Source organism: Pecten maximus, chromosome 19 (assembly GCF_902652985.1).
Source record: "Pecten maximus chromosome 19, xPecMax1.1, whole genome shotgun sequence".
In the NCBI taxonomy this organism is placed as follows: Eukaryota; Metazoa; Mollusca; class Bivalvia; order Pectinida; family Pectinidae; genus Pecten; species Pecten maximus.
In genome coordinates, this window is record NC_047033.1 from 5,440,576 (window position 1) to 5,512,664 (window position 72,089).

At 35.3% G+C, this 72,089-nt stretch overlaps 4 protein-coding genes across 5 annotated transcripts; 1 reads left to right on the plus strand and 3 right to left on the minus strand.

Moving 5' to 3' along the window:
• Positions 1-4,051: 4,051 nt before the first annotated feature.
• Positions 4,052-13,363, plus strand: LOC117317606 (acidic repeat-containing protein-like). The gene is made up of 4 exons (XM_033872455.1): positions 4,052-4,572; positions 7,137-7,293; positions 8,169-8,246; positions 11,622-13,363. Exons 1-4 carry the CDS (start codon positions 4,333-4,335, stop codon positions 12,704-12,706), a joined length of 1,560 nt encoding a protein of 519 aa, XP_033728346.1. The 5' UTR covers positions 4,052-4,332; the 3' UTR covers positions 12,707-13,363.
• A 3,929-nt stretch (positions 13,364-17,292) lies between these two features.
• Positions 17,293-20,552, minus strand: LOC117317976. The gene is made up of 3 exons (XM_033872947.1): positions 20,365-20,552; positions 19,800-19,876; positions 17,293-18,677 (listed from the first exon to the last, which is right to left on the minus strand). Exons 1-3 carry the CDS (start codon positions 20,430-20,432, stop codon positions 17,581-17,583), a joined length of 1,242 nt encoding a protein of 413 aa, XP_033728838.1. The 5' UTR covers positions 20,433-20,552; the 3' UTR covers positions 17,293-17,580.
• Positions 20,553-24,498: 3,946 nt separating this feature from the next.
• Positions 24,499-59,731, minus strand: LOC117317884 (cytochrome P450 3A8-like). 2 transcript variants are annotated; one of them, XM_033872853.1, is made up of 15 exons: positions 59,631-59,731; positions 41,853-41,932; positions 40,706-40,802; positions 39,559-39,611; positions 38,578-38,674; positions 35,633-35,749; positions 33,827-33,915; positions 32,670-32,815; positions 31,079-31,206; positions 30,488-30,551; positions 29,942-30,099; positions 29,238-29,326; positions 28,189-28,326; positions 27,885-28,047; positions 24,499-26,806 (listed from the first exon to the last, which is right to left on the minus strand). In XM_033872853.1, exons 2-15 carry the CDS (start codon positions 41,903-41,905, stop codon positions 26,720-26,722), a joined length of 1,479 nt encoding a protein of 492 aa, XP_033728744.1. In that variant the 5' UTR covers positions 41,906-41,932; positions 59,631-59,731; the 3' UTR covers positions 24,499-26,719. The 2 variants fall into 2 exon arrangements, with proteins under 2 accessions (XP_033728744.1, XP_033728745.1); XM_033872854.1 differs by lacking the exon at positions 59,631-59,731 and adding an exon at positions 40,284-40,367 and having other exon boundaries at positions 41,853-41,871.
• Positions 48,630-56,587, minus strand: LOC117318061 (putative uncharacterized protein DDB_G0286901). Its single transcript, XM_033873063.1, has 2 exons — positions 56,394-56,587; positions 48,630-49,269 (listed from the first exon to the last, which is right to left on the minus strand). Exons 1-2 carry the CDS (start codon positions 56,585-56,587, stop codon positions 48,630-48,632), a joined length of 834 nt encoding a protein of 277 aa, XP_033728954.1.
• Positions 59,732-72,089: the final 12,358 nt, after the last annotated feature.

The following is a 72,089-nucleotide window of genomic DNA, read 5'->3' on the forward strand; positions in this document are numbered from 1 at the left end:
TGTGTATTCTATGTCCACGTGGGTGTGTATGTCGTTTTCTATAAATACGCCTGACGGTTGGTCAAGCGATGTCCGGTAAATAAAAAACGATTAATTGTTTATCACTAATCGTGAATCAAAAGCGACGCGCATGTCTACAAGCCTACATATAGGCATTGTATTCATACCTATCTCACACACAGAAAAAAACATTCGTGACGCCAACCTCGCCGGTATGTAAGAACTGTCAACTTGACAGAGGAACTTTTACAATTGTTGAGAACCGCGTCAGTTCTACCGTACTTTTTTCATTTCCAAATTGATTTATTATAGATGGGAGTAAAAATGATTATAACACACAATGACATTTTAGAGGTGAATTTTGATTTATTGTTTTAATATTTCAAATTTTTCTGTAATTCTTAACGAAATCTGGTAGAATGCCATTTTTATTCGTGCAGTACAAATTACAGAAAACTATCAGGAATGCAATTTTGGTTGAAAGGGAGTTTTTTCATGAAGCAAATGATTGCAATAACTTGAGGAAACCGTAACAATTGGTATGACTTACAGTCCTATGTCACTCGTTAAAAGGCATTAAAAGTTGACCATTCGCTGGAATCGGGGTTCGTTGTGTCCAATCCGTCGCACACGACACCGGTCAGTTATTGACCAGCGGACTTGTCACTTATGACTTATGACTCAGATCTGACCGATACACCTGGACGAACTATTAATACGCAGTAATTATGGGGACACGCGGAACCACAAGGACAGATACATTATTGTAGATCATAAACGGTAGAATTTCCGGAAGATTCTGGTTAATCTTATAATGTATTACGTCGTTTTATATACCAAAGTAGCATGTCATAAGTTTTCATTAGGAAAAATAAATACATATCTTCAAAGACAGCGTTACATGAAAAAACCTGTGCCTAATCCTTTGTCACAATCAAATTGGCAATAAAATATGTTTAAAGTCAAAGAAAATATGAATTATTCCAATAGAAAACCATTAACAGAGTGAGTGAAGATGGAATTATCTGTAGTTGTGTAAAGCACCTAACACTGATAATGTGAACGTCAGAATTCACGCGAGGGAATCCTACGCTAAACAGGACGCAAAATTGCCCCGCTCGATGTGAAGTATGTAGGATTTATGGAATAGACGATTAAAAACAAAATCGCGGAAATAGCCCCTACATGTATGATTAACCTCTCAAAATCGCGAAATGAAACTCGACGGAAATAGCCCACACGTATATAGTTAAACGATCGAAATCGCAAAAATAAACCCCGCGAAAATAACCCCCACATTTAAACTTAACCTCTCGAAATCGCGCGAAATTAAACCCCGCGTAAATACGTAACCCCACACGTTTACATAGTTAAACTATCGAAATCGCGAAATTAAACCCCACGGAAATAGCCCCACATGTATATAGTTAACTCTCTCGATATCGCGAAATTAAACCCGCGGAAATAGCCCTTCGTGTACAGATTACCTCTCGCAATCGCAAAATTAAACCCCGCGGAAATAGCCCCACATGTATAGTCTACCTCTCGAAATCACAGTGTTAAACCTCACGAAAAAAACACGTTTACAGTATTATACATAATGATTTTGGTTTGTTTTTGTTTAACGTCCTATTAACATCCAGGGTCATACATAATGAAGCGAGACGAATAAAGACAAAAATCAAGTCTGAAAGTCATGTTTATTTTTTTCTATAATTTGAATTTTTTTGTAGTTATTTTGTCTGGTGATAAGTAACACTTTTGAAATTTTGTATAATCTTTATGAATGGCATACTCGCTATCTTCAAAATGGCGTTATGTTTAGGTGATGTATTTGATTAGAGATACTTTTTACATTTGATGAAAAGATCCGCTACTCGTAATGATATATAGATAAAAGTATATGAAGCATCGTATAACAATCGCTGTGATTTTGGTTTATAATCTCGAAAAACTAGAATTAAATTGCAGACAATTAGCATTTCCTTTTCCGTCTGATGTCCGCCTCTTTATAAACTGATTAAGGGGACAATGAAGAGTTATTTGTCCGTCCGTCGTCCGTCCCTTTATGAACAGAGTTGGAGACATAAAAGAGTGTTTTGTCCGTCCGTTACCCGTCCCTATATAAACTGATATAGGGGAAAATGAAGAGTTCTTTGTCCATCCGTCGTCCGTCTCTATATAAACTGATATAGGAGATAATAAAGACTTTTAGTCCGTCTGTTGTCCGTCTCTATTTAAACTGATATAGGGGATAATAAAGACTTTTTGTCCGTCTGTTGTCCGTCTCTTAATACACAGACGGCGGCGCGGACTGTCACCGAGTCAAATGTGCACACTGATTATTGTTGCAAATTCATATAAGAAAATAAGGTATTGATTTGAAACATAAGCCGGATTGTTCCTAAAATACCATTAAAATTCCATTGATATTCCTGCATCTGTCATTTAGACATATCTGTCATTTCTACCTAAATATAATGTAACACAGACAGTTTCAGTCTACTGACATCCTGTTTGTCTAAGAAAATCAAATGGATGTGTTCCAGGCGACTGGCAAAAGGGAGTTCCTAACACGGTCCTTGAATGTTCAACATATAAATGTATGTGTCCTATGGTATTGATTCAGGCCTATTTGTCTTATTAATAAAATACAATAAACATGAATTGTTTTGCTATATTTCATTTCCCTATGAAGGTCTTTGACCATATGAGCAGGTCTAGATAATAGATTGGTTAATATGAGTGTGAAGAGTACATTTCCTCGTCGGTCCTGTCAAGTGAGCTCGCCACATTTTTGCCGTGTATCCTCATTAATGTTTTCTCAATTACTCCAGAAAACAGTTTTGAAATACTATTTTCGTTCTCTGATTGTATATAAAACAAAACAGTTACACATAAATAAGGATTATAGAAAGAAAGTACATCTTCAACATGTTTTAAAAACAAAATACGAATACTTTAAGATGTAGTATTTCACACACTCGGGATCCTTTCCAACTCGTCGCCGCTACTTTACGAAAGGTTTTTCAATGGCTTAAGTTTTGTTGTCTTAATATAGCAAATTGCAGCAAAGGGCAACGATATACGTTGTAGCAGATTTCCTTGAATAAATGTTCCATTTTCCCCAGCACCTATACGTGCGGCAGTAGCCAGGTACTTACCGTAGGCCGGTAGTGTTTCTCCGGATACTCCGGCTTTCCTCCACCTCCAAAACACAATCATTGGCTTCTTGCCGAAGGTACATTGTATATGGTCATGATACTGGCTTCCAACGGCAGAACTGACTTAAAGTTTCTTGTAGAAATAAAGGAACTGATACAATAGGGAAACGATTATTTCGGTGAACGGGTTACATAGTAAAAACGACAAAAAGATATATTTTACATCCACAGAGACTTGGCACAAATTCACAGTCCATATATATTGACCGTAGGTCAGACGTTCATGTGCTAGGTACCTGTGTTTGCATCGGCATTCAAACTAGGCAACGCCCCTGTTGTCAATGGAAAAAAAAAACGTAGTGCCAAATTAGGTCAAATCTTTTATTTTCATTCAATATTTGCAGGTACAATGTAAACGATACGCTTTCTTGGTTTGTTAACACTGATTGTTGAGTTTTATTTCTGAGGATGATTTTCAACGATTCTGAATAAAGAAAGACCTACTTTTATTTAACAGATGTCTGGTCAAATTCAACGTCAAGGATATACTTACTCAACGCCAATCAGTCCATATAAATGTATATGTTACAAAAGAAATATAACACCAAGCCGCAGATCCGTACCAATCACGGTCAGAATGTTTTATTTGTAACCGTGGTTGTAAACCAGTAGACCACATCCCCTTTCTACATTTATAGGTGTATTGAGTGCGATGCCCTTGTGTCTCGGTAAAGCGGTGACGTAGCAATAAACATACATCCCAATACCTGAACCAATGACGTGTATAAGTAGTACCGCCAATGATTGGTTGACACATTTGTTGTCGCTATTAATGCAGAAATTATGTTCATAAATAAGGACTACCCACCATACTTCAGTAACAGTTGTTTTACACGACAATGCCATATTGTGGTCAGGAATAACACAAAAGGCACTGGGGCAATCGTTGGTTTGTCATTAGATACAGGTGTCGCCACCATCGAACAGTCACGGTGAAAAGGACATTATTTCTCAGTATTGAATTGTCTGAACTAGACGTAAAACGTGAAAGACGTGGAAGGCTTTCTATCGGTTATTTCCAGCTACAAATTTCATCCGGACTCGTATTTCCGAAACAACCACATTTTTGATATTAACGAAATATAACTTTTTGTTAATATAACACAGAATGAATATGGATTTTTCATTGATATGTTTGGCTTTTATGTCTGTGGTCAGTTTCGTTTCTTCGATGTCCATACCTCTTACGAATGTATTGACAAAGACTCCCCACACCACGTGTATAAGGAGCTGCCGAGAGGTGAAAACGAGGCATGGAGTCGATGATTATACGTGCGGATTCTCGTGCTTAAAAATCCGCGGGAAAGTGCTGAAAAAACGAAGCAAGAGGGATACCAAGTCATCTGGGGTAAGATAACTGTCTCGTGTGTTTTTTTCTCCGTGTGTCCAAGTAAAAATGATTGTTGTTTGAATATCAGTGTCAGCAGATGTTAGTTGCTTAATTCCTGTACATTTTCCATGTCAGAACCAAAAATGTAAGAATTGTGAAAAATATAAAAATCGTAAATTATGGTGTATCGTAGTAATTGTGATATAAGAAGTTCAACAATATAACACAAGATATTGAGTAATAATGTATGGTATCCTAAAAGCGAATTAAATGGTTAAACAAATAAATCAGCGAAGACGGTCAAGCGAGGGAAATACCTCTCTGGTGAATCTGAAGGATATGTTGTGATTATCGTATGACAGATGACGTGCTTATTTCCCTGAACCAAATACTGGCAACTTACAAGTGATTTGACACAATTGTAAAATACCCTATATGTAAATGAAAACGTCCAACATAAGTTTAAAATGCTACGCCGCTAAAGAGTAGTCGATGAATTACTATATAACCACCCTCCAGACGTTAAAAATTATATATAGTTATATTGTTGATAATCAATAGTTAAACAATAATTTATAACATCATCTCAAGACACCCTGTCTTTTCCACTTCTGTATATCATATGTATGTTACGGTCTTATAAGCGATACTCATTTGGATGCTATTATTTTTTGTTCCTTGCTGTAAGTTAGGTCTACATATATATATAAATATTTACATGTCTCCATTCTTCAGCTTAGTAAACTATATCCATAGGAAATGTTCGTTGCCAACTGCGGGCACACTGCCGTATACGCAATCAAAATGAAGTATATCTCTGTATTCTGGGTTCCATTTTAGCATTTTTGTGAGACACAACGTAAACGCTGTGTGATCTTTCAATGTAGATAGAAAGACAATCACTAGGTGTCTTTACACGTACGACAGATTATTTTTCTGAAAACCTTTCTGTTCATTGTCTTTCGAGCCGAGTTTCTATCCATCCGACTTAACTATTCTTGGGGTCGCCTTCACGTTTCGGGTTATCCGAGTTCGATTTTATCTCATTAAACTGTAACAAATAATATATATAGAGCCCTGAACTGTAAGAGTTGAGATTTTCCTACAATATGTAAGTCAATCAAACAGATATGGTATAGTTGTCACTAATTAGGTGAAACGTTAGATGAAATACAGCATGAAAAATACGATATGTGAAACAGGTAAGGTAAAAATAGTTAGGTGAAACATGGAATATGAAACTTGACAAGTGAAACACGATCGGTGAAAATCGAAAGGTGAAGCATGGAATATGAAACTTGACATGTGAAACACGATCGGTGAAACTCGAAAGGTGAAGCATGGAATATGAAACTTGACATGTGAAACACGGGTACGTGAAAATCAGTAGGTGAAATATAGTATGAGAACCATGGTATGTGAAACACGACATGCGAAAAACTGTATGTGAAACATAATCGGTAAATCGTCAAGTAGAATCACGACAAGTAAAAAAAACTGTAATTGAAACGGTATATGAAACTGGATAGTAATGTTCATGAATGGCGTCAGTAAGGTTGAGTACGATATGACACAGGGTTCCTGCATTGGGTTTACGAGCTTGCAGCTGTGTATCTTGTTGCAATACTCAAATAAGCATCCGTTAATAATTTATGATAATGAGTAAGGCGGCATATTGAATACATACCATCAGGATGCTCAATTCTTGTTTCTAACTGATATTGTTGATTTTTATTCCCCTGTAGAAGACAAAATACCAGTGTGTTATACAACGAATACTACAGTTCATGATATATTCGATTACCGTGACGCCAATAGGTTAACCACCCATTTGATTGACAGTTGTTAGCGCCGCCTGTCGTGAAATGGACATTGCCTGGACATAGTTATTGTCACGCTAATGTATTTAATCAGCGTATAACGTAGTGTATACGTCTTGGCTCGTGGTCGTAATAGCGGTAAATATGTGATATATACGTATGCATTGATATGTCCGGACATGTCAGACCAGTGATGTTCATAATCTATTTGTGGGCGAAACTATTTCAGGACAATCACGATAACATTGTCAATACATGTCACATGATGCATGCCACTTAACGTATTCATAACCGTTTCCGTATCTATATATATTTTGTACTAAAAAAATTGATTGGAAGAAAAGATATTTTAAGAAAACATGTTCTCTTACAAATGGTTTTCTTATAAATATTTCGTTTTTTCCTTTAACATATCAACATTTTGTTTATTTCTAAATATGATTTCTGTTTCTCTTCAATATTGGTGTTGAATCTGTGATCTCATTTTTAACCACTCACACAATACTGGAATTCATGAGTTTTAAATGGATTGAAAATTAGCCAAAGTGCTTATCAAGCATGTCGAAATTATAATTCTACTTCCATTTCCGGTTGGTTTCTATCAGACCATCAGCGTATACTTTAAGTCTAAGCTACGTTTTCATCAATTACCGAAGTCTTTCCCCCGACATGGATGTTGAAAGGCTCGTATGATCCATTATATTCAGAACAAACAGAATTATTATGATTTTAATACGCGTTTTTTTTTCTTTTTCTTTTCAGAGAAATTACATACACATTACCCCGATCCCTAAAAAGTTCAAATTTTACGATATCAACGATGACAAAGGAATCAGTCTGCCAGAATTTGCACGCAGCTTGGGCCATGACCCCAAATCATTTCACATCCGCTCGGCATTCAGTGAGGTCGATAGAGACAGTAAGTAATATTGTTAGTAACTATTTTGTTGCAATGAGTGACAGCTATATAGTGTACCCTTTTTAGTTTAGTCCGTGACGCTTATGTATTTTCATGTGTTTGCAAAGTATTGGAATACATTTGATTTGATACAACATATTTTATGGATATACAAGAAGAAATAGACAAAAAAAATCCATCACTATTTGCTGAAAATACGAAAAAAATGTATAGCTGTCATGATCTCTATTATTTTGTCCGTTATTTCGTAAGTATGTAATTAATGAATTTGAATAGCATTGCCTGATAGATAATGTTTTAATTTGTATTCATCGTTAAGTGATGATCTTTATTGCTTTGTCTACCAAGTAACGTTTATTAATTTGAGTGATTTCATGGTGTTGGTAATTATTTAAGAATTTATCTGTCATCCAGATTGCATTTATATTGACAATAAATACAATATAACAAGCGGTTAATTGTTATATTTACAGTTACTTATACTAAACTCTGCTTTCTTAAATAAATACGTGCTTTATTTTCATACATGACCTTGAATGTTCGTTTGTACATGTAAGAATAGCATTTTAAATTCAATTTCATTTCTGTGATTGAATTGCAACCAATCTGACACAGAGTACAAAGCCTTGCCGTGACTATGATCAACACAGCGCCAAAATGTTCTCCATCACTATCCTCTCTGCGTTTGATTCAGATGTTAATCCATCGCTGAATAATTATCGTATTTTTTTTGGTCCGCTAGGTGATGTTTATTCATCATTGAATAATTATCGTCAATATTATGTCCGCTGGGTAATGTGTATTCATTGTTGAATAATTATCGTGAATATGTTTATTCATTGTTGAATAATTATCGTGAATATTTTGTCCGATAGGTGATGGCAAGATTGATGCCATGGAATTCCACAGCGACGTGCTCGTCTTTGATGGTGATGGAATGTTTGAAGACGATGGTAGGTAAAAATCACAATGATACATACAAAATGTAGTTATAGCAGTGATACATGTAGCGTCTGACCTGAACACACATACTTTACGTCTCTCTAAAGTGTTCCAAACCTTTACAATTCTGTTTATGTTTATTTGTCTATTTGCCTATTGGGAAAATGAAAGGGGTGATATGTCTTGTTTTGGACTTTTCTCCCTCAAAAGGAGTACCCATATATAATTATACTACACTAAGTAGTTAACCCTATAGTACCTAGCTACATGGGTATCAAGATATGGTAGAAAGGACAAAAATACACATGTTTGGTGATGTTCTGATGTGAAGTGATGCTTGATATGTAGTGTGTACCTGGTGTGTAGTGAGTACCTGATGTGTAGTGAGTACCTGATGTGTAGTGAGTACCTGGTGTGTAGTGAGTACCTGATGTGTAGTGAGTACCTGATGTGTAGTGAGTACCTGACGTGTAGTGAGTACCTGATGTGTGGTGATTACCTGATGTGTGGTGAGTACCTGATGTGTAGTGAGTACCTGATGTGTAGTGAGTACCTGATGTGTAGTGAGTACCTGGTGTGTAGTGAGTACCTGATGTGTAGTGAGTACCTGGTGTGTAGTGAGTACCTGATGTGTAGTGAGTACCTGGTGTGTAGTGAGTACCTGATGTGTAGTGAGTACCTGATGTGTAGTGAGTACCTGATGTGTAGTGAGTACCCGATGTATAGTGATTACCTGATGTGTGGTGAGTACCTGATGTGTAGTGAGTACCTGATGTGTAGTGAGTACCTGATGTGTAGTGAGTAACTGATGTGTAGTGAGTACCTGATGTGTAGTGAGTACCTGATGTGTAGTGAGTACCTGATGTGTAGTGAGAACCTGATGTATAGTGAGTACCCGATGTGTAGTGAGTACCTGATGTGTAGTGAGTACCTGGTGTGTAGTGAGTACCTGATGTGTAGTGAGTACATGATGTGTAGTGGGTACCTGATGTGTAGTGAGTACCTGATGTGTAGTGAGTACATGATGTGTAGTGAGTACCTGATGTGTAGTGAGTACCTGATGTGTAGAGAGTACCTGATGTGTAGTGAGTACCTGATGTGTAGTGAGTACCAGAAGTGTAGTGAATACCTTATGTGTAGTAAGTACCTGATGTTTAGTGAGTACCTGATGTGTAGTGGGTACCTGATGTATAGTGAGTACCTGATGTATAGTGAGTACCTGATGTGTAGTGAGTACCTGATGTGTAGTGAGTACCTGATGTGTAGTGAGTACCTGATGTGTAGTGAGTACCTGATGTGTAGTGAGTACATTATGTGTAGTGAGTACATTATGTGTAGTGAGTACCTGATGGGTAGTGAGTACCTGATGTGTAGTGAGTACCCGATGTGTAGTGAGTACCTGATGTGTAGTGAGTACCTGATGTGTAGTGAGTACCTGATGTGTAGTGAGTACCCGATGTGTAGTGAGTACCTGATGTGTAGTGAGTACCTGATGTGTAGTGAGTACCTGATGTGTAGTGAGTACCTGATGTGTGGTGAGTACCTGATGTGTAGTGAGTACCTGATGTGTAGTGAGTACCCTGATGTGTAGTGAGTACCTGATATGTAGTGAGTACCTGATGTGTAGTGAGTACCTGATGTGTAGTGAGTACCTGATGTGTAGTGAGTACCTGAAGTGTAGAGAGTACCTGATGTGTAGTGAGTACCTGATGTGTAGTGAGTACCTGATGTGTAGTGAGTACCTGAATGTGTAGTGAGTACCTGAAGTGTAGTGAGTACCTTATGTATAGTGAGTACCTGATGTGTAGTGAGTACCCGATGTGTATTGAGTACCCGATGTGTAGTGAGTACCCGATGTGTAGTGAGTACCTGATGTGTAGTGAGTACCCGATGTGTAGTGAGTACCTGATGTGTAGTGAGTACCTGATGTGTAGTGAGTACCTGATGTGTAGTGAGTACCTGATGTATAGTAAGTACCTGATGTGTAGTGAGTACCTGATGTGTAGTGAGTACCTGATGTGTAGTGAGTACCTGATGTGTAGTGAGTACCTGATGTGTAGTGAGTACCTGATGTGTAGTGAGTACCTGATGTGTAGTGAGTACCTGATGTGTAGTGAGTACCTGATGTGTAGTGAGTACCTGATGTGTAGTGAGTACCTGATGTGTAGTGAGTACCTGATGTGTAGTGAGTACCTGATGTGTAGTGAGTACCTGGTGTGTAGTGAGTACCTGATGTGTAGTGAGTACCTGATGTGTAGTGAGTACCTGATGTGTAGTGAGTACCTGATGTGTAGTGAGTACCTGATGTGTAGTGAGTACCTGATGTGTAGTGAGTACCTGATGTGTAGTGAGTACCTGATGTGTAGTGAGTACCTGATGTGTAGTGAGTACCTGATGTGTAGTGAGTACCTGATGTGTAGTGAGTACCTGATGTGTAGTGAGTACCTGATGTGTAGTGAGTACCTGATGTGTAGTGAGTACCTGATGTGTAGTGAGTACCTGATGTGTAGTGAGTACCTGATGTGTAGTGAGTACCTGATGTGTAGTGAGTACCTGATGTGTAGTGAGTACCTGATGTGTAGTGAGTACCCTGATGTGTAGTGAGTACCTGATGTGTAGTGAGTACCTGATGTGTAGTGAGTACCTGATGTGTAGTGAGTACCTGATGTGTAGTGAGTACCTGATGTGTAGTGAGTACCTGAAGTGTCGTGAGTACCTGATGTGTAGTGAGTACCTGATGTGTAGTGAGTACCTGATGTGTAGTGAGTACCTGATGTGTAGTGAGTACCTGATGTGTAGTGAGTACATTATGTGTAGTGAGTACCTGATGTGTAGTGAGTACCTGATGTGTAGTGAGTACCTGATGTGTAGTGGGTACCTGATGTGTAGTGAGTACCTGATGTGTAGTGAGTACCTGATGTGTAGTGAGTACCTGATGTGTAGTGAGTACATTATGTGTAGTGAGTACCTGATGTGTAGTGAGTACATGATGTGTAGTGAATACCTGGTGTATGTTTGGACGTATACTTAGAATTGCCCCGATATGTAATGAGTACATTATATATGTATGGACATTTTGTGGTTGGAAGTGAGTATCTGATTTATGGTTGGATTTTTCCTGATTTGTAGTGAGTACATGACGACAATGTCTGCGTAGAATTGCCAAGGAATGAAGTGATTATACAATTAGTGTTTTAATCTGTCCTGATCGGTATTCTATATATTTAGACTAGTCATGATGTGAAATTGGTACGTGATATTACATAGATATACCCGGGTGTGGAATAATACCGCTATGCAAAATGAAGAAAAGAAAAAAAATAGAAATACTTCCCAAGCAACATACCCATCGATGTATGTTATTATGTATATGTCTTTGTTTATAGATTACAACGTCGACGACTCGGTTATATCAAAGAGAGTCCAGTATGATGAGGACGATGGTGTTGTGAGAAATGATGATGACAGCAGCGATGACAGTAGCAGCAGCGACAGCAGCGACGATGACGATAGCAGCGATAGTGATAGTAGTGACAGCGATAGTAGTGATAGTAGCGACAGCAGTGATGACAGCGACGATTCTAGTAAAGACAGCGATGACAGCAGCAGTGATAGCAGTGATAGCAGTGACGAAGATGATAAACAGAAAAGGAAAAGGGGCGACAGAGATGACACAGGCGACGACAGTAGAGATAGAGATGATGGGTTTGACTTGCCAGAGATCCGTGTGAAAGATGATAAGTTTGACGACACTGCTGATGATATGTTGGAAAACGTTCTAGAAGGCATTGATATGGATGTTGGTGATATAGGAATTGGCGGTATATCTGCAAACACTGACGATATTGTCGATGATTTGGGCGATGGCATCAGCGATGCGGTCGAAAATGTTAACGAGGTTGTGGGCGACGCGGTCGATACTTTCACTGATGGGGCGGGCGATGTCATCGACAACATTCAGGATGGAGTCGAAAATACGATAGAGGCTGTCAGCGATGTGGCTGGAAATATGGCAGACAGTGTGAGTGACGTAGCAGGAAACGTGCAGGATGTCATTAGTGACGTGGTAGAAAATACGGTCGACACTATGAGTGACGTCGCAGGAAATGTTGTAGACACTGTCAATGACGTCATGTCAGATGGTTCAGATGCAATGAACACCATGGTAGCCGCAAACTTGATCGCCGAGGCAGCTCCACCCTCGATCATCCCTAACACTCGCGTAAACTCACGACCACAGGCGACATTAGCCGGGGCTAACCGACGACTTGATATTCCTCCCGCTCCTGTACCGGCTGTTGCCCTTCCAAGTATTCCGAATTCACCCGGAGTGCCGTCCATGTGGGAAGACCCATCAAAAGGATCAGCGGATTTACAGCGGAACATTGCCAATGTGGTTTCCCGTAGCAACGGAGGACGGACATCTGTTATCCAAACCGCACGTGACGACAGTATCCAATGGAGATTCTAATAATGTGATACTTGTTTCTAACTATGACATCAGTCACATCAAACCCTCCTTAAATATAATCACTTCATAGTCAAGTTTAAACGTAAGCCATTGACGAATAGTGTATATCTTAAGCTAAAATGTCTTATCGGCTATTTGACAAGTTACAAGTTCTCGTTAAAAAAAAGGCATACATGCTTTATATTGGTATTTCCCCCCGGGATTGCTTAGGTACTCATTTGTTTATACAAAGCCATATATTTAATACATGTAGCTTAGTATTACCTGTATCGGCATGGAAAAAAGTTCTCCTAAATGTTTCCCTAGCGTCTGGTAGTAGATAAAACTAGCTAAACTATTAATGAAAATATGTATCTGTAAATAGGATAATAAACAATGTACATAGACATTTTATAACTTATTTCATGTCTAATATTACCTCATATTTCTAGTATTGCTTACAAACTATTGTAGATTTCTATTACAACATATGATTTGTGTCACTCACTTTCGAAAACATTTGAAAACTTCATCATATTTTTTTTCTAATGAGGCTATATCTTATGTGTTGTTATTTTGACCAAATGTGTGAGATTGACAATATGTGTTGCAATGTGTTTTATATACCTGAGTGTTATTTTTCTGTCATTTATCATTAAAAACAAATGTAAACAAATATGTCTGTATTCAATTATATGTTCTGGATTGGTTAAAAGGTATGCAGAGTAAAACTCTGTATTCGGAAAAGATTGTGTAATGGCGGCGACCTAATCAGGTGTTTCCTTCATCCTTCATTTTCTATGCCATTGGAGCATAATATAATTCTTAAATCAATGGGCTTCTCTGTTATAAGCAAACTTAAATTAGATACTGATATTCGGAAACTAAATAAAGAAATACACAATATTGACATGTACTGTGATGTGTACGAATCAGGGATGTATATTTCCGAGGCAGGTGAAAGGCGAGTTCTGCCTGTAACAGAGTCTTGAAATCAAATGTTCTTATTCGTTCTGATAGCTTTTATGATAAAACAAGAATTAACTTAGCATGCGATAAACATAAGGTGTGGTTTTGTCATCGAACATGCAGATTATTCATTATGGAATGATAGATCAACTTAATCTAAGCTACTCGAAGAATAAATCTGATGTAGCAAACGCATCTTTTTTTATTTTCTCTGACGTAGGTAAAGATTTATATGACAGAGCTTTGCTGACAAACATCAAATTGCACACAAGAGCATCATGACATGCTCGATTAAGCAAAATACTTATAATAAAGAAACCGTAATTCCAGCTCCCAAACGAAAAAAAAAAGAAGAAAAAAACAGCAAAAAACAAAAACAAAATCAAAACAAAAACAAAAAAACCTGTAGATTTACATGGATAGCCTTGAACTAGTACAGAATAAAGACGTGGTGGTCCGGAAGACTAAGCGTCTTCTGTATCAACGCAGACAGCCACAATACAAATCTCGGTCAAATCCAAGTTAAGTTACTTTTTCAAACTGAAAACTAAGATTTTTTCAACGAGACAACTAGGCATATAACCATGCAAGGATCGATTACATCGTCTGACGCCATGTCGCACAAAGAAATAGACTATTTCCAAATGAGATCGTGATGTGACACTTTCCAGTGATCTTCAACAAGCTGTATCTCGAATTTGTGTTTATTTTGCTGTCTGTAGCCGAAATATATCACGAAATTCTTGATAATGGGAACAAGTCATTGAACATCGAGTCATGTAAACACCGCATGTAAGGGAAGCTGAGGTGTTACTATCTAGACATGGAAAGTTAACAACTGGAAATCGAAAACATCACGGTTTGTTTATCATACAGCCTATTGGTAAGCAGCCCCTGCTGGTTACGTTATAAGTTAAGATCGAGGTAATCGGCTGATGGTATTGAGTCTGTAGTGTTCGCGATTTCAAAATTCTTAGATGACATCCGATCAACATGGTTAACATTTTTTAATTGTTCAAACAAAGTACACAAGCAGTATACCTATGGGTAAAAATAAAGTCCTTTAAAAGGTCCCTGAATGCCGCCTGATAAGCTCTTTAATGTAATCAGCCTCGTATGAAAACAAGATAATAAATCGACCAACAGAGAAATGCACCCTGTTCCCATTGTTACGCCAGTAAGATGTTGATGATTATATTCTATATTCTTTAATATGTAATGAACAAAGTCCAATATTTTGGTAAGTTCTTGTTTAGACGACTTTAAAGCAACAACAAGGAAAAATAGCATTCCGAGATTTCTAACATTTGTCTTGTTCTTCCGTTTATTAAAAGAAATCACATTAAGGAGAAAAAAGTCCACATTTAAACGAATTACTGTGATAGCTGTAACCGTGGAAATACAAAATGCAATTATTGCAATTGTGGGATCGCCAGATCAAAGTTAACCACGCCCACCTTAACGACGGTTGTCAAGTAGGAAAGGCCCGTCATCAAACGTAAACAAATATGGCGGGCAAGACCGCTTTCGGCGACATACCCGACGACGTTTCTGCGGCATACCTGCCTTATACTCCTACCTTGCGACAGAAACAAAAGGCCATTTCTTTTGCAAGAGGTAGCTACATCAAATGTGTAACAATTAGCGGCGAAAGCAGCAGAAATATGCATGACGTTAGTGGAGTCACAAATGCAATAGAAATGGCACTGCATCTCCCCTTCTGATCCAGTGAAAATAGAACAATATTAAGTGTAAATTAAGAAAAAATCATTTTAATTAAAAATTGTGAAAACAACATGAATACAGACATTAAAATTCAGAATAATTAGGCCTACAGTTTAGTACACATAGCATATTAATATATATCACAGATCGATATCAACAAAGTAGATAAATTGATTCCAGAAGGGAATGTTCTGTTTGCCTTATTGACAGTAGAGTTGATGTGATGACTAGTACTGTAACAATGTAACCAAATTAGGCCTATCAGTAGATCTATCAAAGTAGAAAAAAAGTTTCAAAACATTGTTGAGAAAACAGCTCGCTCTCCCTGGATTTTCACTACAATATCCAATGGAAGCCAAAGCTGTTAAAACAAGTTATGGGGTCCTTGCACAAAATATTTCTTTTTAAATCATAAAATCAAATTCGTGTTGCAATGGTGCATGCATATCGTTTAAAATGAAATGATTTAAAAGCAATGATGGAATATGTCAAAACATATTGTACCGATGTATAGGCCCTAAATAGGCTACATTACACATATCATGATAGCGACTACAATATGTATGGCTATCAGGTTTTTAACATCCTACGACGGCCTAATTAGATATCAAATGAAAAAAGGATTCAAACCTGGGACAGCCGGTACTCTTATAATTACCAGACACACTAATGACTGAGCTACCTGGTAATTAATCCTGATCATCCCAGTCCAGTCCATCTACACAACCAAGATTATTCCTTTTACCTATCAGAAACAACATTACATTTTCTACAAGTAAAATTTTCATTTCCAGCAGTTGATTTTTTTTACGTATTTTGATGTTCCTGATATTAACATGCATGCAGCTGTTAAACAGATTTTTAAACATTAAAGAATGGGTATGTATATATATATATGTGTGGACATACTTCAGTAACTCAATAATTATGGCACTAAATTAAAGGACATTTTAAAATAAAAATTTGATTCAAATTACAAATCGATTTATATGATCAATCTTGGGTTTTTTTTTAAACTAATTTAATTACTGTACATTTTTATAACAGCAGAATGTATTTAAAAGTCAATATTAATACAATCAACTGCAATTGCCATCGATATGTTTGCAAGAGATCAATAATTGAAAACTAATATTTACAGAATATCTGGACAGTGTGCACACATTCTTGCTGTGATAGTTATAAATGAAGAGTGGAAAATCGCTGGATTGAAAGAAGTTCCCTCTCAGCCTTCATCAACAAGTTTACCACAGCAGTGGGATAAACCGAGAGGACATAAAATAAAGCCAGAGCCTGTGTCGCAGATGGTCATATCCAGACCACTCAATATGAATCGGAAAAGGAAACCAGTTATTGCCTCTTTTGTTGACAATAGGTATACATAGTATGATACTCTTTGGGATACATATTCCTTTGGTAGGATGAGTCGCACCATTCAATATATCGTTTAATTTATTTGTAACACACAGAGTGTAGTGGAACTTCCTTTGAGGTTTTGATTGACAAATTGGTTAATTTTGTTGTTTATACATTCATGTACATATTTCAATTTCATCAATTAAACTGCAGAAGTTTAACATGTGAATATACAGTTGAGAGAATTCAACCTAAATATCATTTATCACATATATTAACATTGCAGGAAAATGCCCCTGACGACATCCGATATTGCTCATTTAAAGAGTCTCAGCAACAGCCCCATTTCATACTTGGTGGAAAATGGAAGTGACACAAGTACAGTTAATACCCCATTAGGCCCCCAGTTCATCGGTTCAGCTCTAAGCTATCATGTATGTATGCTGCATGATATTCAAATGTAATTGTTTTATAACTATTATTTATAAGGTTAAACACTTGATTTTCTAGGGATTTTAAACATCATACCAAATATCTTTCACATGCATAATGGGCCGTGGAGGCCAAGGGGTTAAGGTGTCCTGATCATGACATTTTATCACTGGCCCTTCACCTCTGGGTTGCAAGTTCGAAACCCTGTGGCAACTGCCTGGAAGTGACCTTAGGATGGAAGGTTGGTCGTTTTCCTCTGGGTACTCCAGCTCATTCTTAAATGACCCTGGCTGTATTAGGTAAAATAAAATAAACCAAACCAATATATCCCATGCATAACATAAAATACATGAAATATTTTAGACTGTATACTAAAAGAGGTATCAATGGAACAAGGCACACTACAAAAAAGATCAGTCTTGTATTAAATATGGCATGAAGTTTGTCAACAAACTACAAACTAACCAAACTTGGTTTATACAGCCAAATAAAGATAGGCTTATTTTGTCAGACAAAATTTTAAATTGCTTGATACGTGCAATAGCTCTTTCCACATGAACTCTGTGTTTTGCAATTCTTATAGTTTTTGAAACATCCCCTGGCTTCATCTGTGCTCCACTTGAAGCAAATGGTGGAATATTTAACTTGAGTCCAAGTTCCTTCAGTTCATCCTCAATAAGGAAACCCTTGTCAGCCATGATACCATCCCCTCTGTTTATTTTCTGTTGCTCAATGAGGTCTGTCAGAAGGTTAAGAAAACCACTTTCTTTGGTTAAAACTTTATCCGAAATAGATCCAGAAAAAAGCATTAAGGCAAAGATAACCGATCCTCTGGGATCAACAACAACTAGAGCTTTCAAGGTCGTACAGGATTTATAGTCCGAGTAGCACTGACTCTGTCGATTTAATGCACTTGGTTTTTGAATTTTGAGTTCTGTTCCATCGATGATAACAATCGTGTCAGGGAAATCCTCTTTGTACTTCGATGGCATATTCCTCACTATCCCCTCTCTTTTGGGCCAAATCACAAGTGAACCAAGTTTGAAAAACATGTAATTAATCCAATTGGAAAATATTGTGCTGCAAGCCTGAGAAGAAAACATGAATAGGTTACTTAAATGTACAAAATCAAAATTTTGTCGTAACTTCATCAGCACAAGAAGAAGCTGGTCTTCCAAAGAAATATTTTTTGTTCCACTCACTGTTTTTGTAAATGTAAATGGCTCTTCTTCTGATGGGATAAAAAACTTGACCAAATTGTGAAATCTGTCACTGGAAAATCCGGTGTAGTACTGGTAATCTGATGGTTTCAAATTATTACAGCTGAACATGGCCTTGGAATCCCCCTGTACCTCATGGGAAGTTGTCTTTCGACATAACTGTTCATATTGAAGTATCATTTTGGAATAACCTTCACTTAAACGTGCGTTGTTTGATATAAGTTTGGCATGCTCCTGGTCTAATCTTCTGTTTTCAGCAGCCAGAGCCAGTAGGTCTAAAGGTTGTGCTTCTGAAAAATAGGAAATATCTGTTTAAAATACAAACACAAACTAATAGCAATTTTTGCTATGTACATATAGCAAATATTACACAGATAACAACTGTTCAATCAAAGATAAGAGAGGATAATATACATCAAACGACAAAAATTAAAAGTATTTTCTTTAAATTATTGATTTAATTACAGTGTATCTTCTCTTATTTCAATGAAATACTTATATCATCCATAATATTATTAATTTATTATTCAATTTAACATATTTGTGTTGTGATGATCACATTAATTTTAGTTTGTATAATATCAGGCAGACTTCCCTTATAATTTCAGGCTCCCCTTATACAACCTGTCACTCAACCAAGGGAGGTAAATTCTGACAAATGTGGAGATATAGCATTTCCTAAGGAGCTACCCAGCTGTATTGATGTACCAGCACCAACACCAGTATGGGGGGATGTATCATTAACCCAAACAGAGGCACAGGATATTGAAAAGTCAACTCGCTCTCAGTCAGATACACAACTGTGGTTCACAGAGAGAAAGAAAAGAATCACTGCATCAAACTTTGGTAGGATAATGCTTCGAAAAAAAATTATAAATGATGCTTTCATGAGCACTTTTCAGGAGCGAAGTTTTACATCAGCTCCAACATCTTATGGAAAGGCAAATGAACTAATAGCCAAACAAATGTACATCAAACAAAGTGGCAACCATATCCATGATATTGGCCTTGTGATAAACCCCAAGCTACCCTTTATAGGAGCTACCCCAGATGCAATTGTCTGTGACAAAATGGTTACTGGATTAGTTGAAATCAAGTGCCCATATTCTGTGAGAGACATGACAATCGAAGATGCATGTACAACAGCAACAAATTCTTCTTAGAAAAAAATGGAGGGAAATATGAATTATCTAATATGCATATGCACTGGTTCCAAGTGCAAGGGCAGCTTTTGGTCACAGGTGCCCAATTTTGTGACTTTGTAACTTACACAAAACAGGACTTCAACATTGACAGAATCCTTTCACATAAGGAAACCATGAAAACTCTGGTGGAAAAACTGACCCATTTTTATGTTGACCATTTCAAACCCTATTTTGCAAAGTAAAATATGGGGTATTGTAAACAGTTACCTTTCATAAGCAAATTGTCATCTTTCTGCATGTCTAATTGCACTTCAGATGGCACCACAATGCTCTCCATTTCGATGCTGTAATCAAAATAAAGATATTAAATACAAGTATTTGTTTTTATTTGGAGTTACATATTGTGTTGAATTCATAGCAACATATTAAAATGAATCACCTTGTCCAGAGTGTCTCCAAAGTGTGTGGAAGTGTCAATATTTTGATTTTGTTATATATGTACCATGTCCTATTAACTAACAGATAGGTTCATTTGAGGATGTGCCAGGTTTGTTCCATTTTCCCACCCAGACTAAGGTGAAATTCAAATATTGTGTTTTAACACTACCTGCCAAAATGCCTCATGTGGGCCCTGAACCATATACAAATATTTTTTTTTACCTACCCACTGAAAAAAACATAGCTCAGGTTTGAAAAAAAAACAAAACAAACAATTTTTCAATTAAGGCCTGATCTGTATAATTGTTTTGATACAAAAGAATGTAGAATAACTATGTTTATAAATGTATGTGTTTTAATTTTTTTTTAAATAGAAATAATCAACATTACTAACTTATCGTTTTCGTCCACGATATCCAGAATTTTTCGTTTGGTACTTTTTGTCAAATCAGGTCTTGGCATTGGTCTCTTTCTGCTTGGTGTTATCCTGTCATAGGGAAGTGCAGACCTTGGATTTGGATACAAATCAGATGGCTTCCCATCAACAAAATGCTACAATAAGAAAATGAAGATACTGTAAATGAAAAAAAAAATACAAAATTTGATTCCCAGTAAAGGCACGGGTAAAAGTCATTTTATTAAAATAGTATAATATATTATAATAAATAGTTATATTTTTGTGGTACGTTATGTGTAAGGTGCATGCAGAGAGGGATTTTATTTCATTTACTGGTTGTTTTTTTTTTTAAATACATGTATGCTGTCTCAGGTGTCATTACCATCTAAAAGTAATTCATTTTGATAGATCTATAGATTGGACAAGTGCCGGTATGTCTGACAAATATTTCTGTTATTGAAATGAATTCATGCCAGAGTTAGTTGTTATTAAATCATAGAGCTGAACTGCTTTAGCCTTTAAAATAAATCTTTAAATAGGATATATATACAGTCATAAAATGTAAACAACAGCTAATATTAAAAAATAGTCAGAATTACCTATGCTACCTATTACCTATGACTAGACATGTCCTTGTGATTCAAGCGTACGCATGTCCCTGTGCCTGATTTTTTCTTATAGAAACATGCACTGTGCTAAACATGTTCAAACACTCGGTAGAAATACTTTACAATTCGTATGGTATCGTACATCCCCCCCCCCCCCCCCCCCCCCCCCCCCCCCCCCCCACACACACACACACACATGTACGCATACGCTACATACGACCTATTTCTGTGAGCATGGCAGTCATCTAAAGTAGTTACTACATTATCATTTATATAAAGAGGATATGACATTGAAATATCAATATTCCCTTAGAACAGACAAACAGGTGTTTGGCTTTACTACGCTCACGCAAGATTTCTTCGTTCAGTTGTGATTGTGGTCTGCCACACAGTCTTATCCATTCTTTGCATTTTTCCAAACTCCTGCCGGGTTTAGGAAATGGTATAAATGTCACCCCACCTTCCAGACGGTCGGGGAACCTGCTGTCCGTGTTACAGGTACCCCAGCAGCATCTTTTCACCATTGTTGTGACACTTCAGAAAAGTCCGACAGTGACGGGCAAAATGGCGGCGGTTTCATGTGTCGCCGAAGTTATTTGTAACGCGTCACGCGATTGGTCGAACTGACCTGTCAATCAAAATCTGGCGATCCCACAATTATGTAATTAAGAGCGACGTCATTTGCATAATAGGAACTGGTAACAGAAATGAACCATCAGGTTACATTGAAAGGAGTTTGCATCAGGATTCAAAGACAGGGGGATCAACTTTTGCGTCTTAACCAGATAATAGAAGCTTTGCACTGCAACAGTACACCAAAAGATGATCCGATACTAAACAGATGTAAACTTATTTAAAGATTAAGTACTTTTTTGGCATTGATCGACATGAGAATATGTTTTACTATTTACATCAGGATTTTGGGTAAATACTTGCCGTCTTATATTAAGTTGAAGTACATTTGCGTTCACAAGATGTACATAGCAATGCGTTAAACTGCCACAGGCCGTGAAAATAACAAAGTGGCGATACTGACCATAATGACTAAATGCTTACCTACAATCATGGTTTTCTTTTTTACATGCCGATCAAATGTTTGTGTAATTAAAATCCCAATGTTGATCAATGCCAAAAAAGGTACATCGAATGCGAAAATTATCTTTAATACAATACGTTACTTGACATTGCCTTGATGACATATACCAACGGTATTAACAATGCTAGCAAATGTTATTTGTATATGCCAACTTCACGTAACCTAAGGTGAAGGTCGGAGGTGTATAGTTCAACGATGCCTGCCCATGTCGGTTTGTGTTTCTCAGGAAGTTGGAAAACGGGCAGGTCTGTATTGTCGTGTTTGTCTCCTTGGACAATCCACTTTGCCCTTATTGCTCTAGATCGGGTCTCCCGTATGTTGTTCAGTTAGGTAGTCACCGACTACTACAAGGGGATCCGGCCTCAAAATGACCTTGATTGTTCATTAAGCGATTAAATCAGCAAACAAATAAACAATCAGTAAATGTGGACGATTGTTTCCTTACGAAAGACTGCCAATTACACAAAAAGTGTATGATTAGGAGGGAATAATGGTTTCAGTAGCGGGAGTTCGGGGAATCGGATTTTGATGTTAATACAAAAATAAACACATAATCAAACATCTAGTTGAATCCGATAAGGCGATTGGTGATTATCCATCATTAATAAACAATAAAACTATCAATTGCGATTCCATAGAGTCATTTATTTCCTTAAAAATAATTTTTAAAAAACAACATCAACAACAATGTCTAATCAGTTATTATCATCAGCGTGAAGGTCATGTCTTTGAATCTAATCTAAATAGCAGGGCAGTGTACTGGATATTTCCTTTACAACCTTTTGTTAATGACTATACAACCCTATTGCACACTGACAATAGACTGACTAATATGCTGACCAGGATTCCTAATTCGTAATGGAAAAGCTTTGTTTTTTTTATATGTCAGCTGTTTCATTGATACGTGATTGAAGAGTCAATAAATCACGGAATGTTTATGCCTAAACAATACTTGGCCTTCAGATGTCGATGGTCTTCATATGGTAAAAAAGGACGCGTCTGGTACATTCTTTCCAACATTTCCCAACATAGTTATAGTAAAGTGTAATATTTGATTAAATGAGATTTTCATATATGAAGTACACTTTAATTATTTATATCTTTCGATATTTGACTATATATCATTCCCCCGGAAGACATGCTTATTTTTTTCAAAAGATTCCGCACAATATGAAGATTTTATTTCATTTGGAATAATTCATACAACAAACACATTATCAACCAAAGGACTAAATATTGAATCCGAGTAAATAAAAAGTAAGATCAGATAAAACAATATAAATATGTCATCAAAAAAACGACAGAAAAAACCTTTCCTTGTAGCAAACAAACAAAAATATCAAAGTATAGAGAAAACGAAATGCAAGTCACATTGAGGATTAAACCAGTTTAACTACATGTATTACATAAAAAATCACTAAAAATAAAAATAAAGAAAAAACGTTTTCAAGTTATACTGGATTTACCTAGGTTCCTAAACTCTGTATTCGACACTGAGTTAGTCTTGTCATTTTTGACTGGAGTATTGAGGAATGGGATAAAATATTTTTTGTCAGGGGCCTCCTCCTACATTTTTCGATCGAATGCTTTGAAAATTGGTATGCATCTCTAAATGGATTCAAGTCTGTAGAAAAACAGCTACATGAAGAAATAGCTAGATTGCCAAATGATTGTGAAATAAAACAATGGCTACAAAAAAAACCCATCTGTTGTATGTCTGATAATGTTTAAAACAAAATACTGTTTCTGGTGATTACGGATAACAAATAATTATAGAATGATATAATAATAAAAAAATATAATTCAAATTGAAAATTGATAAAACGTGGGTAAAAAATTAACAAAAAATGTACATTTTAATGGCGACTCCTGAATAAAGACCTGGTACTCAGGAAGCGTAAGCGTCTTACACGTCATCGACCTCAACCGCCATGGAAATTTAGGTCAAATTCAGGTAAATGTCGCAGAAGGGAATGTAATATTTCCAAATGAGATCATGTCTGATAGGGACCAACCAACCAATTGTTTTTCCATAGACTTTAGTGTTAACGTTTTTGGAGTATTTCACTCAAATTCTTGAATTCAATATGACAATTATGGTTTATAACAAAAGTTTAGGGTCTCATATAATACATAATCAAAAAAAAATTGGGTCCTTCAGCTCAAATTTTCTCCAGGGTAGCCATTTTGAAAATGGGTGAATATCGCAGTAAAAATTCTCAAAAATCTTAAATGTTTACCTGTTAATTATTATTACCTCAACTTTTGGGAAAAAATCAATCGGACTTACGAAATTGATATCAACATTTCTTATTGATAGTTACCTATCAGGCTACCTATCTATTGTCTCGCTCCATAAAATACTGGCCAATCAGTGGCTGCCAGACATTTTATCCTATACACAGGGGCTGTTTCAAAAAAAAAAAATTTTCAATTGGTTGGTTGTTCCCTGATAAACGTGCCACTAAATCAGGACACTAGACACTGCTTACAACTACAACATTGAAGCATCATTTTAGGGGGTATCGACTAGATGTAGTGGTAATATGTTTCAAAATATCCGGATAAATAATATGGTGCCGTAACTCGTGATTTCGGGGACTGAAAAGTGCACCATTGACACAAATTGTCTTCCTTTGTCATATGAATGTCTAATCATACAGATTATGCATATATTATATGTTGATGAACATTTAAGATGCGAACTTACGTCGTACACGTACTGGTATCGTACCCAATACAATACTGTTTTCATAATATCATAACACAAAAATATCAAGGATTGCCATAATATAACATAACCATGAAATATTTATACAACATACACGCAAAAAATGTCTACATAAATCATACTACTGCTTGTGGTTAATACCACAGGAAAATGAGCAATTATCAATACACCAGAGGAAAAAAACTCGTGACAAAACGAATCCATCAGATATCAAAAATGATATATTATGATATAGAATGATTTACTACTTGTCTCTATATAAAGATATGTAAATGTAAATCTTTTTTGTTGAGAAGAGTTTTAACTGTTGACTGATAAGGCACGAAACAACTGTATACTGTTGACCGACGTGGAATACCATATGTTTACATATCTCCCTTCTTCAGCTTAGCAAACTCTGACTGCGTTAAAATTAGCGTAAAGCAGTGAAAAAAAGGCTCAGCGGATTAATAAGCGCGGAAATCGGTAACATAATCATGGCGTCGTCTCTCTGTGACTTTACAAGAACGTCAACTAGACGGCGCCATTTTCAAAAGACTGGTCTACGCAATTTTAGCGTTTTCTCCTGTTACACGATGATCTCTGTACAAAAATCTAACGCCAAAAAAGTTTTTTTTCAAAAACTAAACGGTAAATTGCGGAAAATAAGTTGATATTTAACTTGTCCACGAGGTAAGCTAACAACAGATGTCTGAAGCGTACAGTTCCTATAGAACAATCGACTACGTCACCACTATATCCGTGTCTATACCCGCTGTGCTTGACAATCATAGTTAATGCGAGACGGAAATTGTGGATTGTAAATATATTAATAAGTTGAAAACGTGAAATGCTTTAAACAAAAATGTAGAGTTGTTTCTTTTAATTTTGTTGATTTGATTTTGTAGATTCACAGGAACTATATTATCTTAGTCACCTCGACAGCCGTAGTTACATATACCAACGTCGCAACACATCACGACCTTTATTTATTTTTTTTATCTCGGCGACTTATTTCTATATCTTCCTAGATACATACATTTAGTGTATGATGAAGTAATAGTTTAAGTTACTCTGATGAAAAGTCGAAATTTTCTTATGACTAATGTTTTAAATGATAAACCTCATTTTAAAGGGGAGATCAAAGATTAGAATTTGACATGATATTTGAATTTGCGTGAATTATGCTGTTTGACCATACATACAACAAAGCAATATTTTAAAAGTGGGGTATCGGATATGTATGAAGGTTTTTAAAATTTACAAACCTTGAATATTCTTTTTGAATATAGAAGTTATATTGACCTAGCCCATTTATGTAATCCATACCCCTAAATTTTGAAGTATAAAAATATCCATTTTTTTACCATTTTTGCTAGATATAACATTTAATATAACAAGTTCTGCTGACTAATTTTTAAGGTATTTTGCAGACCATATAGGAAAAAGTAGCTCTTTCTAAAACATATATAAAAATGAATAAGAAACATTCAAAATTGCCAGCGCAATGATGGTTTAAGTGAAAATAGTTAAGTAAAAAAATACGAAATGTGAGCCTTGCACAAAATGCAAGAAAATACATTGTCAAAATGGCCGCTAAATGGGCAATTTCTTTTTTAATTCTTCTAAAACCAAATCTACTTACCTAACAAGTCAGAAATTTTGAAACCTTCTTCGGATATAACATTGAGAGAAAATTGCCAGATGTTTGTTACATACATATATATGTATTGCAAATACTTTTTATTCAAGATCGAAACGAGATTTCAATGTGACTGAAACCCCAGAAGAGCAGATCCTTAAGAAAAGGGCGGGCATTTTTGACACTTGTCACCGAAATCAAGATTAACAGACAGGTGCGTCCACAGACAGATGCGCCAATTAAAGCGTTTTTATATGGACAACTAGATAATGCTGGCGATATAAAATACTGATTTCCTAGCACTGTTCAAGGACGACCTGTAACTTTATAGGTTTGACCGTTTGCAGCACTGGAGTACTCTTCAGAAACTGTGGTGGACTAGGCTGAAAATGAACAAAGAGAACAAAAATCTTCTTAGAATGAAAATAAAAAAATATGTTATTAACTTAAGAAAAATGGTCAGCTGCCGCGTATTACAACAAGCAACGGATGTAAGTATAACCGTTGACAAAAAATAATCGTGGTAATTTCTATCTATTACAAAAACATAATCAACGTTTTTTTTAACTATTACAAAACAATCGTCGTGTTTATAATTCATTACAACTAAACACGTAATTGTTTCCTTAAACAACAAAACCATGGTCGTGTGTGTAAACTTTTACACACCAATCGTCGAATTGGTTTCTTAAACACCAAAAACAATCGTCGTATTTATGACCTTCTACAATAAACCAATCGTTGTATTTATGTCTTCATACGTATATTAAGGTAATATACTGATATAGCCAAGATACATATGTACCTTGATATATCTGTATTCCAAAAGTTACAATATATACACATTGAATAGATGGTACGTTATATATATATTTAACCATATTCTAACCATATCAGTTGAGCAAGCATAAATCACAGGTTAGGATGTAAGGTTGAATTTATATCCGGGAATGCTGATTCAGTCACAAGTTTGAGAGGTAAGAAGCTCAAATTTAGCCATGATTAGGGGTTGAGGCATACAAAGCTTAAATATAGCTAGGATTATGGGTTGAGAGATACAAGAAGCTCAAATTAGCCAGAATTGAGGGTTGAGAAATACGAAGTTCAAATAGATATCTAGAGTGAGGGGTTGAGAGGTTAGAAACTCAAATGTAGCCAGGCATGATTCAAATGTATCAAGGCTGAGAGATAGCAAGACTGAGAGGTAACAAGGCTATAAGGCCGAGATGTAAATATGGTCACAACGAGGCTGATCATTACAAGGCTTATATATAAAGTGACAAGGGTTAAAAAGGACTTAGATTAACAAACTTAAGATATTAAAGATTTGCGATGTCAGGGCCGAGTAAAAATGCTAACTGCTACAAAGCTAGATGGGTTTTTTTTCGTGCTAAAATCGTATCACCGAACAACCGGCTACCAAATTAGGAAAACAACTTAAACTAAATATGCAATACTTACCTCTGTTTCTATACATGGGACAAAACGGACTTTTCTCATGAGGTAAATGAGAACAAGCTTTATTTGCATCATACCAAATCTAACACCAACGCACATTCGTGGACCTCCTCCAAAAGGCAGAAACATCACAGGATCAGCATTACATTCGCTGTCAGGATTAAATCTGTACCAAATGAAGCAATTTAAGAAGTTTCTTTAATATTTTGTTTTATAAAACTTGCTACTAGTACAGAAATTGCATACGCCAATTTGACATGCAAGTTGTTAGCTATGATATTGAAATGTATCATCAATATTTACCAACCTTTCAGGACGAAACTCTTCAGGGTCGGGGTAGAACCTAGGCTCATGGTGAATGTGATAGATGGGTATTACTACTGATGACCCTTTTGGGATTTGAACACCCTGGATTGTTGTAGACTCACTGCAGTACCGACTCATTCTGAAATAAAAAGACACGTTGTAATTATTTTTTTATAAGTATCAGCAATTACAATGTATTATCAATTAACAAACATTTTCAATATTGTTTGACAAAGGATGTTAACTATTCTCTGATAAACACCAATATATGTATGAAGGGTATTCAACTCAAAAAGATAAAATTTCTAATTAATTGATTAGGAATCTCTGAATTCTTTCAATCCAAGAATATTTATGGCAATATACGACGGAGAAATAAAGTTTTCAAACGGAAACGGCATTTAAGAAAGAAATAACCTATTGACAGATGTTATTTTCAACTAAAGTAAAATAAGCGGTCGTGGTTAGCTTTAGCGTTCGCCACACCAAAACGAAACCATTTCTTTTGTATTAGATAATATTCTGACTCTGGCTTTGACCTCACAATGGGTACAGTTACACATATCGTTATTGCACATGTGCGTATTGCGAATTAAGAAATATCAGGGAGAACCGACATGCTAACGAAACCTAAATTTTAACTTAAAGTCGTTAACACGAGGGCAAAATATGGTCAAAAATAATCTTGATTAGCATGGATATCTTAGTAACAGAGGAATACGATAAGGTGTTCCGGGGCAGTAAGCTTATTCTGCTTCATCGCAGACATGACATACAGATAAAGGTAAAATCCAGTTTAAGTCACGTCCTCTAAATGAGAAATAGGGTGGTGACAACCGAACCAGTACAAATATCCCAACAAGCATCGAACAGTAAAATAAAGTGTGTCCAAATGAGGTCATAATGCCCACAGTAAAACTTTCCGTATGGACTTTATTGACTGCATCATCGAAGTCTTTTGTTATTGTTCTAAGTCTGAAGGTCATATCTGTCACGGAACTTGTGGTAAGGGGAAGAAGCTTTTGGATATCGAATCGACATGGAACCTACCTTGCGAGAGGGGGATACTTCCTTAGTGCTTCTTTGATTACATAGTCGGTGTATTTTAAGTCTTGCAGGTGTTCATAGGTCGGCTCATCCTATAAATATATAAAATCAGTGGATATTTTGTCTTCCCATCCGGGTGTCTGTGAGAATGGACATCCTTGTAAATTTTTTTAATTGTCATTTTTAAATAGAAGACGAGTTCTGCCATTGGACGTGTTGATGCTTTAAATGCATAATTTTGTATTTCATGTGTTTTACCATTGCTATTACACTTGTTTTATTTTATCAATTTTTTTTTTAATAAAAGTACATTTCCATTGCATTTTCTTTTAATGAAAGTACATCAATGTATTAAATCCAAATTAATTGCAATATGACTTTACCGGATGCAATAGTGTAAAAAAAAACAAAAAATAAAACAAGCATGCTGGGCATTAACAAAGCAATACATCTCCCCTTCCGGCCCCGCTTAAAATAGTAAGTTACTTTTACTTTCACCAAAAAAACCTGAAGCTAGAACATGATCACAAACTAATTTTCACCAAAACACCTTGAAGTATGACGGAGAAAAATGCGAAAATCAGAGCTGGAAGGGAAGGAAAACTATTGCTCCCCATCCCCTACCTCCTGTTTCACCGGTAGGGGAGTAATATAACAAATTAATCCCAAAATGTACCAATATACTTTTTCGACTTCATATTTCTTACCTCCCCTATAACGTTTCTGATTTCTCTCTTCAATTTTTCTTGCACCTGCTGATTCAGTGCAAGTTCATATGTTATGAACTGCAGGCAAGCAGATGAGGTTTCGTAAGAACCAATCATAAAAGAAAACGCTTGAGCATTTGCTTCTTCCGTTGAAAGCTCTGAAAATAATATACATATGTTATCACTGTCGCAAATCAGCGAGTTAGGTCATAGTATCGGGAACCAAGAAAAAAGCATATTTTTATCTTCTTTTTACTTATTGTGGTGCCTGTTACAGAATACTTGGATTTTGTCCTATTCCGCATATTTATATGTATCTTCTTACTTTATTATACTATGTTTGATGTAGCAAACGTACAGTGTAAAGGTATAATCACACCCTAAACATCGTTTCAAGTGGGGATAGCTCATTCAGTCACTTTCAGAGGATCAACCTTTTAATATGTTTTGCTACAAAAAAGCTTTCGAATTGAGTGAATGTGATGTCAATTATTTCAAATTGTTCATTAAGGTAGCCACGGAGTCTGTGGGGTAACTAGGACATACCATTTTTGCTTCCACTTTGTCCAGAGCTGGCATCCGTCAACAATTGTAAGAAGTCATCCCTTCGCTAAAAAATAAATAAAAAAAACCACAAACAAACAAACAAAAAACAATAACAAAAAACGGGGAAAAAGCAAAACAAAAACAAATACAAAAAAAACGCACACCTTATTGTTCTGTTAATTTTTAATGAGGTGTATACATTGCACGTTGTCGATAAGTAAAACCAAAAAGGGAAATGTTTACGGCTAACTTTAGGAACAAACAGTATGCTTGTGTAAAAACAAACATTGTGAGATTCACGTAATTTTATATATCTTAAGATGCAATATATGTTTTGTATATCTTGGTACATATTAGGTCCAAATGGAATAAAGAAACGTTCATTTAATTGTGGAAGGACATGGAATTTTGGAGTAGAATTATTGTAACTTTGTCCTTTGTCAATTGGACCTGGTCTTCACATTTTACAGTCGAGGGTATTTATGCGGTACAAAATGCATGGAAGATGAAAAGTTGTAGTTTTAATGAAGTTTTAAACCTAACAACAGCACAGAATAACTTATTATACCAAAATGAACAGGATATTCTTACCAATTCCGGATTCGTCCGTCGCTTGTTTATCAATTTTGTTACTTTATCAATGACAAATTTAACAGTTTTCCTTGGAAATGGACTGACATCAAACCGTTTTAGGAGTTTGTCTGCATGGGGAATGGTCACTGTTGACAAAATATTATAACCTTATTTTAATAGTCATATTCAATAGGAATATATGAGTTGAAAATACATAATAGAAATACCTATTAAATGAAATATATCTTATTGTATAGCGAAACGCAAAGGTTACTAAAATATCAAGGAAATATGTTTGCAAAGCATCAAACCGTCCTTAAAAAAGATACTCTACTAAGATACATTTCTAAAGGTTGACATAAAAAAAATAAAACAAGAAAATTGGAAACTAATATAATTAAGCATTTTTTCAACATCGACTCAATATAGATAAAACGAAGAGTACATACAAAGATGTGAAATTCGTTATTATGGGAGGATTTACGTTTTTTAAAAGTATTTTCGGCATTCACACACTTACACATTTATTAATTAATCCAAATGTGTCCATGCAATTTAATACACATCTAATCGTAGCAGTATTACGTGCTCGTACATGGACGCATACTATGTGATGACTGGGGGTCGTATCAAAAGTGAAAATATCTGATGTTCGTTAAAATCGTGCACACGTGCATATGTTCATATAAAATAAGAAAGCCTCATGGTTTTGCAAATGTAGAAATTATCATATACAACATACATGTAAAATGTAGCAAGTTCTGTCCCTAAACTGGCGCATGTGTGTGTTGTTTTTTGTTGTTGTTTTTTGTTTCAGGTCGATCTACTGACTCCGATTTCTTGATTAAAACAAGATGAGATATTTTTGAAGCCACTCCAAAATTTCATGTTTTACGTTTCGCTTCAGTATTTGGCATTGCATGGTAAATAACCCAGTTGTGATATATAAGATTATATATAAAACTGCATCATACAGCATATTTGCGCTCCTACAATTTACCAGTGTTGCTAGTATCCGAACGTGTGTAAATCGATAAGACAATTAATTAGGAATCGGTAATTGATTAATATTGAATGAAACAATGTTGCTCATGGTTTTTGCTAGATAGTTGTACAAAACTTGACTTTTTTCTTTCATGGCTGCTTATTTATACTTCAATTAGGTTAAGAGATTTGTTTGAGTAGGACCTAGCGTCCTAACAGGACAGGTCGAAATAGAATTCACCGTTAGAAGGACAAAACGAAAGAGCAGTAACGCCAGACAGTAAACATGTAAAACTCAAGTGTTACCATTAGTTGGTCATATTCATTTCAGTGTCTAGATCTCAACTGAGCAGAAGTCGTAGAAGATCCCTATTTTCCGCAGAAAATCCACCCACTGTTACTTATTATCTACTTAAAAAACTTAGAATAACACGGGGGGGGGGGCAGTATAAGTTGTCTCACAACAGGTACAGCGATAATTCGTGAAGAATGTATAATGTCCTAATTAGTTTTTGATTTCCTATATCTCTTATTAAGTTAAATTGCTCAGCGTTCCAAATTGGATCATGTAACCAGAAGTAAAAATAAGATTTATTCGTTTTAAATGTAATTATTTAAACTATACCTGCAAGTATAAGGCACGCATTGAATTTGTTATTGAATAGGCCTTGCAGATTTTTGTAAAATTCTTCTCTTTTCTCCTTATCGTCATCCAAATCCACACCAAACGCACATGCACAAATAACGTGAAGGGCGTATGTGCAAAAGAACCTGAAAAGAAAGTTAGACAAGAGCGATAAATGTACGTGTTATAATTGATATATATTGTTCTCTGGTTCGCCACTTAGAAACTCCCAGCAACACCTCAAACACCCAATATCTTCACTCCAAAAAACAGATTCAATTTCAACATGGTTATTGTCAAAAGTATCCAGTTAAAACATTTAAAATAGGTTTAGATGTGACTCTTTATTTGTTTACAGTTTCCGGATATGTTGCTGTCTTTCAAAAGGTGATTTTTCTCAAAATCATAAATTATAGAAATATCCTATCTTGGGTGTCTAGAGCTAAAGTACAAGTCCGTAACGTCATAATATGGAAATATATTACTGTAGCTTACTGATAAATGATTCGTGTATTTTCAAGTAACAAAGTGTCCAAAGTAACACTGCAAATATGTAGATAGAAACACTGAATCAAAGATAATGTTAGTTTTGATTTAGTTTTATTAACATAATCTATAGTTAGACAAATGTCATGGCAATTATGAAAACTCATCGCTAACAATGTCACATATGCAGGTTATGTATATTATACTAGTATCTATTGCCCTGGTTGCAGCGTAATATGAAAGTTTATTCATCCGAAAGTATCAAATTATAATTGTGCTACCCAGGGTTAAATGAACCGATATATTTGATCATGATTCCGTGTTATGACCATTCTATTTTAGCAGAATTATATTTGTTTTTTTCTGCTTCACAACTATATAAAGTTTTATGTCCATGACGAGAGAGATATGCGATGTTTCATATGTCACGTGATGCGTTTCAGCTTATCACCGACACTGTTAAAAATATGAGGTTATAATATGATAAAATCTGTTAATCATAAGTAATTTGTTTTGATACGAATGATCTGAGATCGATATCTATAAAATATTGTCTGAGATCGATATCAATAAAATATTGATAAAAAGTACTATTTCATTGAAGCGGAAAACATATCCCCCCTCCCCACTTTTTTTTTAAGTTTCACATAACGAACACCCAATGCACTTACGATTTAGGCGTAATGGTTGAGTTACTTTTTGCGGCAGCCTCGAATTCCTGGGTAATATTGACTGCATATCTGTTAACATTCGAAGTCATCTGCGAAATAGGGATACATTTCAGTTTTACGTAGTTTCTATCACATTTTAATTGATATACATGGAATTCGTTATTGCATTATGAAACAGACGCTGTAGATAAAAAAAATCAGTTTCCAAGACCAGTAAATCGAGTCCAGAGGAGCGAATGTATACATAATGGAGTCAAAGCCCCTCCCCGACAAAACATATTCTTATATAAAATAGCCTCGGCAGGAAAGATCAACCTCGTTCCTTCAATAAATCAGGTTTATACAATAAACGTCATGTTTTGCTAAAAAAAAAAAAATTTTAACGAAATTTAAACAGTTACGAAAAACATGCAAATATATCACAGTTTAAGCAAGATATAAAATAAATAAAGTCAGCATACCACCATTACATGTTGTACATAAACAGGGATAAAAAAGACAATAGCGGCTACACACAGAGACAAATTAGACTAAAGCGGCCACACAGCGGGATAGCAAAATGTAAAAGAACGGTCACCAATACAATATAGACGAAGGCAGTCACAGTCGGATAAAATAGACGATAACTGCTAAACAGGGATAGAAAATAGCGGCCACACACCGGGACAAAATACACATTGCGATCACATAACTCGATGAGTTATACAATATCGGTCACACAATGAAACAAAATAAAATATAGCGGCCATATACATAGACAAAAAAGACAATACTTGTCACACACCAGGACAAAATAATCAATACGGTCACACTATGAAACAAAATAAAATATAGCGGCCATATACATAGACAAAAAAGACAATACTTGTCACACACCAGGACAAAATCATCAATACGGTCACACTATGAAACAAAATAAAATATAGCGGCCATATACATAGACAAAAAAGACAATACTTGTCATACACCAGGACAAAATAATCAATACGGTCACACACCAGGACAAATACAAATTTAGGATCGCACATTGGGATAAACTAGAAAAAAAGTGGGCACAAACCGGGGCAAAATATAACTAATGAGTCACAAACTAGGACAGTATAGCCAAAATGAACCATACACCGGGACTAAACAGAAGTTATGGGTAATAAAACGGGACAAATGAACTTAGGGGTCACGCATTTGGAAAAAAATAAAATGACGGAAACAACAGGAAAAACAGAAAATAAGGGTCACCCATAAGGAAAAACATATTATTATACCTTATGTAAGATTCTCGCCTTATTATTGGTCAATTCCTAATCACATGACCTGAAACAATATGCAGTGTCAGAAACAGCGGTCAACATTGCCGTGGGATATTGCAATGTTCCCCGCTGCGCCCGAAAACGCACGATTGTTTCTTACGGAAAATCCCGAACATTGAGAAGGGAGACAATTCTTACAAACGCAACAGTGACACAGACAACTTGTAAACATGGAGCAGACGTCCAAGAGGTTTACCTCAATATTTGAGGAGGATATCGATAAGTTGATATCTATTCGGTATAATAAAATAAATAGTGCCCTTGTCTGAGGGGAATATGGAGGATTGTTTCCCCTCGAGAACATTATCTTCCCACGCCTATCGGCTCGGGAAGATAATGTTCCCTCGGGGAAACAATCCTCCATATTCCCCTCAGACAAGGGCACTATTTATATATTATTGGTCACTTACTAGGGCAGATACGACGGAAGATGTCTTACTCTACCCAGGTAAGATACCACAAGGGTGTTCGCTATGGGTAGGGTTATTTTCACACGTACCTTTCTGATCTTGGATGTTTTGAACACAGATGGCAGCAGCAATCGGACCCTTTTCCATTCCTTGTCCCAGAGAAAAGAAACTCCTTTATCTAGTGGTTCGGGAAATATGTCAGGTACCTGGATAATTGTATAAAAACCATGATGCAGTCGTTTTGTCCGTTTAAGGCCCTGGATTGCTCCTATGGCCCATGTGTTGAAATGTTGGTGCTATGGGCCTTACTTTTGTATGTTGAAATTTTGGAGGCGACTGAGAAAATCTAAAATGGGTCGGAGAAATATTAAAATCTGGATGAGGAGGCTCAATACAGTAACCCAATAATTCAAAAATATGCACAATTTTCAAGTTGTATTTTGAAAAACGCCAATATCATCACCTCCCTGCCGCATGATTGCGACAATTGGCGAAATAAGAAATAAAAGCGGATTTATAACCAGAAAACTAACGCTCTAGCAGTCTTCCTTTTAAATCTTCTTCCATACACCTTAGTTATATTAATCAAGGTTGATAGCAGATTATTATATCATTATATTCATGATTCAATTTTACAAACTGTTAATCATACTAAGGTCCGGATAATCTACCTATGGACACGTTTAAAACATTGTATTGTGATATGTATATTCATCTGTCTACCGCCTAGGATGGTTTTTAATTAACATTCTACCATGTTTGCTATGTAACACCAGTTTTGATTGGTTTGAAACCATGTATTATTTTCCAATAACCCACGCTCGTGCCAATAATACACGGTCGTGAGTCACGGCTGTTACAATTTTAAGTATCTAATATTCACCCGTTTCTTAAAAGAGGTTATTATAGCCGAGTGGGCTAATGGGTTAGTCTTTCAATATATTTTTATCACGACGCGAGTTCGAATCCTACGGAGCCCCCCCCCCCCCCCCCCCCCTCTTTTTTTTCTTTTTTTTTTCTTTTTTTTTATCCCTTTTTTTTTAATTTTCAAAATCAATGCCATATGATAGATGCTCTTGATCGTAGTACTGTATTGCCTGTATATTTTCATCGACAAATAATGCAATACTCAAGAAATAAATTACAAGGTTTTCCCGGGGTTTCTTTGCTGTTTTTCTATTAGAAAGAGGTCGATCTCAGAACTAAACAGTACATGGTAGAATAGAAATAATCAACTTTGACTCGTGTATTGTTGCAGGATATACAACTCGGACTCGGATATTTTGCAATTTTAATTAATAACTCAGGCCTGCAGCCTTCGTTATTAATTTAATTGCAAAATATCATCGTCCTCGTTGTATATCCTGCAATAATACACGAATCATCGTTAATTATTTCTTAAACAATAGGCCTTAGGCAAATGAATGTTCGACCGAAAACATCAACATAAATATTACGATATTTGTTCGTTGTTTATTTACTAAACTTATGTAACGGTTTCATGGTCATGTTTGTATGCAGTCGTTTGTAATTTACTTGTGTCTTGATAAAGGGGCGGATTGTCGCGAAAATTCGACAGTTTACTTGTCGTTATTACTACTTGACCAATTATCTATTTCTAGTAACACGCATCCAATAAACATCCGGGCACAGTTGATCGAAATGTGATTAGCGTTATCACTTGATTAACGATAATCTCATTTCTCCTTTACTTCAAAACATGAGTGCGTGTATCCCTTGAATTAGGCGGCTAAGAAGAGACATATATAGTTTCATAGAATTTTGTTAAATTAATTTTACCAAAAATGATTTTATCATGATATTAAATTGTTGTTAAACTGTGATTAGCTTAATCACCTTTTGAGCAATTGGGCCCTTGTTTGTTAGTACCTTTATTGGATTACAACGTCCGTATTACATACTAGATATACAAGACCCTTTGGGTATATGTGATACATGAAGTAAGTGTGGTGGGAAAATAACATCTTAAGAGATCAATTGTGAGAACAACTATAAGATAATTTTAGAAGTATCACAGTCCATACAGTATTATAATTCCCTGACGAATCCATGATTTAAAAAAGACTATGAGATTTTTAATACTATAAATGACTATGAAATTTTGTAGAGTAATGTTCTGACAGTACTCGAATTTCGATCAATTAGTAGCCTGGAAAGAGAAGAAATTGTGTGCAATAACAAAAGAAAAAGAGAGTAAAAACAGTATTTTTGTGCATAATCAAGTTTTCCCATGAGTCGAACAATCTTAATTACTTCCTAAATGGCGGCCCTCCCCCAGTATTATTTCCCATTTGGCGATATTTATCTTTTACAGAATAAACATAACTATATTTATTTCCCTTTTCACGCTCCAACAATATTGGTTCTCAGAAGTCGACCGAAATGTATTTTTTTTAATTCGAATGGTTGTCTTCAATAAATATGTTTCGAAAGTAAGTATAAATGTTTCTGTGACGTCCAGCAAGCATGGAAGATAAGACATGCCTACAAAGTATTGCTCAATCATTATATTTCCTCCACAAGGTGCTGTACTTTTCAGTGTTAATATTTCTATAGCATGACTGCCATTTTATGATGTCGGAAATGTAGCATGTTTAAACAACATATTTTGTTAGGTTATTGGGTCTACAACGCGGTTGGTTGAATCTGAATTCTCGACACCATAAGACATTCTATTTAATATTAGACCTGTACTTTCCGTTCCTCTACGATTAGTTTAAACATATTTTATTGACATACAAAAATGACAAAGGGGTTAGTCAGCAAGTTTTACCAACTTATAAACGACTTCTTCCTTCTACGATACTCTAAGTTACACTTCTTTACAAGACCTAACTGTTCCTTGCAAGAGGTCATCTCGGCATGCCCTTTGAGCTCCAGATATAAGCCAATGAAAACTGGTGGATGACGTCACTAATGACTGATAACTTACGACAAAGAATCTTATATGTGCCAAACGCATGATGAGTATTACGAAGGATATGGGCAGAGTTACGACGGGAGGGATACTTACCCATCTGTTGGAGAATATGTTGAATTTTTTCACCAATACTTCGTTGATCATGGTTCTGTCGTCTATAACAATGTTCAACATAAAACCGTTGTACCACCTGGCAAAATAAAAGGTAAAAGACAATATAGTCCATGGACAAAATGAACGCCTTTCGCTTGGCGCATTTTAGGTCTTCACATGGCGCATTGTGGTTCTGCGCTTGGTGCACTGTCGCTGTACGGACGCCAAAAAGAGAGAGCGCCATGGCTGAAATCAGCCACCATAGGATTGACTTCGATTTGTAAGGAAAGCGATGTCGAGTTTGTTTGTCTGTTTGTTTGATTGGTATATCGCTCTGTGAACAACTAGGGCCATTTTAGGCAGGGGTCTCCTTGTGGTAGTCGGTGACTTCCTCAATGAACAACATACTAGAAGCCCGTCGAATGCCATCCTGAGCAATCAAGTTAAATTGCCCTTCCCAAGAACACACCCACAGGAGTACAGACCGGCCTGGCCCGTTCCTCATCAGCTTGTGGAGAAACACCAACCGACATGGGTAGGGAGCGTCGAACCACGCACCTCGGTTCTTCACCTTGAAGTTAAGTGGCCGGGGCTCTAACCAACAGAGATATTGCGGCTCCTTGGTAGGTGACTTCGATACAGCATATGACGCTTACGATTTTGAAACTCCTGGTCTTATTTCCCCCTCTACCTCAATTGTATCCATGCATATAAATCTATCTTTTTATTATGTTTTTAATGTTTCATTGATTTTTTGTTATTGTTATTATGTCAGCCTTCTCTGTAAAATAAGAATCCGAAAACGTTAACCTGTGAAACTTAGCAAAACGTTTTTGATTAAGAATCACTAACATGTAAGCGAAAAAAAGAAACATTGTTTTCTTTTGTGTTCAAGGAATAATACACTTGTAACAACTTGCTTTTAACTATGAACATATATGCATAGACCTACCACCCTGTCGGTGTACTGTATGTACTTACCCCACAACATGCCCATAACGCTTTAGCCATGCACTCTCGGATTGAATTAAGCCCTATCGAGATAAAAACAATCATAAGAGAAATATAATCTAAATCTAAAGTATTTCACATTTTAAGAATACGCCTAATATCACACAAATACACTTAAAAATATGTTACAAATCGCTCAATTCTACAGCATAATGTGCTATACGTCATTAAATATTACAGAGTAATTTGCTTTAACTTATTTCATTTCATATTCATCATTTATTTTAAATTTCTTTTATCATTAAGACTTACAACAAGATAGTATTTTCAATTTGTCATTTTTAAATTTTACTTTAACCGTTAATAATTAATTGATAAATTAATTTTAAAATGAATCTCTCGATCTCGTTTGTTTTAGATATTTACTTTAATATCAATTTAACACGGCAATTTGACATTTATCTCCCAAATATCTTTTTATTTTTATTTTTGCAGTGATCTTCTGGGATCTATATGATTTTCTATAAAGAACTATACTTTTATTTCGAGACTTTATGTCTGCATTCAAGTATTACAAATTATGATGCATTTCATAAAAGTTTTTAACGTAAAAAATGAGTTTTAATTAGAAATATTTGTCCCTAATCACGATCCTTAATAGAATGTTTCATTGCAAGAGTATCTCTCTACTATTGAACTAATATTGTTATCAAATAATTCAATCTTGCTTGTAACAAGCATTTTCATTGGCTTACTTTTTAAATGACGTTGCCGTTAGTAACGCCGCTTTTGACTGGCTGACACAGCGGCGTAAATTCCCTTTCCACAGGGATTGTGTACTGCAAATTTTACTATGATAATTAGCTTGAATATATCTTTATGTTATTGAGGCCATATCCCCAATCCTCCACAAAAAAAAAACAAAAACAAAAACAAAAAACAAAAAAACTAGGGTATCCACTTTTCTGCTGCCTTTTCTTTGATAGTTGTATGTAAACTATTACTATATTTTTTTTGTTCGCTATCGAATAATGGGTTAAGGGAGATAACCCCTGTTTACTTGTAAGAATTTAGAAAGTAATTGCATGAAATTTAAACTCGACTTTCAATGATGTCATGATTCACTACGATATCATATTGTAATATTCACAAAGTCATTATGTCGCATAAGTCTTACTTTTCCCACGATGTTGTGTATACTGCCGATAACAGGAAGTGTTTGTATCATCGGTATGCCGCCTTCCTCCAGTCGACGAATTGTACGTCTGTGGTACCTTTAATACAAATGAAAATGATGTCATGGACTACATGTATGTAACAAAGCTAAATCGGTCATTGGATTCCTAAGCTAGGGGAAATGTTATAAAAGTATTAAGGCTTCGGAGGAGACCAAGTGGGTTTTTCCGGGTTTTCAGATTTTTCCCATAGTAAGACCCCTCGCGCACTAACATTGTAATATTTATAATATAAGTTGTTTCCCAATCGTTGTAAAATAAATAAAGGTTAAATTCAAAGGATACTTTAGGTTGTCAACCACGAGGGAATGTCAAATGTTACATATTTAGCTATCAGATTTTCACCGAGAAGGTCAGGTGTGCCTTATACCTTGAAGAGACCTACTGTAGTATGTGTCCTTCGTATGGGAAGAATCTGGCAATTTCCCACGTAGGTTTCGATCTCGCAACCCAGAGATGGAGGGCTAGTGCTGAGGAGTCGGGACACCTTAACCACTTGGCCTCCTCGGCCTGGTACGGTTGTATTTGGAAAACATCTGACACTTTTGACTGTCGGTTTCATAGTTTGTACATGTATGTAATACATTTTCAGGTATAACCATTTTTGATAATATACATTAATAACATATATAATTTAATAAAATATTGTGAAAAAAAAATAAAAATAAAATCCCATACTTTGATAGAAGTTGTTTTGCTGCAACTGGTTTACAGTTCTCAACAGAACATATAACAATTTGATATATGTATATATTTTTGTAACTTTCTTTAACATATATTTCAGAATAAACGATTGAAGTGATGAAAATGATACAAGGAATGGCAACTATCTTTTGAAATTTTGAATAATGTTCATAAAACCCCTCCGAATCCAAGGTTTTGGGGCTAAGAAAATGTGACCTCAATTCATAACGATGACATTTGGTAACAGAAGTTTAGTCTGTGGAATATATCAATATTTTACAGACCATAATTGCCGAAAATAAAAACTCGAAATTAACGAAAACAATGTCTGCATAATAAAGCTTTCCAGTGAGCTGAAATCGCTTTCAAAATTCAAATATCTTTGAAATACGGTACCGAACTTACCATAAATAGAGAATCACGGTCAGGGCGCCTAACAAGAGTGTGCACGCGTCCATCTCCAGTTATCTCATTGTTTAACGTACCTAGCGAAAAACAAAACATGTCCATTAAAACCGAGAATCCACTGTCTGTTTCATGTAAACCAATTGTGTACGTACCTACAAAAATATGTAAATAAGTCGATTAAAATCGAGAAATCGTTTTCTGTCTCCATTAGTCTATCTCAAAGTTTGATATACCAACAGTGTAAGAAAAAAACATGAAAAATAAGTCCGTTAGAACATAATACTTGATAATAATAGTTTGTCCGTTCTTTAAAAACAAGAAATCATGGTATGTCCTAACATCCGTCTCAGAGAATTCTCTCTCTTAGCAAACCTAAAGAGTAGCCGATTAGATTATATAGTCTGTCGGTCCTTACGTCCAAATTTAAAACTCACATCGTATAGTTTACCTACAGACAAAAACAAAGAGTCAATAAAATCGTATTTCTGTCCGAACGTCCACATCAAGTTATTATATGTTTAATATACCCCAAGAAAAAAAAACAATTAGAATCTAAACCATAAAAATCGGCATAAGTAAGTGAGAGTGTATGAGCGACTGACTGAAATAACGTGTCTTTTCCCTTAATTTATTTTCATTTTATTAAAAATGTTGCAGTATAATAAATAAGAAATATTGAAATTATTGTCTGAACAGAAAATGAAGTTAACTAGATATGAAAAATCACCGTATTTCCAAATATGTTTGTCATAAGATAATTAGTACTTTAACGTATTATTGATAGTCCACGCCCGGTTGTTAAATATAATACCACATTGTACTGAGGCAACATCAATTGGAATTTAGATCAGAATAAAACAGGAACAGACGGCACAAAATGCACATGAAATCCTTTTCACTGGGCATGGAATTAAAAACAAATTTACCTCAAAGGTGGTTTCATAGGATATGTGAAAATATATACGTAATGTACTACTGCGCGAAGAATATGACCCTGATATGTTTTAGAACATGTGTATAATCTGGGTTTACACGATCTGTCGGTATATTACACTGTTTCAAACTCGACAGTAGATGTCACCCTTATGCTGTACATAGATAATATCTGTCACCTGTCACTTGAAATCTCGATATAAGCCAACATCAAAGAAAATAGTTATTTATTTATCTATCAGAGCTAAATTTGTGGTTACCTCCACCATTGCTGCCCCAGTTTAGTGTTACTTCTTCATGAATACACTAACTGCCCCAGTTACTGGATACACTTGCTTGGCCCAGTTAAGTGTTACCTCTACTGGATACACTAACTGCCCCAGTTACTGAATACACTTGCTTGGCCCAGTTAAGTGTTACCTCTACTGGATACACTAACTGCCCCAGTTACTGGATACACTTGCTTGGCCCAGTTAAGTGTTACCTCTACTGGATACACTAACTGCCCCGGTTACTGGATACACTTGCTTTGCCCAGTTAAGTGTTACCTCTACTGGATACACTAACTGCCCCAGTTACTGGATACACTTGCTTGACCCAGTTAAGTGTTACCTCTACTGGATACACTAACTGCCCCAGTTACTGGATACACTTGCTTGGCCCAGTTAAGTGTTACCTCTACTGGATACACTAACTGCCCCAGTTACTGGATACACTTGCTTGACCCAGTTAAGTGTTACCTCTACTGGATACACTAACTGCCCCAGTTACTGGATACACTTGCTTGGCCCAGTTAAGTGTTAACTCTACTGGATACACTAACTGCCCCAGTTACTGGATACACTTGCTTGGCCGAGTTAAGTGTTAACTCTACATGCTACATTTACTGGCCCAGTTAAGTGTTATCTCTACTGGATACATTTACTGCCCCAGTCGAGTGTTACCTCTACTGGATACACTTACTGGCCCAGTTACTGGATACACTTACTGGCCTGGTTAAGTGTTACCTCTACTGGATACATTTACTGGCCCGGTTAAGTGTTACCTCTACTGGATACATTTACTGCCCCAGTTAAGTGTTATCTTTACTAGTTACATTTACTGTCCCAGTTAAGTGTTACCTCTACTGGATACACTTACTGCCCCGGTTAAGTGCTACCTCTACTGGATACACTAACTGGCCCCAGTTAAGTGTTACCTCTACTGGATACACTTACTGCCCCGGTTAAGTGTTACCTCTACTGGATACACTTACTGCCCCAGTTAAGTGTTACCTCTACTGGATACACTTACTGCCCCGGTTAAGTGTTACCTCTACTGGATACACTAACTGGCCCCAGTTAAGTGTTACCTCTACTGGATACACTTACTGCCCCGGTTAAGTGTTACCTCTACTGGATACACTTACTGCCCCAGTTAAGTGTTACCTCTACTGGATACACTTACTGCCCCGGTTAAGTGTTGTTTCCTCTACTGGATACACTAACTGGCCCAAGTTAAGTGTTACCTCTACTGGATACATTTACTGCCCCGGTTAAGTGTTACCTCTACTGGATACACTTACTGGCCCGGTTAAGTGTTACCTCTACTGGATACACTGACGGTCCCGGTTAAGTGTTACCTCTACTGGATACACTGACTGTCCCGGTTAAGTGTTACCTCTACTGGATACACTTACTGCCCCCAGTTAAGTGTTAACTCTACTGGCTACATTTACTCTCCCAGTTAAGTGTTACCTCTACTGGATACATTTACTGTCCCAGGTAAGTGTTATCTTTACTAGTTACTCTTAGTTACTCTTACTGACCAAGTTAAGCGTGGCATCAACTGGTTATATTCTCTGTTTTTATGATTTTTTTAATAATTTACTTTTTATTTAGTTTTACAGTTTGGTTTGGTTTTGTTTTTGTTTAACGTCCTATTAACAGCCAGGGTCATTTAAGGACGTGCCAGGTTTTGGAGGTGAAGGAAAGCCGGAGTATCCGGAGAAAAACCACCGGCCTACGTACCTGGCAACTGCCCCACGTAGGTTTCGTACTCGCAATCCAGATGATGAAGGCTAGTGATAAAGTGTCGGAACACCTTAACCACTCGGCCTCCGCGGCCCCATAGTTTGACAGCAATACAATGTACATTATACAAGGATGATTCGAACACTGTTTGTGGTCCCTCCCTTCTAAACTACACCAAAATTTCCAATTTTTGTGTCGAACATCAAAGCGTCATGCTTTCACAGGTCTGATTGGCCGAGTGTGACCGATCAGCCGTGACGGTGTTACCAGAGCCTTTTGTTAGTTTCTGGCTGTCGGTCAAACATCATTCCGTTGTTAATACAGTAGCACAGGTGAAGAAAAACGTTAAAGTGTAAATAACTTTGAATAAACTGTACACGTTTTAGTCAACAAACCATAACATCAGGACCTATTGTGTTCTGTTTACTGATTTTATACACATGGCCGCCGAAAAAAATGTTAGGAAAAACTAAACGATAAATTACGTATCAACCCCCTGAAACATGCGCATTTACATTCTTGTCTGTCATTGATTTATTTGTCTTTGCCTAAATTCTGAATGCAATAGAAACAATAATACGCAGGATTAATTGATTATGTGCAAAACGAAGCCGATGAACACTGACCGAGGCCTTCACCTTTTAAACAAAATCAGCGCGGTCTATCAAATTTTTCCGAACTGTTTATTATTTCATATTGTTTAATTGTAGAACATTATAGACATACTTTAAGAGAAATAGTGTGAGTACAGTATATACATGTATATTTTGTAGGTTTCTGTACATATAACAACTAGAATAATTGGTACAAAAATGTTGTTACTAATGACATTTTGTACGTAATCATTTAATACAATTATGTACAAAACGCTGCTAGTGACGACATTGTTTGTACATACAACTGTAATACACATTCAACAATTAAGTACAAAAAACATCTGCGTGTCCCACTCCTATCTCAGTGATATTTATCCAGATTAAAAATCACTATTCTGTTGAAATTAGATAGAAGTAACTTGACCAATTGTTGATATGTATCTTTGGCTATCCATGGGTCTTGATTTTGCCATTTAATTTGTTAAGCTACCTGTTAATTTTGGCAAAACAAAAACATAATAAGGAGAACAAATAAAGCCCATGAGTCATATTGCACAAAATAACCACGCCATTATGGTCACAGGTGTCTATAGCAGGTAGTGCGACTGCTTGTTTGACCAGATTTTACTTTATCAAAGCATAAACGTCGATTCATTTTAACCATTATTAACACTCCCTCCCCCCCCCCACCCCCCTCCCCATAGAGACGTTTATAGAATGGACAGATTTCCTCCAATATATCCTTCTGTTTAGATATTAAGTTGTTATTACAAAATGTATCAGTTTGTAATTCTAATATTGTTTTTGAAGCATAATTTCTTGTGTCATGATCAATAAAATATCTCATAGGTTTTTTCCCCTTCTTCTGCCCATTTTGCCCCTGACCTAATAATACTACCTGTCATCTTATGTGCTCTGATCTTCTCTAAATCATTTTCTCGACTTTTTAATTCGTCAAAGTTGACATTTTCTTGTTTTACCTCAAATTTCTATAAGCAAAGTTTCAAAAAAAAAAAACCTTATCATTGATAGAAAATTGAATCTCGTGTTAAGGAATATTTTCAGTATTGTTCAAACGATATACTACATATTATGTAGTATACTATATTGCTTTTTCACATCTTTGATACAGGTATTAATTATTTTTTAAGATTCTGAGATCATATACAGTTTGTAGTAGTGAATTATTCAGTTTCCATGTTCCTTATCCTCTTTTAAATTCATCTAATGTTACTGTTATCTTGGGAGATGAATGATCTGACCAGGAGTATACTGGAGTGATCAATACCAGATAATAAACATTCCGAAACAATAAAAAAATCAAGACGTGCTTGTTTAACAGGGTTCTTTTTCTCCGGGTATACCTCTTAAGACATCAGTAAGACCAAAACTATCAATTATATCTAATACCCTTTCTCCGACTTTTGTTTTTTATGTTTCTACATGTGTTATCATAATCAAGTTTGGGGTTTTAAACAAGATTATGATTTCCACAAAAAAAAATGACATGGGTATAGCCAAGGTCTTCCATTGTGTCAGAATTATTTGAATCAGAACTATCCTGGTTTGACCATATATATTTATAAGTGCAAAGTGTGTTAGGTTTCTGTTTCTATTTTTAACGCTACAAATTATCCTGATATTGTCTTCCTTTTTCCTCTGAACTTTGTATTCAAAGTTATTGAAGAGGATAATTACCCCCAAGAGTTTCCACGAAAGGACGAAAAATAATAATCATACCCTCTATCATTCCTGTTAATCTCCACATTGTCTTCGGTAAAATATGTGTAAACAGTAGATATTGTTATTACTATCACTGAGATGGGAAAAAAAATTAATATTTTTTTCTCTTTTCGAAAGCTCTTGCACATTAGCCGAAATAATCCTCACAGTCTCCACTTTTATAGGGACCAACCAACCAATTGTTTGTCCATAGACTTTAGTCTTAACGTTTTGGAGTATATCATTAAAATTCCTGAATTCAATATGGCAATTATGGTTGATAACTTAAAGTTTAGGGTCTCATATAACACGTAATCAAAAAAAGTTGGGTCCTTCAGCTCAAATTTGTTCCATGGTAGCCATTTTTAAAATGGGTGAATTTCGCAGAAAAAATTCTCAAAAATCTGCAATGTTTACCTGTTAATTATTATGACCTGAACTTTTGGGAAAAAATTCAATCAGACTTATGAATTTATGTCAACATTTCTTATGGATAGTTACCTATCAGGTCACATATTTATTTTGTTTACTTCATAACATACTGGCCAATCAGTGGCTGCCAGAGATTTATCCCTGGCTCAACTTTCTATACACAGGGGATGTTTCAAAAATCTGTTTTTTTCAATTGGTCGGTTGTTCACTTATATGATAGCACTTTGCTAGGTTTTTTGTTGTTGGTTCTGCTAGGTATGTTCTTGTTGATACTGCTAGGTATGTTGTTGTTGGTACTGCTAGGTATGTTGTTGTTTGTACTGCTAGGTATGTTGTTGTTGGTACTGCTAGGTATGTTGTTGTTTGTACTGGTAGGTATGTTGTTGTTTGTACTGCTAGGTATGTTGTTGTTGGTACTGCTAGGTATGTTGTTGTTGGTACTGCTATAATTGTTGTTGTTTGTACTGCTAGGTATGTTTTTGTTGGTACTGCTAGGTATGTTTTTGTTAATACTGCTAGGTATGTTTTTGTTGGTACTGCTAGGTATGTTTTTGTTAATACTGCTAGGTATGTTTTTGTTGGTTTTGCTACAGTAAGTTTGTTGTTGTTGATTCTGCTAAGTATGTTGTTGCTGATACAGCTAGGTTTGTTGTTGGTACTGCTAGATTTGCTGCTATTGGAAACGCTAGTTTTTTGTTGTTGGTGAGACTAGGGCTGGTGTTGTTTGTACTGCTAGGTTTTTATGCTGGTAGGTTTTGTTATTGTTGACACTGCTAGGCATGCTGTTGTTGGAACTGCTAGGTTTGTTGTTGTTGTTGTTGTTACTGCGAAGCCTGTTGTTGTTGTACTGCTAGGTGTACTGTTATTGATACTACTATGTTTGTTGTTATTGGTACTGGTAGGTTTTCTTGTTATTGATACTGCTAGGTCTGTCGTTTTTGTTTGTACTGCTATGAGTGTTGTTGTTTGTTGTGCTAGGTTTGATGTTGTTTGTTCTGCTATGTTTGTTGTTAATTGTTGTTGTTGATACTACTAGAATTGTCCTTGTTGGTACTGTTATGTCTGTTGCTTTTTTTGTGCTATGTTTGATGTTGTAGGTACTGGTAGGTCTTCTTGTTGTTGATACTGCTATGTTTGTTGTTGATACTGCTATGTTTGGTGTTGATACTGTTATGTTTGTTGTTGCTGATACTGCTATGTTTGTTGTTGTTGATACTGCTATGTTTGTTGTTGTGGGTACTGCTATGTTTGTTGTTGTTGATACTGCTATGTATGTTGTTGTTGGTACTGCTATGTTTGTTGGTGTTGATACTGTTATGTTTGTTGTTGCTGATACTGCTATGTTTGTTGCTGTTGATACTGCTATGTTTGTTGTTGTTGATACTGCTATGTATGTTGTTGTTGGTACTGCTATGTTTGTTGGTGTTGATACTGCTATGTTTGTTGTTGTTGATACTGCTATGTTTGTTGTTGTTGATACTGCTATGCTTGTTGTTTTTGATACTGCTAAGTTTGTTGTTTTGGATACTGCTATGTTTGAAGTTGTTGGTACTCCTATGTTTGTTGTTATTGGTACTGGTAGATCTTGTTGTTGTTGGTACTGGTAGATCTTGTTGTTGTTGGTAGGTCTTGTTGTTGTTGGTGGTGGTAGATCTTGTTGTTGGTGGTGTTGGTAGGTCTTGTTGTTGTTGGTACTGGTAGATCTTGTTGTTGGTGGTGCTGGTAGGTCTTGTTGTTGTTGGTACTGCTATGTTTGTTGTTGTTGATACTGCTATGTTTGTTGTTTTTGATACTGCTATGTTTGTTGTTGTTGATACTGCTATGTTTGTTGTTGATACTGCTAAGTTTGTTGTTGTTGATACTGCTATGTTTGTTGTTGTTGATACTGCTATGTTTGTTGTTGATACTGCTAAGTTTGTTGTTGTTGATACTGCTATATTTGTTGTTGTTGATACTGCTATGTTTGAAGTTGTTGATACTGCTATGTTTGTTGTTATTGGTACTGGTAGGTCTTGGTGTTATTGGTACTGGTAGGTCTTGGTGTTATTGGTACTACTAGGTTTGTTGTTGTTTGAAATGCTACAGTTCACGTTGTTCTGACATCAGGATATATGTTGGAAGTGAAGACTGATGACTATTCCTCCAGATATATTGCTGTAACGGAGTCACGACGCAGATGTTCTATCATATTTTCACAGCTAACACACATTAACAGCACCAATAACAAACTGTTAACAGGCATGTAGATCTGCTAATGAATATGTAAACTGTGAACGTGAACTCGGAAAAGCAGTCGTATCAAAATTATTGCATGTCTTTTTCCGTGAAGAGCTTACTCGAAATCAAAATCATCAAAATTATCTAGTATGGATAATGTTAGCATCATAAAAAATAACGTGACGTTTTACCTCTAACTGTTTCAACAAAAAACGAATGCAAACAACATGATTTACATATTTATTTATATGTATATATGTATGTTGATCAACTATGGAATAACCCCGTTGAATAATTTAAAATGCACATACATGCAAATGAACTTTCTTATTGTTGGGAAATTGTAGTTTGACGACAAATTCAAATAATGTTGTCTCCCTTATATAAGAAAAAATAATCTAAAATTCGTTTTAAACTATTGCTAAATTTATTAACCACGTTTCTTAATTCCATATGAAAATTGGCCCACATACCCTGCAAAGATTTACAAACAGTCTTTTTTTTCTGTTATCTTCTTTTTATTTTTTAGTTTATTATTATTATTTCTTTTTGATTTTGAATCTTGATTTATTTCAAAATTATTCAGTTAACCTGTATGGTATTCTGCCTGGAATTTGGACATATAATAATATTGATGAAAAGTCCCCCGTCTTCGTTTAGATTGCAATGTTTATTACACCAAAAGGTGACTATCTATTTCAAGACTCTCTAACAAACTGAAATCACGTTTGTTCATATCACCGACGTTTTTACCTCCGTTATATAAGATAGATATCATGGATGTTAACCTCATTGAATCTGATTCTTTAATAATTACAACATTATTGATACTAGTGGTATGCTAATATTGAGTTCAGATGTAAATAACATATATGTGATCAACAACTATCATGTCAGTGACTTCATACAGAGATGATAGATATGCCCTCAAAGATTTGCATGTCGATAGTTTTTTTGTTTTGTTTTTTTATTTTTATTTTTGAAGACATTTTTAATACATAATACATGTAGATAATAATCTCATACACACACACACACACACATCCTCACACATACACATATCAGTTCCAGAATGTATGGTTTACAATTATCATCATTATCATATCAATCCTCGAGCTCAAGATCTTTCATCATCCTAATAGCATCCTCATCCTCATCATCATACTCATCATCACCACATAATCACATCATCATACAAATCAACATACTCTCATCATTATAATCTCATCATACTCTCATCATCATACTCTCATCATCATAATCTCATCACATTCTCATCATTATATTCTCATCATTATAGTCTCATCATCATACTAATCATCTTTATAATTTCATCAGCATACTAATTATCTTCATAATTTCATCATCATACTAATTATCTTCATAATTTCATCATCATACTAATCATCTTCATAATTTCATCATAATATCATCATCATCAACTACAAAGGTAAATACATAGAAAACCATACAAACTCCTATAAATGTGTATATATTCCAATAAACACACATACACACTCACATACATATTCAGTTTCCTGGTAGCCTGATCAATCCTGCCGAGAGCTCAGTTTCTGTCAACTGAGTCATCAGCAGGATTGACCACGCTCCACACTGATGAATACCACTTACATGCACACACACAATTGGGAAACAGGGAAGGAGGGGGGAGGGGGAGATAGACAAAGAAGGATGGGACAATTTAATACATAAAATTTAATTATACATTGTATGATAGGAGATGGAAAGTAATTATTAACTGCTTATTTAATGGGTATCAGCAACACAGCATTGGAGAAGAAAGAGATATGGTAATTATAAGAGATTTTCCCCCAGTTTTTCCACTCTTTTTCAAACTTTTCCCTACAGGCTTCTCCTTTACTATTTGCAATAAATTTTTGTGTCTCATAATATTGTTTAAGAGCACTTATCAGACCATTGATGTTTAAAGACTTGTGAAAACATCGCATTTTAAAAATATATTGTTTGATAACAAGGAGAATTTCATTGTCAACTTTACAGTTATTAAAATGTTGAGATAGTAATCCAAAGATAAAAGATTGCTTATTGAAATTAAATGGGATAAAAAGAACATCTAATAATATTCTAAGACTTTCTAATAAGTTCTGAACTTCACAACATTCCCACAAGATATGTATGATAGTTTCAATTTCAGAATTGCATAGAGTACAAAGGGGAGAGATTACGAGCTGTGATTTAAAAAGAAAAGAGTTTGTGGTTAAGATGCAATGATTTACTCTATACTGAAACCACTGAAGTTTGGTATTTTTTGTAACAATAAAGGGAATCTTGAATATCCTAGTCCATATTGTATCATTCAAGTTGAAAACTTCATTCCACTTCTTTTTACCTGTAGGAACAGTGTTATTTTTTATGAAAATATTATAGAAATCCTTTGAGCCTTTTCTGTGTTTCATGAATAATTCTATGTTCATTGGCAAACAAGGATATGGGATTTTTAATACAGGAATTTCTTTTGAAGACAAGAACTTTCTTACTGCTGACAAAAGGCTATGATACTGAAGAAAATTAGTTTTTACTTGATATATGCGAGTTACTTCTTGGAGGGTGTGAAAACATCCAGTATTATGCTCTGATACCATTTACCATAATTATGTTTTTGTTATAGAAATTCTTAAAAAACACTGATTTCTGGCCAACAGTTATATTTTTATTAAACCATAGTGGTGTTTTTAGGATAGAATCTTTCATAATGCTATTTTTTTCGATTGATAGATTTAAATTGTACCAGGCTTTAAACACATCAGCCCAGAATATATTACTACACCTTTCTGCACATAATCATTGCCACAATTGGCTAGCAAGTCAATGTCAATGTAACTTTTCAAAATAGCTTGCCATTTGGCTGTAGTCTGAAAAAGCCTTCTCACCCAAGATAATTTTAAAGAATCTATAAAAGCTTTTATATTTATCATTTTTAAACCACCATTTAGATAATCTTGAACAATAATATCTCTTTTTACTTTATCTGTTTTGCTATTCCACAAAAATTCAAAAAAAATGGAATTTAGGGTTGAAGTAAACTGTTCGTCAGGACTAGGGAGTGAAATAAAAAGATGGTTTAATTGTGAAATGAGAAGCAATTTAATAATATGGATTCTACCGATAGGAGTCAAAGCTCTTTTTTTCCATGTTTTAAGTAGTGACTTTAATTTAATTAGTTTTTTGTCGAAATTCAGTTTTGATATCTCATGTACGTTGACATGAAATGCAATCCCCAAGAGCGTGAATTTGTGTTTGCCCCATTGCAAATTAAGATCTGGTAGGAAGGTATCATCACTGAACTTTTTACTACCTATCCAAATTACCTGTGTTTTTGAAACATTAATTTTAAGACCAGAAATTTTAGCATATAAATTAAGTTCATTAACTGATTCTGTTTAATGCCAAAGATGTATCATCTGCGTATTGTGAGAGTAGGATTGGATTTCTATTGACTGCAATGCCTGTTATATTTTCATTATGTCATAATTTGATAGCTAATATTTCTGCACATAGAATAAAGATATACATGTTTTTAGATGTTTTGAATAGCTGAACGGCATAGACTATTACTCTTTCATTTCATTTCAACAGATTTTATTATACAAGATGTTATAGTACAAAGGGATTTGACAACAGGCTTTGCCTATATCAGTCTTCTCCCACATAAATGACATTTTGATAAAATAATATTGATAGAATTTTTCTTGACAAATTGAACAATAGAACTATATAATTAGGGTTATTTGTAACACTTGCACATACACTCATACACACATCATTGTAATAAATTAAGTAGTCATCCATAGTTTAATGGAATAATTTATAGTTAAAAAGTATCGAAAGTTCAGGAAATATTTTTATTTATATACATTGTATATAGAAAATAGATAATTATACAAGACTTTGTAAAGCAAAAGCGCTTCACCTAAAATGTACCTGACGGTGAGAAAGAAGAGTATTTTATTGAACAATTATAATGATAAACATACATATCAATGAAATATTATATAATTAATTGATTCAAAGAGAAATAAAAGAGAATTAAAACCTTCTCGAATTAGTTATAAATCTTTCTACATTACTTAATACAAATTTATCAAGATCAAGTGAAAGTTCATAGTTACCACATGTTAATAAGTTAATATTTATAAAACCAACTTGTATAAATATGTCATGTATAAAGTGCCTTATATGGTTGTAATTTGGACAGTAGAAGAAGTAATGCTCTAGATCCTCAGAATAATAACCACAGGAACAGGCTGAATTTGGAATTAGATGATCTATTAATCTGTGATAATTTAAGTTGCTAGCAGAGTTTCTTAATTGGCAAAGAGTGATATTTAATTTTCTAGGTGAGCATATTTTAAATAAATGAGTAGTATCAGTGTTTAAAGGTCTATTTCTATTCAATTTTGATTTTAAAATGATCAGTGAAGGAGCACTAGTTAAGTCTGCTTCAAGGGAGTTCCAAATTTTCATGACATCAATGAAGTAGCTGTTATCATACCAATCTAATTAAAATCTAGATGGTCATTCTCACTACGTTACATGAACATCTAACAACATCCCATCAGGGGTCACGTCAGGGTGACCTTTTGGATTAGCCAATCAAAAGACTACTTCCAGAATCTTGGAAGTGAATTTTATATGTCCGAATTAGCATGACTAGAGTGCATAGCTTGTATAATCTGTCAATTTGTTTCAAGTCATTTCGTCCCATACAGCATATAGCTATATACTGTGCCGAAATGGTTTGCATCAGATGCATGCTGTGACGAAATGTTTTGCTTCGATGACGTCGACAAAATGCCAATTCGCCCTGAAAGTGAAATACACACATCTCAGAGGTCATCAGAACGTGACCCCTTATGGGATATTGTTAGATGTTCATGTATCGTAGTGATAATTGACCGTCTAGATTTTAATTAGATTGTTATCATACAAGTTTGTTCTGCATCGAGGAATATTAAAGAATCTATGATTTCTGAGATTATGATGTGGAGGATTATTATTAATATAGGGTCTAACAATATCAAATAAATATTCAGGAGTCATTTTATTCAATATTTTATACATTAGGATAAGTTTATGTTTGCGACGTCTTTCGATAAGTGGTTCTAAATTAGTTTCAATATAAAGTTTATGATGAGATGTTCCACTTCTTAATCCAGTTATAATTTTCATTGCTTCAATTTGAATTGATTCAAGTAATTTCGACTCTGCAGTAGTACAATTATCCAAAACAACATCTGCATATTCTAAAATTGGTCTAACATATTTAGAGTTCATGAGTGGTAAAATATGTTTAAAATAATTTATACTACCGCAGAAAAATACATAAGTAAGTTTATCATTGTCTAAACTGTGAAGATCATTTATCATGATAGACCAAGCCTATACTGTGCCACATACAAAATATAAGGATCGTTTTGTAAACGCTTTGTAATGACTGGGTATTCATTAACGTTATTGAAACCACCGGAAGTAATAACATACATTTGCTGTGTACATCTGCAAGCATAAGATTACTAGATAACAGGAAAATATTTTGTTTTTCATATGTATTTTTTAAAGACAGTCAAATGTGAAAAGAGCTAATAGCTATATATGTTATCATGTTTTTAGATGTTTTGAATAGCTGAACGGCATAGACTATTTACTCTTATGCCACAAACAACCAGTATAACGTATATACATGTACGTAGTCAAGGAGACTGGCAAGAAATTAACAAGCATGACTGAATAAGTCCTAGATTTAAAAACAGTGGATGAATAAAAAAGGAACATTGGTATTTGAAAGAAATGTACTTCTATACAGGGCAAGATTCTTCCGCCACATATTACTGATAATATAATGGACAGACTCCAAAGAGATGCACTTTTAGATATATATTTCCACATATTGGAATGTGCATAGAATTTTGAACAAAGACAGATGAAAAAATCACAGGTTATATATACAAAAATGCCACATCTTACCTGGTGTTACAGAAATGTAAATCCCGTAGTCACATATAGAATACACGCCACACACTAAGAAGCCACACATATACACACGCGTACACATTATATTACCAATTCAGTAAACTCCAAACACTGTCAAAAGTTATCGGTATTAACCAGGAGGAATGAATTCCTGGCGGCACCGTGGTACCAAAGTTCCATACCGACATATTATCCATTGAAATTAAAAGTCTACTGGAAGTTTGAGTCGTTCTTCAAAAATTTTTCGGTGAGTCGAGTAGCCAGTGAAAGTCTCCTCTTTTTTCCGTTTGATAGTATGGCAAAGAGCTTTCCGTCGATACTAAAAGAGTTTTTGACACAGGAAAGTTTGTAAGCATCCGCCAGTATCCGTTGATTGGTCCTTGTGGGATCCTCGAAAATAATAATACCAGATTTTTTCAACTTGTACCGGGCTTTTATCACTTCGTTTCGTCTTCTAGGCCATTTATTCTGAGTGAGTTTTTTCTACCATGCTGTTCTAAATCATTACTCCTGGCCTCCATGATTTCATTCGAATTTTGCAGTTCAGCAACTTGTCCCTCAAGATTACTAACAGTCTGGCGTACATTTTCATTTTCTGTCTCAAGATCATATACCCTTCCTTCAGCTCATCTACCAGTTGTTTGTTCTCCGCTCTAATAGCTTCCTTTAGCTTGTTGTATCTTTCCTCCATATACTGCTTAGTAACTACATTTGACAGACTTTCAGTTATTTCCTCTAGTCTCTCATCAATGGTTTTCTCAGATCCGGACTTTGTACTACCATTTCTATCACGATTGCCGGTAGGCATATTTACTCCTTTGTATAGTAGATAACACAGTACATAAAGAGAATATAGTCAGTGTAGTCCAGGTCAATCCAGGTAAGCGTAGTGTTGGTTAACAGTGTTCAAAAAAGATCATACACAGTTAACAATAAATCGGTGAAAATAGGTTTTTTGTCTGAGCTCCAAAAAAAGTGAACTACCCAGGTCTGTGTGACCTTGACCTTTTTCGTATGTCGATAGTTTTGCCAAAGCAGCTTCTGATAATTTTATCCCAAAATGCAATATACATGAGAATTTTGTTGTCTTATAGATTGGAAGTATTATGTTTTAGCACATGTATTTATAATTTCTATTGTTTATGTTAAAAAATATCAATAGTAGAGTAAAATATTTATTCTCCTTAGAAAGAGTTTTAAACTTTGACGACGAATACCGTATATTGTTAATGATACGTGTATTTTATCAAATACATTTATTAAGAATTATTTAGCAGATTATTTGTTTTCAGGCTATGTTACATGAACTAGTCTCGCTGTATAATAAATAAACATTTTTTACAAATATATATATATATATATAAATACCCGGTACATATATTGAACAAAATGAAGATAAAATATTAAGTAGATGTACAAATCTGTATATTTCTAAAGATTTTTGAACACGTGATTTTGTGTTTCTGCGATCCGTATTCTGTGTACAAAGCATATCACATATACCAGTAATGTGTAATGTTATCACGTCGCAATTTGATAGAAGTCTATAATATACTGCCCGGAAATATGGTTGTGAAGCGTCAGGTATTTTTAAAATAAAGGAAGGTTCCTCAACGCGGGGGTATGACCTCAATATCTATATGTGTCAAATTTATATAAGTGTCTTGACACTTGTTTCTGATTCCTTTTTGTATCATTTATACAAGTGTATGTTATAAATATAAAATTAAATTGAAATTGACAAATAAAACACAGTTTAAACTGAAGAACTTTCGAGATTAAATGTTAGAAAATATTCGTTTTCACAGAAAACTGTCGTTGCATGGAACAGGCTTCCGTCAAATGTAGCAAATGCAAACACTGCCAATGCATTTGAATATAAGTTTGACGAACATTGGAAAAATCAACCAAAGAAGCATTCTTTTCAAGAAACAAATCGAACTATGAATGTTTTATTTTTGATATATTTTTTTCCTACAAAGCTGACTGCCAACGGAATGTAGTTTTCTACTTTTGTGAGAATAAAATCGATGTATCCAGGAACTGGGCTGCTGGTTTTGTGAACGGACTCGAGACTCAATAACGGAGTTGAAGATTTTTTGTTTTTGTTTTTGTTTTTATTTGTATTACATGACATTACACTAATGTTAAATGACACTGATATACATTTCATCATTAAATAATAATTCAATGAAATAACCAATAACCTCTGAAGTTAAATATAAAACAGCCTTATAGGACTAGTCCGTCAAGCTCGGGGGCGAATTTGAGGAAATTCAGAATGACGATCAGGAAACGCAATAGATAAGGTGTATCAACACTATAAATTAATTAGTTTCCTATATATGATATATAAATGTCCCATGAGTGTCTCAAACGTACGGGAAGTATCTAGCTTCAATATCTTTATGTTTTAACAAGCATTCTGTGAGTATTGCTAAACCAATACATGTCCCCTACCGGTGCCCCCAAGTTAAAACTTTAGCCAAATTTGAGTAAAAAAGTTTAGCCACAACTGAAACATGATCATTTTATGAAAATAAGTTCATTCCAAACAATGTGTAAATTCAACTCTATTGGGGTGAATAAACAATGTTTCCTGCCCATAAAAGATATTCAGGTATTCTTTTGGTATGTCTACTGTATAGAATAAAAGAATCTAAAGTGAATTTAAATTGAAATGTGTAATAACAGCCTTGGATTGAAATATAAACATAATTCTGCATAGCACAGCATAGTAGTACACTGATTTTATTCCAAAAGAATCTCACATCAGTGAAGCATTCAATACAGAGAAAACAGTTAAGTCCATATTATGGAAAAAAACTTCAAAAAATGAAAATATTTTTTTCATTTTCAACTGTATAAAAGTTATGCCACACACCCAAAGAACCTCTATGCAAAGAATCAGCATCCTAATACCATTATAAAACTTTAACCAAAACTTTAACCTCAATACAGCAATAACAGTTAAGTTAATAATATGGCAAACAAATAAAAAAAAAAAAAATACTTTTTTTTCCTTTTTAACTGTACAAAAGTAATGCCACACACCAAAAGAACCTCTATGCAAAGAATCAGCATTATACCATTATTAAGTGGTGTGCCATTATACAACTTTAACCTGAAGAAACAGAGAAAAGAGTTAAGTTTATAATATGGCAAAAATTTCAAAATATGAAAATATTTTTTTCACTTTTAACCATAAAAAAGTAATGCCACACATCCAAAGAACCTCTATGCAAAGAATCAGCATCCTTATACCATTATTAAGTGAATGGTGTGCCATTATAAAACTTTAACCTGAAGAATACAGAGAAAAAAGTTAAGTTCATAATAGTACAAAAAATTCAAAAAATGAAAATAATGTTTTTAAACTTTAACCAAAACTTTAACCGGACGGACTGACAGACAGACAGACAGACGTTCATAATACTACAAAAAATTCAAAAACTGAAAATAATGTTTTTAAACTTTAACCAAAACTTTAACCGGACGGACTGACAGACAGACAGACGGACGTTCATAATACTACAAAAAATTCAAAAAATGAAAACAATGTTTTTAAACTTTAACCAAAACTTTAACCGGACGGACTGACAGACAGACAGACGGACGCAGGCAAAACCTAAAGTCCCCCCCCCCCCCCCCCCCCCCCCCCCCCCCCCCCCCCCCGGTTTCACCGGTAGGGGACTAATAATTATACAACACTAAGAATTATCTAGAAAGCAGAATTAGTATCGACTCATCTGAATACCTTGTTTATAATTTGATTGTAACGCTAGTATTAAATTATTAATTTCAAAGAATACAATATACATAATTAAAAAATAACAAATTTGTTTACTTACAGTGAACGGAATCCTTTCCATCTAGGCCAGCTCATACTTTAAACACATTCATCATCACACAGTAGATAAGATGTGCTCTTCCATTAATCTTTGTTACAAACCACCTTAACTCACTTGTGTATTATATAAATAGTAACACCCTGAAGGTCATTGTCACGTTGCGGACGAATGGGTTTGTATGGGTGTACCTCGCGATCGTACTGAATCGTTCGGTAGAAAATTCAACGTTTATTGTTACGAAAACGTTGTAAAATACCTATATAAAGCCCTTTTCTAGGTTTTTTACTTCATTATATAAAATGACATTCAATGAGACAAAAACAATAGCAAAACAAAAATCAAAAACAGAAACAAACAAACAAAAAAAACATGTGGCCTCTATCAATGTATTTTCACAGAACGTGATCAAATCAGGTGACTACGCATGCTCGAGGTATAATACGCTTGTATTATTCTCCGTGTGATTGAGTTGATAACTGTAAGAGGGGAGTTAACTCTGATTTATTTCTCGTATTAATTTCCTGTTTTAAAAGAAATACGTTTGTACGAGCTCATGCTTATACGTTTTATTAAAATATTAAGATGATAATATTTTCAAGCAGTTATTTTTAGCAATGATCGCTTTGAAAATAAATGTTTTATTAACAGTCATTTTATTTCGATAAATGATGTGCTATAAAAAAAACTTATTCTAATATGACACGAAAATAGTAGTACGTACATGTAGTACGTATTTCCTATAAAAAAAGACGAATGGGATTATTTTATATAACGTGTTAATTAATTTCTATGTAAAACGTCTTAATTACAGTCGATATGCCAGTATTTCGGATATTAAAAGTGACGAATCATCGATTATAGATTTTAAGAAAGAAAAAACAATCTACTTAGGTTTTACTCAAATAATTTAACACGCTGTTTCTGAAATCATTAGAGCGTTGATTCGGGAATGTTGTAACTAGACGTGATATTCTGGGGGATTCTGACGTTCACTGATACTGACACTGAGGAGTGGGGAGGGGGGTGGGGTGGGGGGGTTGGATCTTCCCTAGTGTGTATTTGGACCTTCCCTAGTGTGTATTTGGACCTTCCCTAGTGTGTATTCGGACCTTCCCTAGTGTGTATTTGGACCTTCCCTAGTGTGTATTTGGACCTTTCCTAGTGTGTATTTGGACCTTCCCTTGTGTGTATTTGGACCTTTCCTAGTGTGTATTTGGACCTTCCCTAGTGTGTATTTGGACCTTCCCTAGTGTGTATTCGGACCTTCCCTAGTGTGTATTTGGACCTTCCCTAGTGTGTATTTGGACCTTCCCTTGTGTGTATTTGGACCTTCCCTAGTGTGTATTTGGACCTTCCCTAGTGTGTATTTGGACCTTCCCTAGTGTGTATTCGGACCTTCCCTAGTGTGTATTTGGACCTTCCCTAGTGTGTATTTGGACCTTTCCTTGTGTGTATTTGGACCTTCCCTTGTGCTTTCCTTGTGTGTATTTGGAACTCCCCTTGTGTGTATTTGGATCTTTCCTTGTGTGTATTTGGACCTTTCCTTGTGTGTATTTGGATCTTTCATAGTGTGTATTTGGACCTTTCCTAGTGTGTATTTGGACATTTCCTGGTGTGTATTTGGACCTTTCCTAGTGTGTATTGGACATTTCCTGGTGTGTATTTGGACCTTTCCTAGTGTGTATTTGGACCTCTCCTTGTGTGTATTTGGACATTTCCTTGTGTGTATTTGGACCTTTCCTTGTGTGTATTTGGACCTTTCCTTGTGTGTATTTGGACCTTCCCTTGTGTGTATTTGGACCTTTCCTAATGTGTATTTGGATCTTTCCTTGTGTGTATTTGGACATTTCCTTGTGTGTATTTGAACCTTCCCTAGTGTGTATTTGTATTTTTCCTTGTGTGTATTTGGACCTTCCCTTGTGTGTATTTGGACCTTTCCTAGTGTGTATTTCGATCTTTCCTTGTGTGTATTTGGACCTTTCCTAATGTGTATTTGGACCTTTCCTAGTGTATATTTTGACCTTTCCTAGTGTGTATTCGGACCTCTCCTAGTGTATTTGGACCTTTCCCTGTGTGTGTTTGGACCTTTCCTTTTGTGTATTTGGACCTTCCCTAGTGTGTATTTGGACCTTTCCTAGTGTGTATTTGGACCTCTCCTTGTGTGTGTTTAGACCTTTCCTTTTGTGTATTTGGACCTTCCCTTGTGTGTATTACAATTCAGTAAAAATGACACATTCGGAGTTCATTACATACACATTCTAAGGTCCGGGTGAGTCTAACGTGAGTACATAAGGTATGCTATGCAATTTCTGCATTAGTCTTGATAGTTATGTGTCGCGCAGGCGCAATAGCCGAGCTGCCGTGTGTTGACGTAAAGTTGTTTTTGTTTTGTTTTGTTTTTTAGGGTCACACATGCTCTGTCACTTTCAATTAGCGTTTGGTATCTAAGTCAATGATGAAATAAAAATGTCTGCTTTAAAACTCCAAGTACTCCTTGGACTGATTGGCTGAAAGACATTATATATTTTTTACCTGACCAAAATATCTTATTACTTCTTATTTGCAGTTGCCTCCCTTAACCAGGGAATTAGATCAAATTCTATAGAAATTAAATACAAAATATATCATGTTTCGTTTATATTTTGATTTAACTGTTTTAATAATGTAAAAAATAAATTAACACTTACATTGGTTGTTATAACAAGTAACAAAGATATTTGAAAAGTTCAAAAAAGGTCTTCGGTTCAAAAGTCATCCATTCGGCATTTTCAATGTTTCGGCATATGATTTTTGGCAGGAATCGCTGCTTTCAAGAAGATTTTCAACTGATTTTTCTTTTCTCATTCCCATTACTTTACTGATTTGTGTGGGATTGTCATGAGGTCCAGAAACTTCTTAGTTTTGAAACTCTTTAAGATGCCCTCATCATTCCTAAATCATTTCCTGAATTTGATAAAGAATCATCTTTTTGGATTTCTTACACAAAACGTGAGGATAAAATTGATGTTGACATGTTATCTCAGTAATTGTTTTGCAAGACATTTCTTAAACATGATAGTGTTAGTTCTCTGGCATGTCACGTAATATCAGGGACGCTAGAAAATAAATACACGTCCAGGTCAATGTGTATACACCGTGACGTCGAGATAAGGGAACGTTAATATTAGGAAGATTTATGAAGAAAACATGTCCTCCAGGAAAGTGTACTAACAATAAACTTTGCATATACGTAATGGTGAATTAGCGCAAATAAATTTATAATCAAAATGAGACCATAATAGAATATTCACGTTAAATTGCAGCAGTAATTCACACAGAAATACCTTACATAACTGTATATAGAGGAATCGTGTTTAAATGAAGGTGTGTTTTGGACAATATTCTATCTCAATATTCCCAGCTCAGCTTAAATTGTCGGTGAAACAACATCCTGATGATCCTTCCCGATCCGGGCGGCACATGTGAAACGGATATAATAGAAGTTAACAGAGAGACCCAGACATAACAGACGAAAAAACTATTTTGCTCCAATATGTGCTTTAATCTACGTAATAGCTCAATTGCATCAAATGTCAGTAAAATGAAAAGCAAAATAAACATTTCAGTATATTCAAGAAGCAGTAAACACGTTTCGAGAAGAGAAAGTAAACTAAAATGGTGCACATGTATTTATCTCCGTCTAAAGGCTAGATATTGTCGAAGTGGTTGAGAAACCCTTACGTTCATGGAGAATGTCGACACGACATGTCTTGTCATGATATTAAGTTATAAATTACATATATTTATGATAATGTGATGAAAAATTGTCCTCACCTAGTTAATCATCGGTCACCTACTTTTAACATTACTTGCGTGTAAATATAAGGTCTTCTCACTCAACCCACCCACTTCCTTCTCTTGTTCTGTAATCTTCTTATTTTTGTAACTGTTTTGAGTTTGGCGGAGTTTGGTTTGGTTTATTTTTGTTTAACGTCCTATTAACATCTAAGGTCATTTAAGGACGGCCTCCCGTGCGTGCGGTGAATGCGTATATGTGTTGTGGGAGGCTGTGGTATGTTCGTGTTAAGTCTCCTTGTGATAGGCCGGAACATTTGCCGATTTATAGTGCTACCTCACTGAAGCATACTGCCGAAGACATCCAGCAGCACACCCCACCCGGTCACATTATACTGACAACGGGCGAACCAGTCGTCCCACTCCAAATATGCTGAGCGCTAAGCAGGAGTAGAAACTACCATTTTTAAAGACTCTGGTATGTCTCGGCCAGAGGACAGAACCCAAAGCCTTCCTCACAGGGGCGAACGCTCAACTAAAGGCCAAAAGTGGGGCATTGTCAAGGGAGACATTAGGAAGAAGAAAGTTGTTCAGAAAGAATGGAAAAGATAAGATCCCAAATTTAGTCGCCTTTTACGATCATGCAATGGGGGCAGCAGGTACAATTCTTACGCCCTACCTGCAGGGCAGGGCGGAGTTTTGCAACCCCCTCACAGGCTTTTGTTGTAATTTACTACCATCGTCATATTGAGATGTTTATTTTAGACGTTTTTTAATTAATGTGTTATGGAAGTATTTTTTTTGTATTGTCAAATTGTAATATGTTTAAAATTTATATTAAATGTCACCATATGACATGTATGTTGGCCATTTTCAATCTAAACATTCTTTTAATTGTCTGTGACAGGACCGAAGATGTATATATATACGTGTGTATATACACGTAAAATGCTGAATTTTCGAGGCACCACCCCTTTATCAAGACACACACAAAAATTACAAACCATCACATATAGACATAGAATATACATGTAGAACAGTTACACAAGTTCCTGATTCCCTAGGTCGATATTGAATTCGCCGAATAACTTATTAATTTGTAGTTGTGTGAGTGTATTCTGCTCTGTATTTTGTTTGAAATGCACACATTAAAAAGGGTAAACCTAAATACAAAACAAGTTTAAAATCACTAGCATTGTATTTCGGATGGCAGCCAGGAGATGCTATAATCATAAAACGAAATACATGTACATAAAAAAAACTTTCATGGTTATTTCCCGTTTCTTAAAATCTTTGTTTTATGACTGAGAGAAAAACAGGTTTACAGGAGGTCATATATGAAATCATTGCTACCAATTTTAGTTATCATTTCAGAAAGTTCTGGTTAAACTTTTCTCTGATTACATATGCAGGACCAGTTGTCTTCAAATGATTCAGGATTAAGAAGAAAGTTTGGGAAAAGTGGAGAAAAGATCAGTCGTACATAGACCCAATAAAGAACTTTCCATTGTAGGCACTAGGACCCCTCTGGGATCTTTTGTTTGTCTGAAACATATACGTGTAAACATTAACTGTACCGTGAGAACTGTTACTGTTTTCTGTGTTAAACACCAGATTCAACCCTCAATTTGAAATCAATTCGTCTCCGTACCCAGGGGCTTAACTCGTGCATAAGAATGGAATAAAGGCATACCACAGTGAGTTATCTCCCCTGAGTTATCTTGGTTATCTGTGATCCGGAGTCTGATCCTCGGGTTAAATATTTTGTTCGTCATAACAAAGTGTCGAGCTCCTATGTCTCGATCTTTATCTCTTTTTTTATCTTCGGTATTTACCTTGAACATAAAACAGTGTATTCGCTAATTGCGACAAGTACTACATTTATGTAAGTACTGCAATTTTCCGAGACCATTATGACATCAGAATTAACATGGCGTCTTTGATGTATATAACATGCAACTCTATATAAGAAATGATCGACTGTTGGAATTTACGGAAAGCTGCAAATACGCACTGTAATTTATTTTCTTGTGTAATAATTATTTTCTTTTTATATTTCGCTTATTTGTTAATTACATAAATTGCTTCTTGTTTTTTTTTCTTTCTTTTTTTTTCATTAAAATGCAACGGAACTTTTATTTCCGCCAAAGAGCGTCGTACCATGAACTCTCCTCTATTTAAACACACGCATTTTACCGAAGAAGAAATAGGACCAGTTGTCTCATAGACTTGTCTAATACAGTATCAAATACAAGCCTGCACGATTCGCATCGCTGACTGTGCATTGACGGAATAAATGTATACGACCTCATTAAATGGTCCCGTTCTCAGCTCGATCACACATCCGATTGATGATGGAGATATCTTTGTTTTGTACCACTACATAACAACTTTTTTTTTTTAAATGCAGTCGCTAAAGTGTCCTGTGTAATTTAGTATAGTTTAGTTTAGTGATACAAGAAAAAAAACTTTACATCAGAAAACATGACATTCGTAAACGTAGAGATACCAAGTTCCCCGCGTTAAATATGTAAAGGGTGTGCTATATGCGGAGTAGTACCTGCCATTATGACAACTCTCACATCAAACATGCTACGCTTGTAACATCATGTCACCAGAAATCAGTTCCATGTGAGTAGCAAGTTATCGTTCCTGAAAGAACTCTCCAGCCAATTGTAAGCATGCCTTCTCATCAACGCTTCGCGCGACATCAAGGATGATGAGGAACGTTTGGAAGTATTTTTTATTTTCTAATCAATTACATAGGTATACATTTTCAGCGGGATAAATTCGTTACACACACAGCTTGTTAGTGGCCTGTTACGGAGAGATATCAGGTCTAAAAAGTTAAAAGACTTGTGTCAGGTTCGGCTTCTCCTCACATGATACACTTTTTTTGGCATAGCCGAATAATATTCTTTTGGTCCCGGATATGACGCGACAGGTGGCGTTACTGGTCAATATGAAGTATTTGATTGGTCAATGTAGCGGTAAATGCAAAATGCAGATATGCAGTTAAAAACGAAACAAAGTTAAGATTGAATGCAAGCTGAATTAGTGGATGTATCTTTTCAAATGACACATATATTCCTGATTCAAATGCAGTCTTATTATCACCAAAAATGATTCAAACTGATATAATTTTGTTAACCGTAATATAATTTTGTTAACCGTGCTGAAACGCATTAGTTCGTTAATCTATGCCGTCATCTTTTTTATAATATTTGATATTTCTTGTTAGACTTGATATTTTTCCATACCATGTCACTAATAGATAATAATGCCAAATAATGAAACCGTAATTCTGACTCTTACTCGATAAAAGAGGACACAATTTGTACCACAAGAATACATTTGCGAGGAGACACTTGAACAAATATAAGCTTAATACTAAACGTTGAAGACGAAATCATTTAGAAAGATCCAAATGAGTTTGTACATGATGTTCATGATGTTTGATATTGACTTCATCTCATATTTATACACATTTACTACACATCCACCTAAAAAACCTTTTAATGTTAGTAGGCATTATTAAATTGGAAATAAAGTGCGATTGATAGCATATAATACCACCAATTATTGATCCAACGGACTTAAAGTCCAGCAACTTGTAAACGTATAGAAGGTTAACACCAAACAATTACTGATATGGATTTTTTCAGCTTCCTTAATACCATAAAGAAATTGCAACAAGCTTCCTCATTATGACGAAAATATTCACTTACGAAATTATTTACATATATCGAAAGGTCCTGTGAGTTATTAACACTGTAGCAATACAGGAACGTGATACGCTAGTCCTTGACTTCGTTACCACGTGGCTGTCTTTCATTTTATAACAATACATACAAGGTCATTCACACCTCATTTGCATGTGATATTTATGTTGGTTTTATGTTTTAACTGTACTTAATTTAAAACACGTTGACATCAAATGTATGTCTCCTGTCATGTAGCTACACTGAACATTGCATCTTATTATGATCTGAGATATTCCCTGCCTAGTTGTTCATTGCATGCATACTTTTGACCTTTTAAAGCTTATTTTAATGTTCCTATAAAGAAGCTGTGCGTTTCAGCGTGCTAAACAGTGTTCAGTTCGTTCTCGGGAATATCATATTTGGAAGCCTCTGTGTCATCATATCAGCTTTGTAAGTTTTAGACCTCTTAATAACGTATTAAGATTATTGTGGCATTTTGTAATGTAATATGATTATATAATTAGTTAAAGGTATATCCAAACGTGATTTAACGTTTGAATTTTGAACATTTATTGACTTCAAGTATGCTTGTATTTTAACATGTAAATGTATTATTTTATGGCAAGATTATTAAGATTATTGTGGCATTGTGTAATGTAATATGATGATATGATTAGTTAAAGGTATATCCAAACGTGATTTAACGTTTGAATTTTGAACATTTATTGACTTCAAGTATGCTTGTATTTTTACATGTAAATGTATTATGTAATGACAATTGTAAACTATAAGCATTTAATCATACTTCATTCCCTGCACTATTGCATCTAGTCATTTGAATTTATCGTCTACATTTTACTGTCTTTCCTCATCTGATCGCATTCGTTCTCTTAATATGACTATGTTTTTTAAAAAAAAGAAAGAAAGAAAGAAAAAAGGCGAACAGCGTTCCTGGCATTATTCATGAAATATAGTAAGTCATGTTTCGTTAATCATATAACGAAGGCATAGAACAAATCAACCAAATGGAATTGAAGTTGGATTTCTGTTGGACAAGCACATGCAAAAATTGCAAAAGATTTAAACAGATCATTTGTATAACTTAGGAATATAGAACAGTTCATTTAGTTTTTTGTTTCTTTATAACAACAATAAATATTAATAGACTCTTTATTAATTTTGAGAACGCGATTTGATCCGTGTTTGACTTACATGTACATTGCCGAGGCCGTCGATGGCGCAGTAGCTTAACCCTGTGGAAATCATTGCCCCATTATTTTAGTACTCTGTTTGACAAAGGATGTGTATTTGTTTTGTAAATATAATGATAATGACGATAATCATATGATAACACTCTAATAGCAAAAATATGCATATATTATATATATGATAACCTTTATTATTTCTTTTTATTGCATTTTTGCCAGTGAAATATAGACATTTATCACACTAATAGAACTTATCTTTTCACTGCAGCGATGAGCAGTGAAAATATAAGATTTTGCAGTGAAAATATAAGTTTTCCGTTTTGACCAATCAGAGCGGACCTTTGTATTCACCTCGTTTAAAGCGGAGATAGATAAATTGGTTATTTTGCTCTATTTCTGAAATTTTCAGACTAGTTTTTGACAAAATACTAACCTGACGTTAGCTATTCATGCACAGATTTTCCAATAACATCAGAAAACGCTTAAATTGCGTTGATCAAGCCTTTCAAAATGGCGCCGTCAAGTTGACGTGGTGTAACGCCACAAAGTGATGACGTCATTACTGATTCCCGCACTTTTTGACACTTTTAATTTTCGATGTTTTTAATTTTGTTTTTAAGTTTATGAAATGCAATAAAAAGAAAATTGAATGGTTTCCCGTTTAATATAACATATATTTCACTCGTATGACAGATTATTCCGATATTTTTCACTCGTGCTTCGCACTCGTGAAAATATCGATATTCTGTCATACTCGTGAAATGAAATATATGTTAAAATAAACGGAAACCATTCAATATCCTCTATATATGAAACAAACGATCCTGAAAACACTAATAATTCAAATGCATTGCTGCAATATGCATTTAGCATTACATAATCAGATACTTCTGTGCCTCAAAAAGCTTAATTATAGTCAAAGCCAGTATGTTTATGTTCAACCCTTCCAATCACAGGTGCCTTCGATTGGTTTAATTATACCGTTCGATTACGACGTATTCATATGTAACTATTATTACTATCGATCAGATGCGGTCAGTCCGGTCCAGTTCATTTACGTACCTTGTCGCTTGTGGGCTTTTTTCTCACTTTGAGAAAGACGTCCAAAAGAGACGGTGGTTTCCTTTTCTTTTTAAACAGTCCACGGTACGCCATCTTTTGGTGTATTTTTGTGTTTGCATTGGTTTTGATGACATGAAAATCCCGCTAAGTACCTCATAATTATGTACACTAGCCTCTAGCGAGAAAAAGTGCTGTTTCAGATCTCCACACCCATCTCTTGGTCTCAGATAAGTGGTCTAAAACCATCCATGATGTGAGCGCATTTTTTTCTTCCCCTTACAGCCACCCCTCCCTCCTACTCTGCCCACTGTCCGCCTTCTAACGTATGTTTTCCTTAGTAGCGGCCAAACCTTCCCAGTCCTTTTTTCATTAAAAAACTTTCATTGTGATTTCCATGAGAACTTACGTGAGTTGACAGGTAAGTTCTCGCCTGAGACCCAGACCTATTCCTGTCATTCGAGGATGGGTCTCCTTTACCTTCGCCTCACATATTCCTAGTTAAGTTATTCAGCATTAAGGCGACTGCAGGTCAGATGCTTACACATTCATTTAGAATACCCTCTTGAGAATAAGTTGTAAGTCACAAAACGCATGGGAGATCGCATAGCCATCAGATATTCTAGGTGATGCTTCCTGCTGGTTTGGAGGGCGTGGAGGTAGGGAAGACTGGTTATTTTGGTATATCTAGGAGGAGTAGGGTTTGGATGGAAAGAAGGGGTCCTGCGCAATGGCTTGAAAGGTTTGGGTTGTTTTTGTTTAACGTCCTATTAACAGCCAGGGTCATTTAAGGACGTGCCAGGTTTTGGAGGTGGAGGAAAGCCGGAGTACCCAGAGAAAACCACCAGCCTACGGTCAGTACCTGGCAACTGCCCCACGTAGGTTTCGAACCCGCAACCTAGTGGTGGAGGGCTAGTGTTAAAGTGTCGGGACACCTTAACCACTCGGCCACCGCGGCCCCAAACTTGGAAGGTTAAGGCATGTTTTGTCGTGCATTTTTAATGGCTTGATATTCATTAATTAGCTTGTTCATTACCGTGGCGCTTACACACAGACAAATAGCACAGAGCAGGATGTCAATTAATTCAAGTGGCTTTAGCATACAAGACAAGCCATGCAATATCTTTCGGCCACATAGAGCTATCTTATCTTATCATTATGAACAAAGCCACGCATATTAGCATAATTACTTGTCTGGTAGAAACACAAATGTTTAAATGAGGTATTTATTCATGTAAGATGCTAAATGCTAATTAGATTAGCCTAAATTAAATTGATGTTATAGCCAATTATGAAGTATTGCATTAAATAATTTTCTAAAATTCCGGTAAGTCATATCAGAAAAATACTAATTTTATATCTCTGGTCATATATTCTTGTTAATAGCAATTTACATGTATACTGTACATATATTTGTGACTTATGCGGCTGGTGCTAATTGTGATCTACTCGCTATAATGTTAAACTCATCCTGTATAGGATGAACAAGGTACGACTACGTAATATTATATAATTATACAGCTAATTACGTAGAAAAAAATCCAATAGCCTACATTTATGTTGTGGAATATTGTATGCACAAATGTATATGTACGGTATGCATGCTTTTGATACATGCAAATATATCATATCAGCTTGAATAAATGAAAGGTCTGTTATCATCTCTTTAATTATTCAGAGTTAAAGTCCAATAAGTAAGGTAATACTAATTTTATTATCGTTCTATATGGTTTCCCGCCTTATTTTCCGGAATATTAACGGGTTTGATTTATCCTTAGTATACTACTTCCGGTGTGTAATTTACTTCCGGTGATCATGATAAAGCATGGAATGCAAGTGTGCGGATGTCAGACTGGAATGTGTTTGTACTGTGGACGGTAGTGGTTTGTTTAGGTAATGACCACTTTAATGTTATATTTTATATTATCTTTTCTTCTTTTTCTCATTTATTCCCTTATCTCTTTTCTAACGCTCTTTACTTCGGGGGTGGAACTAGATCATATGTTCATATTAAGATATAAATATGACACAAATACAATTTTTGTCAGCTAATACTCAGGGCCTAGGAGACAAAATTAAACGTAGGGATGTTTTTTCTTATTTAAGGTCGACTAATAGTAATGTTTTCTGCTTGCAAGATACACATTTTAGTGAAGAACAGGAAAAAATTATTAGAAGTGAATGGGGTTTCCAATGTTATTTTAATTCTTTTAAATCGAATTCTAGGGGTGTTGCTATTCTTTTTAAAAATAATTTTGAATTTAAAGTGCACAAAGAAAAGAAAGACGATACTGGCAATTTCCTAGCATTAGATATTGAGATTGAAAAATTTAAAATCACACTTATAAATTTATATGGTCCAAATAAGGATAACCCGGTTTTCTATGACACTCTTGTTGAAACGATTGAAAGTTTTGCTAATAGATATACCATTATTTGTGGAGATTTTAACCTGGTTCTTAATCCTAAGACTGACTATGATAAAAACTACAAGCATGTTAACAATCCTAAAGCTAGAGAAAAAATTTTGGAGATCATGGACAACCTTTCACTGGTAGATATTTTTAGAGAACAGAATGAAGATGTAAGACGATATACATGGAGGAAAAGCAACCCACTCAAACAGGCCCGATTAGACTTCTTTTTGATTTCTGAAAACTTCATTTCTAGTACTGAAAAATCCAAAATAGAACCAGGTTATAGATCTGACCACT

What these genes read in the sequence shown, in the direction of transcription:
- LOC117317606 (XM_033872455.1), top strand. Translation starts at nt 4,333, where the DNA reads ATGAATATGGATTTTTCATTGATATGTTTGGCTTTTATGTCTGTGGTC. An exon ending in GGGATACCAAGTCATCTGGG is followed by an intron (nt 4,573 to 7,136) that starts GTAAGATAACTG and finishes TTTTCTTTTCAG; the next exon opens with AGAAATTACATACACATTAC. An exon ending in TGGAATGTTTGAAGACGATG is followed by an intron (nt 8,247 to 11,621) that starts GTAGGTAAAAAT and finishes CTTTGTTTATAG; the next exon opens with ATTACAACGTCGACGACTCG.
- LOC117317976 (XM_033872947.1), bottom strand. Translation starts at nt 20,432, where the DNA reads ATGCCAAGACCTGATTTGACAAAAAGTACCAAACGAAAAATTCTGGAT. An exon ending in ATCGTGGACGAAAACGATAA is followed by an intron (nt 19,877 to 20,364) that starts GTTAGTAATGTT and finishes TTTTGATTACAG; the next exon opens with CATCGAAATGGAGAGCATTG. An exon ending in TGACAATTTGCTTATGAAAG is followed by an intron (nt 18,678 to 19,799) that starts GTAACTGTTTAC and finishes CCTATTTTTCAG; the next exon opens with AAGCACAACCTTTAGACCTA.
- LOC117317884 (XM_033872853.1), bottom strand. Translation starts at nt 41,905, where the DNA reads ATGGACGCGTGCACACTCTTGTTAGGCGCCCTGACCGTGATTCTCTAT. An exon ending in TCAACCATTACGCCTAAATC is followed by an intron (nt 32,816 to 33,826) that starts GTAAGTGCATTG and finishes CTTTCTTTTCAG; the next exon opens with GTTCTTTTGCACATACGCCC. An exon ending in TCAGAAACGTTATAGGGGAG is followed by an intron (nt 29,327 to 29,941) that starts GTAAGAAATATG and finishes ATATATTTATAG; the next exon opens with GATGAGCCGACCTATGAACA.
- LOC117318061 (XM_033873063.1), bottom strand. Translation starts at nt 56,587, where the DNA reads ATGCCTACCGGCAATCGTGATAGAAATGGTAGTACAAAGTCCGGATCT. An exon ending in GTAGATGAGCTGAAGGAAGG is followed by an intron (nt 49,270 to 56,393) that starts GTATATGATCTT and finishes AAGACCTACCAG; the next exon opens with CACCACCAACAACAAGATCT.